Source organism: Babylonia areolata, chromosome 27 (assembly GCF_041734735.1).
Source record: "Babylonia areolata isolate BAREFJ2019XMU chromosome 27, ASM4173473v1, whole genome shotgun sequence".
Taxonomy (NCBI): Eukaryota; Metazoa; Mollusca; class Gastropoda; order Neogastropoda; family Buccinidae; genus Babylonia; species Babylonia areolata.
Genome location: NC_134902.1, coordinates 961464 through 1023110, shown reverse-complemented (window position 1 = coordinate 1023110; position 61647 = coordinate 961464). Strand labels below are relative to the sequence as shown.

The following is a 61647-nucleotide window of genomic DNA, read 5'->3' as shown; positions in this document are numbered from 1 at the left end:
CTCCAATATGTTCGACACATCCCAGTGTACAGGTGTCCCCGTGTTGCTAACCACTACACACAGTTCAGACAACCACCTGCATGACCTATGTTGCCCTTCTACATTATAGTTCTACTCCTGGACTGATAAAACAACAACAAAAGCCAAAAACAAAACGAACAACACCAAAATCAACAACAAAAAACCCCACAAAAAACTAAAAACAAAAAGTTTTAAAATGATGTGTACACATTCCATATAAATATATTTAACACGCACCATCATGAGATAATTCAAAACAAGTCATTTTGTATATATATGCAACACAAAAATATGGGTATGTGTATAAAAGCCCATACGCAATTATACAAGTATAAGATAATTGATTATGTACAATTGAAAACTGATAAAAATTGCTGGGAAAATAATGATTACACAGTAGATCATGTCACACGCTTGTGTGCGTACATATATATGTATATATATATATATATTTATATATATATTACACATGTACATGTGTCAAAGCCGCAATGTGTACAGGCATAAAGGAGGGAGCCAGATAGCAGGGGTGTGACAAAGCCTATCACAGGGTAAAGAGCAGTGCTGTCACGCACACCACACATCAAAACACACACAACACACGCATTACACACAAGCATATCACACACACACAAGCATATCACACACATACACACACACACATTCAAACACATGACACACACATCCAAGCAGTGTGAAGAGCCCACAGCGACAGACAGAGTGCAGGGAAGAGAAGTTATTGCACATGTAGAGAAAGAATGGAACAGTGTTCCACAGCCAGCTGCCTCACCAAACCTCACAACACCATGCTCAGTTCAGGAAAAAAAACCAATACATCAAGAAAAAAAGGTGGTGCCCCAATGTCCATCTCTTGGCACAGTGCCCCTCACACCTTTTGGCACTGTGCCCATCCTTTTGGCACAGTGCCCGTCACACCGTTTGGCACAGTGCCCGTCACCCTTTTGGCACTGTGCCCGTCACACCTTTTGGCACAGTGCCCCTCACACCGTTTGGCACAGTGCCCGTCACACCGTTTGGCACAGTGCCCGTCACACCGTTTGGCACAGTGCCCCTCACACCTTTTGGCACAGTGCCCATGTGACCTTTCAGTCTGTCCATCTCTTTACATTGTGCCCATCACACCTTTTGGCACTTCAGCATCTGTACAAGTGTGACCGTGGCATGTGTGTGTGTGCATGTGTGTGTGTGCATGTGTGTGTGTGTGTGTGCGCGCTTGCACATGAAGAGACAGGTAAATGGCTACAGATGAAGATTCATAATGGTACTAACTGAATGCCAACTGTATTTTTGTAAAAATGTGTACGTTATTCATCTCAGTCAGCTATCTATTTCATGTGATAAACAGGAAATCGTAGGAGGTATTGTAACTTTAACATCTGGTAGAAAGATTCAACAGAAAATCAACAACTCTTGAGAAAACTGATATATAAACTACACTGATAACAAACAGACTCAGATCATCACACACACACACACACACACACCACACACACACACACACCACACACTTATAGGGCTTGTCTCTGACCAGAACAGTGACTGAGCCTCCAGAACTATCCTCTCTGCTGTCAAAAACTACTCTGTGTTTATGAACACAAAGAAACCCTGATGGAGATGACTTGTATAGGTGTACAGAAAGCAATGTCCCCAGGTATCCCCGGTTAATGTGATGTGTACAGAAAGCAATGTCCCCGGTTAATGTGATGTGTACAGAAAGCAATGTCCCCAGTTAATGTGATGTGTTACAGAAAGTAATGACCCCGGTTAATGTGATGTGTACAGAAAGCAATGTCCCTGGTTAATGTGATGTGTACAGAAAGCAATGTCCCCAGTTAATGTGATGTGTACAGAAAGCAATGTCCCCAGTTAATGTGATGTGTTACAGAAAGCAATGTCCCCAGTTAATGTGATGTGTTACAGAAAGTAATGTCTCCAGTTAATGTGATGTGTACAGAAAGCAATGTCCCCAGGTATCCCCGGTTAATGTGATGTGTACAGAAAGCAATGTCCTCTGTTAATATGATGTGTACAGAAAGTAATGTCCCCAGTTAATGTTATGTGTACAGAAAGCAATGTCCCCAGTTAATGTTATGTGTACAGAAAGCAATGTCCCCAGTTAATGTGATGTGTACAGAAAGCAATGTCCCCAGTTAATGTGATGTGTACAGAAAGCAATGTCCCCAGTTAATGTGGTGTGTACAGAAAGCAATGTCCCCAGTTAATGTGATGTGTACAGAAAGTAATGTCCCCACTTAATGTGGTGTGTACAGAAAGCAATGTCCCCAGTTAATGTGATGTGTACAGAAAGCAATGTCCCCAGTTAATGTGATGTGTACAGAAAGCAATGTCCCCAGTTAATGTGATGTGTACAGAAAGTAATGTCCCCACTTAATGTGGTGTGTACAGAAAGCAATGTCCCCAGGTATCCCCAGTTAATGTGATGTGTACATAAAGCAATGTCCCCAGTTAATGTGACGTGTACAGAAAGCAATGTCCCCACTTAATGTGGCGTGTACAGAAAGCATTGTCCCCAGTTAATGTGATGTGTAGAGAAAGCTCTGCAGCAGATCAGAGACAGACAAATGTTAACAGAAGGCTGTGCAGCAGATTTCAGACAGAAGAATGACAATGAAGGTATGAGGAAGGGGGTGGAGACTTGCTGTCAGTGACCCTCAGAGGTCAGAGGTGAGTGCTGTCAGTGACCCTAAGAGGTCAGAGGTGAGCGTTGTCAATGACCCTCAGAGGTCAGCGCGGTCAGTGACTGGATGGACGGTTCCCCCAGGGTGCGCTCGTACTCACACAGCGCCTGGTGCACAAAGTCGTACTGCTCGTGGGTCTGGATCATGCCGCCCCTGAAACACACAGCACAACCTGCAGCATACATCATACATCATGCAGGATACAGCATACATCATGCAGTATACAGCATACATCACACAACATTCATAGTGCACTATACATCACACAACATACAGCATACATCACACAACATAATTCATGCAGTATACATCACACAACATACATCATGCAGTATGCATCATACATCACACAGCATACATCATGCAGTGTACATCACACAGCATACAGTATACATCACACATGCATTATACACCACACAACATACATCATGCACTGTACATCATACATCACACAACATACATCATGCAGTGTACACCACATGACATACATCATGCAGTATACATCACACAACATATATCATGCAGTATACATCATGCACTATACATTACACAACATACATCATACAGTATACATCACACAACATACATCATGCAGTGTACATCACGCATGCAGTATATGTCATACATCACACAACATACATCATGCAGTGTACATCACACAACATACATAATACAGTGTACATCACACAACATACATAATACAGTGTACATCACACAACATACATCACACATCATACAGTGTACATCATACAACATATGTCATACAGTGTGCATCATACATGCAATATACATCATACAATATACATAACACACCATACATCATGCAATATACATCATTCATCATGCATCACAGAACACACACACACCATTCATCACAAAACATACATCATGCAACATACAACACCTAACATATAACATACATCCTGGAACATACACACATCATGCAACATACATCACACACCATACATCACTATCACACACATCCAACACGCTTTGTACATTATTTTGTATTTGTATTTCTTTTTATCACAACAGATTTCTCTGTGTGAAATTCGGGCTGCTCTCCCCAGGAAGAGTGCATCGCTACACTACAGCGCCACCCATTTTTTTGTATTTTTTCCTGCGTGCAGTTTTATTTGTTTTTCCTATCGAAGTGGATTTTTCTACTCAATTTTGCCAGGAACAAACCCTTTTGTTTTGTGGGTTCTTTTAAGTGCGCTAAGTGCATGCTTCACACGGGGCCTGGGTTTATCGTTTCGATTGAATGACTGGGTAACTGTAGAAACTCCATTATCTTTCTTCTGCCTTGCTTTCTTTGTCACCCCCCCCCACCCCCACCCCCCCGCCCCCATCTCTCTTGTCTCTTTTTTTGTTTGTATTTCACTGTTTGTATTTCTTTTTATCACAACATTTCACATTGTACATTACTGCCATACACACACAAAACACATCATACAACACACATTGTACATTACTATCATACACACACACAACACATCATACAACACTCATCACACTTCATACAACACACAACATGCATCACACAACATACATCATATAACATGCAACATACATCACACATGCATCACACAGCATACATGACACGGTATACAACACACATCAAACAACACACAGCATACACCACACGACACATGCCATACAACACATGAAAGAACAGCATACATCACACGACACACGGCATACAACACACATCATACAACACACGAAACACAGCATACATCACACAACATATATCAAACAACACAACATACATCACACAGCACACGCCATACAACACACCAACATACCGCACACAACATACATCACACAGTCGACACCACATCCATAGACTGACCTGTCCAGCCTCATGCCACACACAGTGCCCAACACATCCACACACTGACCTGTCCAGCCTCATGCCACACACAGTGCCCAACACATCCACTGACCTGTCCAGCCTCATGCCACACACAGTGCCCAACACATCCACTGACTGACCTGTCCAGCCTCATGCCACACACAGTGCCCAACACATCCACTGACCTGTCCAGCCTCATGCCACACACAGTGCCCAACACATCCACTGACCTGTCCAGCCTCATGCCACACACAGTGCCCAACACATCCACTGACCTGTCCAGCCTCATGCCACACACAGTGCCCAACACATCCACTGACTGACCTGTCCAGCCTCATGCCACACACAGTGCCCAACACATCCACTGACCTGTCCAGCCTCATGCCACACACAGTGCCCAACACATCCACTGACCTGTCCAGCCTCATGCCACACACAGTGCCCAACACATCCACTGACCTGTCCAGCCTCATGCCACACACAGTGCCCAACACATCCACTGACCTGTCCAGCCTCATGCCACACACAGTGCCCAACACATCCACACACTGACCTGTCCAGCCTCATGCCACACACAGTGCCCAACACATCCACACACTGACCTGTCCAGCCTCATGCCACACACAGTGCCCAACACATCCACGGAGTGTTCCTCTCTCAGCTGTCTGATGCCGATGCTGATGGCCACAAAGCACCCCGTCCTGCCAATGCCAGCACTGAAACACATCACATCACATCACATCACATCACATACATCACATCACATCACATACATCACATCACATCACACTAATGGCCACAAAGCACCCCGTCCTGCCGATGCCAGCACTGAAACACATCACACATCATGCACATCACATCACATCACATCACATCACATCACATCACATCACATCACATCACATCACATCACATACATCACACTGATGGCCACAAAGCACCCCGTCCTGCCGATGTCAGCACTGAAACACACAGCACATACATCACACACCACACACACAGCACACAAACAGCACATACATCACACACACACCACACACACAGCACATACATCACACACCAACCACACACACCACACACACCACATACATCACACACCACACCACACACACCACACCACACACACCACACACACAGCACATGCATCACACACCAACCACACACACCACACCACACACACCACACCACACACACCACATACATCACACACCAACCACACACACCACACCACACACACACACAGCACATACATCACACACCACACCACACACACCACACCACACACACAGCACATACATCACACACCACACCACACACACCACATACATCACACACCACACCACACACACCACACACACCACATACATCACACACCAACCACACACACCACACACACCACATACATCACACACCACACCACACACACCACACCACACACACCACACACACAGCACATACATCACACACCAACCACACACACCACACCACACACACAGCACATACATCACACACCACACACACCACACCACACCACACCACACACACAGCACATACATCACACACCAACCACACACACCACACCACACACACACCACATACATCACACACCAACCACACACACCACACCACACACATAGCACATACATCACACACCACACACACCACACCACACCACACCACACACACAGCACATACATCACACACCAACCACACACACCACACACACAGCACATACATCACACACCATGCGCACAAATACATCTGCATTTGCAAAAAAACATATCTGCATGAAAATGTATCACAATATCACAAATACATGGGCACACACACACACACACACACACACACACACACGTCATAGGCTGATGATGGATATGATGTCATGGGCTGATGTCAGATATCATTGTAACAGGCTGATTGCAGACAGGATGTCACAGGCCAATGTCATATATCATTGTAACAGGCTCACAGATAGGATGTCACAGATCATTCTAACAGGCTGATGTTTGATATGAATCTAACAGGCTGTTGGCATATAAGATGTCACAGGCTGATGTCAGATATCATTCTAACAGGCTGGTGACAGATAGGATGTCACAGGCTGATGTCAGATATGAATCTAACAGGCTGGTGACAGATAGGATGTCACAGGCTGATGTCAGATATGAATCTAACAGGCTGGTGACAGATAGGATGTCACAGGCTTATGATGGATATGATGTCACAGTCAGATGAAGATAATTGTCACAGGGTCATTAGTTATCTGCAATGAACGACCGCAAGTCCATATGGTGTGATATCGCCAGTAAAGGTGCTACATTACAGGTAATTATCACAGGGTGGTTAGTTACCTGAAGTAAAGGTGCTACATTACAGGTAATTATCACAGGGTGGTTAGTTACCTGAAGTAAAGGTGAACATTACAGGTAATTATCACAGGGTGGTTAGTTACCTGAAGTAAAGGTGCTACATTACAGGTAATTATCACAGGGTGGTTAGTTACCTGAAGTAAAGGTGTTACATTACAGGTAATTATCACAGGGTGGTTAGTTACCTGAAGTAAAGGTGCTACATTACAGGTAATTATCACAGGGTGGTTAGTTACCTGAAGTAAAGGTGAAACATTACAGGTAATTATCACAGGGTGGTTAGTTACCTGAAGTAAAGGTGCTACATTACAGGTAATTATCACAGGGTGGTTAGTTACCTGAAGTAAAGGTGCTACATTACAGGTAATTATCACAGGGTGGTTAGTTACCTGAAGTAAAGGTGCTACATTACAGGTAATTATCACAGGGTGGTTAGTTACCTGAAGTAAAGGTGCTACATTACAGATAATTATCACAGGGTGGTTAGTTACCTGAAGTAAAGGTGAAACATTACAGGTAATTATCACAGGGTGGTTAGTTACCTGAAGTAAAGGTGCTACATTACAGGTAATTATCTCAGGGTGGTTAGTTGCCTGAAGTAAAGGTGCTACATTACAGGTAATTATCACAGGGTGGTTAGTTACCTGAAGTAAAGGTGCTACATTACAGGTAATTATCACAGGGTGGTTAGTTACCTGAAGTAAAGGTGCTACATTACAGGTAATTATCACAGGGTGGTTAGTTACCTGAAGTAAAGGTGAAACATTACAGGTAATTATCACAGGGTGGTTAGTTACCTGAAGTAAAGGTGCTACATTACAGGTAATTATCACAGGGTGGTTAGTTACCTGAAGTAAAGGTGCTACATTACAGGTAATTATCACAGGGTGGTTAGTTACCTAAGTAAAGGTGTTACATTACTGGTTATCATCACAAGGTCGTTAGTTACCTGCAGTGAACGACGACAGGCCCGCGGGGCGTGACGCCGTCAGACCGGAAGCGACGCAGTTCCACTTCCTTGACCAGCTCCAGCAGCATGCTGGGAGAGTCGGGCGGCTTGTGGTCCGGCCAGGCCGTGTACCAGAAGTGGAGCAGCATGCGGGACTCACCCTCACTCTGTACACACCACACTGTACACACTACACTGTACACACTGTACACACCACACTGTACACACTACAATGCACACACCACACACTGTACACACTACAATGCACACAGTGTACACACCACACTGTACACACTACACTGTACACACTGTACACACCAGACTGCGCACACCACACACTGTACACACCACACTGTACACACTGTACACACCAGACTGCGCACACCACACACTGTACACACACCACACTGTACACACACCACAGTGTACACACCACACTGTACACACACCACACATTGTACACACTACACTGTACATACCACTGTACACACCACACACTATACACATTACACTGTATACACCACACTGTACACACCACACTGTACACACCACACACTGTACACACCACACACTGTATACAACACACTGTACACACCACACACTGTATACACCACACTGTACACACCATACACTGTACACACCATACACTGTACACACCACACTGTACACACCACACTCTGTATACACCACACTGTACACACCACACTGTATACACCACACTGTACACACACCACACTGTACACACCACACTGTACACACCACACACAGCACTGTACACACAACATACTATACAACATACTGCACACACAGCACTGTACATACAACACACCGTATACAACATACTAGAGACACACAACATACTATTCAACATACTATACACACAACATACTATAAACACAACACTGTACATACAACACACTGTGCACACAATACACTGTTGGCACAAGTGCTGATTGATTGTTGGCACAAGTCCTGTCTGAATGTTGGAGCTAGAGCTGACTAAATATTGGCACAATGCTGTTTGAATGTTGGAGCGAGAGCTGACTGAATGTTGGCACAATGCTGTTTGAATGTTGGAGCTAGAGCTGACTAAATATTGGCACAATGCTGTTTGAATGTTGGAGCGAGAGCTGACTGAATGTTGGAGCTAGAGCTGACTAAATATTGGCACAATGCTGTTTGAATGTTGGAGCTAGAGCTGACTAAATATTGGCACAATGCTGTTTGAATGTTGGAGCGAGAGCTGACTGAATGTTGGCACAAGTGATGTCTGAATGTTGGAGCGAGAGCTGACTAAATGTTGGCACAAGTTCTAACTGACTGAACTGTTGGCACAAGTGCTGTTTGAATGTTGGAGCGAGAGCTGACTAAATATTGGCACAAGTGCTGACAAAGATGAACTGTTGGTAAAAAGCTGACTGAACTTAAGTATTGGCACAAGTGCTGACTGACTGACGTGTTGACAGCAAGTGGTTCAGAGAAGACACTGACCTTGAGGTGGAGATGTCTGACGACAAAGCCTTTCTTCTGGATGACCTTGGCCACCGTGACCTCAATGTCTCCGTAGATCCCGTAGTGCTCTGGCAGGTAGTTCTCACACTTTGGCTGAAACACAATACAGTTCTCACACTTTGGCTGAAACACAATACAGTTCTCACACTGGCTGAAACACAATACAGTTCTCACACTGACTGAAACACAATACAGTTCTCACACTGGCTGAAACACAATACAGTTCTCACACTGGCTGAAACACAATACAGTTCTCACACTGGCTGAAACACAATACAGTTATCACACTTTGGCTGAAACACAATACAGTTCTCACACTGGCTGAAACACAATACAGTTCTCACACTGACATTCCATCTTTCTCCTGTATTGCTGGCATGGCAGTCTCTGAAGGCTTCCTCAATGAAGTTGGCGAAGCGGTCGCGCAAGTCTGGGATTGCTGTTCTGGCAGTGTTGCTGTGAGGCCGATCCTTCTGCTTTGAGCGGTGGATCCGCTTTGGTTGGAAGCGCACTTTGCAGCCAACCAGGGAGTGGTCGGTGTCGCAGTCAGCACTGTGAAAACTACGTGCGGCGAGCACACAGTTCAGCGAGGGCCTTGGAGTGATGATGAGGTCCAGCTGGTGCCAGTGGCGGGATCTGGGGTGTTGCCAGGAAGTTCGGTAGTGTGACTTGGTGGAGAAGAACGTGTTTGTTATGCAGAGGTTGTGGTACGAGCAAAAGTCTAGGAGCCTCTGCCCATTCTTGTTCAGCTTGCCAATACCGAAGTGGCCAGTGCAGCTGGGCCAGGAGTCGTGGTCAGAACCCACTCGGGCATTGGAGTCGCCAAGAAGGTACAGCTGTTCTGTGGCAGGGATGTCTCGGATGGTGGTATCAAGCTCCTCATAGAACTGGTCCTTGGTCTGCAGAAGAACATTGTGTGGGAGCATAGACGCTCAGGAGGTTCACTGGGCCTGAAGAGGTTGACAGGCGGAGGGCGAGGGTACAGGCTGTGCCACTGTATGGCGGTTCCACAGAGGACAGTAGAGAGTTAGAGCGAATCTCAAGTAACCATGACCATAATGTAATAATGGATAATACTGTGTTTATTTCATACAGTTTGGTAACCATGATGATAATAGGTAATACCTTACTTTTCTTCTTCAGTGGTGGTATACCTCAGTGTATTTTCTTGCTTGGGGCATTGGTAACCATGACGACTGAATACCTACCTTGCTTTTTTCCCCTTCAGTTTGGTAACCATAACGACAGTGAATACCTACCTTGCTTTTTTCCTTCAGTCTGGTAACCATGACGACAGTGAATACCTACCTTGCTTTTCTCCTTCAGTTTGGTAACCATGACGACAGTGAATACCCACCTTGCTTTTTTCCCCTTCAGTTTGGTAACCATGACGACAGTGAATACCTACCTTCCTTTTCTCCTTCAGTTTGGTAACCATGACGACAGTGAATACCTACCTTGCTTTTTTTCCCTTCAGTTTGGTAACCATGACGACAGTGAATACCTACCTTGCTTTTTTCCCCTTCAGTTTGGTAACCATGACGACAGTGAATACCTACCTTGCTTTTTTTCCCTTCAGTTTGGTAACCATGACGACAGTGAATACCCACCTTGCTTTTTTCCTTCAGTTTGGTGATCATGACGATGATGGGGCAGCACTGATGCCAGATCATCAGCCAGAAATCCTGGATGGTGTGCGCCATGGGGCCCTGTGTGGCGATGTAGGCCTGGCTCTCCCCCTCATAGCCCTGGGTCAGCAGTCACAGTCAGTCACATTTCAAAGTCACACAAAGGCCTGGCTCTCTCCCTCATAGCCCTGGGTCAGCAGTCACAGTCAGTCACATTTCAAAGTCACACAAAGGCCTGCTCCTCCCCCTCATAGCCCTGGGTCAGCAGTCACAGTCAGTCACATTTCAAAGTCACATTTCAAAGTCACACAAAGGCCTGGCTCTCCCCCTCATAGCCCTGGGTCAGCAGTCACAGTCAGTCACATTTCAAAGTCACACAAAGGCCTGGCTCTCTCCCTCATAGCCCTGGGTCAGCAGTCACAGTCAGTCACATTTCAAAGTCACACAAAGGCCTGGCTCTCTCCCTCATAGCCCTGGGTCAGCAGTCACAGTCAGTCACATTTCAAAGTCACACAAAGGCCTGGCTCTCCCCCTCATAGCCCTGGGTCAGCAGTCACAGTCAGTCACATTTCAAAGTCACACAAAGGCCTGGCTCTCCCCCTCATAGCCCTGGGTCAGCAGTCACAGTCAGTCACATTTCAAAGTCACACAAAGGCCTGCTCCTCCCCCTCATAGCCCTGGGTCAGCAGTCACAGTCAGTCACATTTCAAAGTCACACAAAGGCCTGCTCCTCCCCCTCATAGCCCTGGGTCAGCAGTCACAGTCAGTCACATTTCAAAGTCACACAAAGGCCTGGCTCTCCCCCTCATAGCCCTGGGTCAGCAGTCACAGTCAGTCACATTTCAAAGTCACACAAAGGCCTGCTCCTCCCCCTCATAGCCCTGGGTCAGCAGTCACAGTCAGTCACATTTCAAAGTCACACAAAGGCCTGGCTCTCCCCCTCATAGCCCTGGGTCAGCAGTCACAGTCAGTCACATTTCAAAGTCACACAAAGGCCTGGCTCTCCCCCTCATAGCCCTGGGTCAGCAGTCACAGTCAGTCACATTTCAAAGTCACACAATGAACACATACATGATGCAGCAGAATGCAACTGATCTTATTAACAACACATTTTTTTCAAATCACTGAACTGGCAGTGAGAAGAAAAAGAGCCATCCAAGGCCATACACCTGGCCACACACCTTGACTCACACCAGGTCACACATCTCACCTGGCCACACACCTTGACTAACACCAGGCCACACATCTCACCTGGCCACACACCTTGACTAACACCAGGCCACACATCTCACCTGGCCACACACCTTGACTAACACCAGGCCACACATCTCACCTGTCACACACCTTGACTAACACCAGGCCACACATCTCACCTGGCCACACACCTTGACTAACACCAGGCCACACATCTCACCTGGCCACACACCTTGACTAACACCAGGCCACACATCTCACCTGTCACACACCTTGACTAACACCAGGCCACACATCTCACCTGGCCACACACCTTGACTAACACCAGGTCACACATCACACCTGGCCACACACCTTGACTGACACCAGGCCACACATCTCACCTGTCACACACCTTGACTAACACCAGGCCACACATCTCACCTGTCACACACCTTGACTAACACCAGGCCACACATCTCACCTGGCCACACACCTTGACTAACACCAGGTCACACATCTCACCTGTCACACACCTTGACTGACACCAGGCCACACATCTCACCTGTCACACACCTTGACTAACACCAGGCCACACATCTCACCTGGCCACACACCTTGACTAACACCAGGCCACACATCTCACCTGGCCACACACCTTGACTAACACCAGGCCACACATCTCACCTGTCACACACCTTGACTAACACCTGGCCACACACCTTGACTAACACCAGGCCACAGCACTGATGTAAGATGACACTGACCCATATATAGTTAGCATTGATGAAGAATGACACTGACCCGTATATAGTTAGCATTGATGCAGGATGACACTGACCCGTATACAGTTAGCATTGATGTAGGATGACACTGACCCGTATATAGTTAGCATTGATGTAGGTGACACTGACCTGTATACAGTTAGCATTGATGTAGGATAACACTGACCCGTATATAGTTAGCACTGATGTAGGATAACACTGACCCGTATATAGTTAGCATTGATGTAGGATGACACTGACCCGTATATAGTTAGCATTGATGTAGGATGACACTGACCCGTATATAGTTAGCATTCATGTAGGATGACACTGACCCGTATATAGTTAGCATTGATGTAGGATGACACTGACCCGTATACAGTTAGCATTGATGTAGGCTGACACTGACCCGTATATAGTTAGCATTGATGTAGGATGACACTGACCCGTATATAGTTAGCATTCATGTAGGATGACACTGACCCGTATATAGTTAGCACTGATGTAGGATGACACTGACCCGTATACAGTTAGCATTGATGTAGGCTGACACTGACCCGTATATAGTTAGCATTGATGTAGGCTGACACTGACCCGTATATAGTTAGCATTGATGTAGGATGACACTGACCCGTATACAGTTAGCATTGATGTAGGCTGACACTGACCCGTATATAGTTAGCATTGATGTAGGATGACACTGACCCGTATATAGTTAGCATTGATGTAGGATGACACTGACCCGTATATAGTTAGCACTGATGTAGGATGACACTGACCCGTATATAGTTAGCATTGATGTAGGATGACACTGACCCGTATATAGTTAGCACTGATGTAGGATGACACTGACCCGTATATAGTTAGCATTGATGTAGGATGACACTGACCCGTATATAGTTAGCATTGATGTAGGATGACAAAGGGTCTTGGTCCTCGTCAGGTAACACCACTCTGGTATTTTCATCTGGACAGAAAACACACAAACCATTGTCCTTTCACAAACAAGCCATTGTCCTTTCTCTGTGCTAACCACTGTCCTTTCCCACAAAAACCATTGCCCTTTCACTGTACAAACTTTCACTCACAAACCATTATCCTTTCATGCACAAACCATTGTACTTTAACTGTACAAACCATGGTCCTTTTACTGTACAAACCATTTTCCTTTCAGACACAAACCATTGTCCTTTTACTGAACAAACCTTTGTCCTTTAACTGTACAAACCATTGTCCTTTTACTGTACAAACCATGGTCCTTCCACACACAAACCATTGTCCTTTCACTGTGCAAACTTCCACTCACAAACCATTGTCCTTTAACTGTACAAACCATTGTCCTTTTACTGTACAAACCATTGTCCTTTAACTGTACAAACCATGGTCCTTCCACACACAAACCATTGCCCTTTCACTGTGCAAACTTCCACTCACAAACCATTGTCCTTTAACTGTACAAACCATTGTCCTTTAACTGTACAAACCATTGTCCTTTTACTGTACAAACCATTGTCCTTCCACACACAAACCATTGTCCTTTCACTGTGCAAACTTCCACTCACAAACCATTGTCCTTTCACTGTGCAAACTTCCACTCACAAACCATTGTCCTTTCACTGTGCAAACTTCCACTCACAAACCATTGTCCTTTCACTGTGCAAACTTTCACTCACAAACCATTGTCCTTTCACTGTGCAAACTTTCACTCACAAACCATTGTCCTTTCACTGTGCAAACTTCCACTCACAAACCATTGTCCTTTCACTGTGCAAACTTTCACTCACAAACCATTGTCCTTTCACTGTGCAAACTTTCACTCACAAACCATTGTCCTTTCACTGTGCAAACTTCCACTCACAAACCATTGTCCTTTCACTGTGCAAACTTCCACTCACAAACCATTGTCCTTTCACTTCTGGAGAAACATTGCCGTCCAACTGGTGGTGACAGAGAAATAGCTATACTACAGGTAGCACTGAATGAGGTATTTACTATCCAACTGGTGGTGACACAGAAATAGCTATACTACAGGTAGCACTGAATGAGGTATTTACTATCCAACTGGTGGTGACAGAGAAATAGCTATACTACAGGTAGCACTGAATGAGGTATTTACTATCCAACTAGTGGTGACTCAGAAATAGCTATACTACAAGTAGCACTGAATGAGGTATTTACTATCCAACTAGTGGTGACACAGAAATAGCTATACTACAGGTAGCACTGAATGAGGTATTTACTATCCAACTAGTGGTGACACAGAAATAGCTATACTACAGGTAGCACTGAATGAGGTATTTACTATCCAATTAGTGGTGACACAGAAATAGCTATACTACAAGTAGCACTGAATGAGGTATTTACTATCCAACTAGTGGTGACACAGAAATAGCTATACTACAGGTAGCACTGAATGAGGTATTTACTATCCAACTAGTGGTGACACAGAAATAGCTATACTACAGGTAGCACTGAATGAGGTATTTACTATCCAACTAGTGGTGACACAGAAATAGCTATACTACAGGTAGCACTGAATGAGGTATTTACTATCCAACTGGTGGTGACACAGAAATAGCTATACTACAGGTAGCACTGAATGAGGTATTTACTATCCAACTGGTGGTGACACAGAAATAGCTATACTACAGGTAGCACTGAATGAGGTATTTACTATCCAACTGGTGGTGACAGAGAAATAGCTATACTACAGGTAGCACTGAATGAGGTATTTACTATCCAACTAGTGGTGACTCAGAAATAGCTATACTACAGGTAGCACTGAATGAGGTATTTACTATCCAACAGGTGGTGACACAGAAATAGCTATACTACAGGTAGCACTGAGTGAGGTATTTACTATCCAACTGGTGGTGACACAGAAATAGCTATACTACAGGTAGCACTGAATGAGGTATTTACTATCCAACTAGTGGTGACACAGAAATAGCTATACTACAGGTAGCACTGAATGAGGTATTTACTATCCAACTAGTGGTGACACAGAAATAGCTATACTACAGGTAGCACTGAATGAGGTATTTACTATCCAACAGGTGGTGACACAGAAATAGCTATACTACAGGTAGCACTGAATGAGGTATTTACTATCCAACTGGTGGTGACACAGAAATAGCTATACTACAGGTAGCACTGAATGAGGTATTTACTATCCAACTGGTGGTGACAGAAATAGCTATACTACAGGTAGCACTGAATGAGGTATTTACTATCCAACTGGTGGTGACACAGAAATAGCTATACTACAGGTAGCACTGAATGAGGTATTTACTATCCAACTGGTGGTGACACAGAAATAGCTATACTACAGGTAGCACTGAATGAGGTATTTACTATCCAACTGATGGTGACGCAGAAATAGCTATAGCACAGGTAGCACTGAATGAGGTATTTACTATCCAACTGCTGGTGACACAGAAATAGCTATACTACAGGTAGCACTGAATGAGGTATTTACTATCCAATTAGTGGTGACACAGAAATAGCTATACTACAGGTAGCACTGAATGAGGTATTTACTATCCAACTAGTGGTGACACAGAAATAGCTATACTACAGGTAGCACTGAATGAGGTATTTACTATCCAACTGGTGGTGACACAGAAATAGCTATACTACAGGTAGCACTGAATGAGGTATTTACTATCCAACTGATGGTGACGCAGAAATAGCTATAGCACAGGTAGCACTGAATGAGGTATTTACTATCCAACTAGTGGTGACACAGAAATAGCTATACTACAGGTAGCACTGAATGAGGTATTTACTATCCAACTGTTGGTGACACAGACATAGCTATACTACAGGTAGCACTGAGTGAGGTATTTACTATCCAACTGGTGGTGACACAGAAATAGCTATACTACAGGTAGCACTGAATGAGGTATTTACTATCCAACTAGGATTCACACGACCACTTATCTGTTACAGTGCAGTGCTTAGTAGGAATGATAGTCTGTAACCACTGAACAGTACTTACTGGGAATGATGGTCTGTAACCACTGAACAGCACTTACTGGGAATGATGGTCTGTAACCACTGAACAGTACTTACTGGGAATGATAGTCTGTAACCACTGAACAGTACTTACTGGGAATGATAGTCTGTAACCACTGAACAGTACTTACTGGGAATGATGGTCTGTAACCACTGAACAGTACTTACTGGGAATGATGGTCTGTAACCACTGAACAGTACTTACTGGGAATGATGGTCTGTAACCACGCAGCAGTACTTACTAGGAATGATAGTCTGTAACCACTGAACAGTACTTACTGGGAATGATGGTCTGTAACCACTGAACAGTACTTACTAGGAATGATGGTCTGTAACCACTGAACAGTACTTACTGGGAATGATAGTCTGTAACCACTGAACAGTACTTACTGGGAATGATGGTCTGTAACCACTGAACAGTACTTACTGGGAATGATGGTCTGTAACCACTGAACAGTACTTACTGGGAATGATGGTCTTGTAGCGGTTCTTCATGCCAGAGCCAGCCACCGACACTTTCTCTGGATGGTTCATGGGAATCTCCTGCAATACCATCAACACACACATTTCTATATCTACATACATACACACACACAACAAAACATATTTCTATACACACATTTCTATCCACACACATACACACATGATCGCATGTTTCTGTCTACAAATTTTCACACACGCAATCACACACATTTCTATCTACATATGCAAACACACACAATCATCTACATATACATGCACACACAATCGCAAAAATGTTTCCGTCTACATATGCAAACACACACAATCACACACATTTCTATCTAATATGTCATGCAAACACACACAATCATCTACATATACATACACACACAATCACACACATGCACATATTTCTATCTACATATGCAGTCCTACAGAGACCACATCACTAACACGGAAGTGAAGAACAGAATCAAGCAAAGTATTGGACCCTACGAAGACCTTCTGTCCATAGTGAAAAAACGCAAACTTAGGTGGTATGGACACATCTCCCGATCATCTGGTCTTGCCAAAACGTTCCTACAAGGCACCGTACAAGGAGGCAGAAGAAGAGGACGGCAGAAGAAGAGATGGGAAGACAACATCCGGGGGTGGACAGGCTTGACGCTCGGTGACGCCCTGAGGAAATCAGAAAACCGTGAAGAGTGGAGAGGGGTGGTGGCCAGGTCAGCAGCGGTGCCCCAACGGTCTGAACCCAGACTACGGGAGAGGTGAAGGTGAAGGTGATGCAGTCCTGACTTCCCCATGAAATGCCCTTCAGTCATTTTCAATCCAACAAATGCCAACTTTCAGTAGTAATGGGACTCCTATCAGTAGTACGTAACTCAGACTCCATCTTTTTCAACCATGATCAAATGATACCTATTTCAAAGTCTGCATGTCTCAGCAAAAGCTGCACATGCATGCATGCATGAATGCACACACACACACATACACATTGCACAACGAAACCAAGAAAGGGAAGGAGAGATAATTCATCATCTGATTGCAAGGCCACCGCCCTATAAACAAGAGGTCAAGGGAAGGAGAGATAATTCATCATCTGATTGCAAGGCCACCGCCCTATAAACAAGAGGTCAAGGGAAGGAGAGATAATTCATCATCTGATTGCAAGGCCACCGCCCTGTAAACAAGAGGTCAAGGGAAGGAGAGATAATTCATCATCTGATTGCAAGGCCACCGCCCTGTAAACAAGAGGTCAAGGGAAGGAGAGATAATTCATCATCTGATTGCAAGGCCACCGCCCTGTAAACAAGAGGTCAAGAACAAAACATATACTGGAGTGCTTCAGATCATTTCATCATCAGCCGTGAATGGAAGGTTGTATTTTACCATGGTCATTTCCCATCCAGCTACATTTTCAATAGAAGGTTTGCAATCTGCTTTCTTTCAAACACCCCCCAAAAAGCCGTTATGACTGTTTGTGCTGACTTGGGTACAGTCGCAGCATAGACTGCCTGGGCTGACTTGGGTACAGTCGCAGCATAGACTGCCTGGGCTGACTTGGGTACAGTCGCAGCATAGACTGCCTGGGCTGACTTGGGTACAGTCGCAGCATAGACTGCCTGGGCTGACTTGGGTACAGTCGTAGCATAGATGTGTTTCTTTGTCTCCATGTGTGGCCGGCAGTCATCAACTGATCAGGTCCGCTGTGTGCAACACTAAAATCACACTGGCAGGTCGTACAGTGTCCAAACTCCGGGCCTTCCCAGCTTGCTCTGAGCACAGAATATGTCTCCAAATATCTAGCTCAGAAGTTCTGTCCTGTCTTCTTGAAAGACTTATTAATTTTTCTGATTTCTTCGTCACTGTCTTCACTATCAGTCTCATGGGCAAACTTCCCTTTTTCACACGCCATCTTGAGTGCCAGAAGTGAACGTTTTTGTAACTACGGTTATACACAGCACAGCCATGCTGAAGTTGGACAGCACAGGACTGTTGTTTGAAAACATTATTTTCCATTACATGAAAATATTAACTTTTAACCTGTAACTGTAGTCCCATACTTTTTTTTTTTTTTTTTTTCTTACAGATTTCTGTAGAACCTACAGGAAAATCATAGTGGTAGGTAGGTCTGCATATGCAAACACACACAATCACCTACACATACATGCACACACAAAATCACACGTTTTTTTATGTACACACATAACAAAAATGACACGCATGTACTGTATAAATACATATACATATATAAATAAATAAACGTACCCAGAACTCCTCATAAAGGATCTTGGTGTTCTTGGCTACATTACGTAAGTCCCGACGACTCAGTCGGTTTCCAGCAGACAGGAGATATTCTAAACCTGAACTGAAAAACAAAAAAAGAAACATGGATCAATATCTTCATCAAAATCTGCATCATGACTGTTCAAATACCAATGGTTCTGCCACTGATAACATAATACAAAAGTCAGTTATCAAATATATAAATACATTTTTGTGACACTACAGATCTAAAACACTGTTCATTTTGTGATAATACAGATATAATGCCAGGAAAACACTGTACATTTTGTGATAATACAGGTATAATGCCAGGAAAACACTGTACATTTTGTGATAATACAGATATAATGCCAGGAAAACACTGTACATTTTGTGATAATACAGGTATAATGCCAGGAAAACACTGTACATTTTGTGACACTACAGATATAATGCCAGGAAAACACTGTACATTTTGTGACACTACAGGTATAATGCCAGGAAAACACTGTACATTTTGTGACACTACAGATATAATGCCAGGAAAACACTGTACATTTTGTGACACTACAGGTATAATGCCAGGAAAACACTGTACATTTTGTGATAATACAGATATAATGCCAGGAAAACACTGTACATTTTGTGACACTACGGATCTAATGCCAGGAAAACACTGTACATTTTGTGACACTACAGATGTAATGCCAGGAAAACACTGTACATTTTGTGACACTACAGATATAATGCCAGGAAAACACTGTACATTTTGTGACACTACAGATATAATGCCAGGAAAACACTGTACATTTTGTGACACTACAGATATAATGCCAGGAAAACACTGTACATTTTGTGACACTACAGATATAATGCCAGGAAAACACTGTACATTTTGTGACACTACAGATATAATGCCAGGAAAACACTGTACATTTTGTGACACGGATCTAATGCCAGGAAAACACTGTACATTTTGTGACACTACGGATCTAATGCCAGGAAAACACTGTACATTTTGTGACACTACATATCTAAAACACTGTACATTTTGTGACACTACAGATCTAATGCGGAGAAAACACTGTACATTTTGTGATAATACAGATATAATGCCAGGAAAACACTGTACATTTTGTGACACTACGGACTTAATGCCAGGAAAACACTGTACATTTTGTGACACTACGGACTTAATGCCAGGAAAACACTGTACATTTTGTGACACTACAGAGCTAATGCCAGGAAAACACTGTACATTTTGTGACACTACATATAAGAGGTCTATCCTATTCACCAATCACAGGAGAGATGAAAGCACAATACCTATCATGATAAGGAAAATGAGATGATCATCTCTCTTTGGGGGGAGTTTTTCCCAATCAACCAATCACTGGAGAGATAAATGCACAATATGTATCATGAAAGAATGAGATAAATACCTCAATTTGGGGAGAGTTTTGTCCTATCGACCAATCACAAGTGAGATCAATGCACAATCTGTATCACTGAAGACAAAGAGATTATTACCTCTCTTTGGGGGGTGTTCCATCCCATCGACCAATCTCGGGAGATGGCTGCAGATCCAATGTCAGGGAGGCATTGGATCCTCGTCTACTGCAGACAGAAACAGTGTACAGCTACACACATGGAATTAGTCAGGGCGACAACAGTCTACTGCAGATAGAAACAGTGTACAGCTACACACATGGAATTAGTCAGGGCGACAACAGTCTACTGCAGACAGAAACAGTGTACAGCTACACACATGGAATTAGTCAGGGCGACAACAGTCTACTGCAGACAGAAACAGTGTACAGCTACACACATGGAATTAGTCAGGGCGACAACAGTCTACTGCAGACAGAAACAGTGTACAGCTACACACATGGAATTAGTCCGGGTGACAACAGTCTACTGCAGACAGAAACAGTGTACAGCTACACATGGAATTAGTCAGGGTGACAATTAACACCAGCACCATGACAAATCCACAGAAAAAACCCGAACAAATCCATGAATCCTCCACCAACTAGTGAGGCTTCTGCAGGAAAAAGAAGGATGGAGAGAAAAATGCCATTCCCCAATACATGCCTGAAAAATGCCATTCCCCAATATATGCCTGACACAGTCTTTACACAAGCAGCAGTGGTAGCTACCTTATTCCAATACTTGACATACATATTCTCTGCACACGCAGTAATTTTTTTTTTGTCCCGGACTTTCCTGGGTCAACCACCTTTTTATTTTGTAAATAAATTCATTATGTCAATTCAGAATTTTAGAAGCATTAATATTAGCTATGTTATTCCAACAGCATACCTGACAAAAATACTCTTTGCAGAAGCAGTAATATTAGCTATGTTATTCCAACAGCATACCTGACAAAAATACTCTTTGCAGAAGCAGTAATATTAGCTATGTTATTCCAACAGCATACCTGACATAAATTATACTCTGAATAAGAGCAGTAGTATCTATGTTATTGCTATAGCATACCTGACATAAAAACTCTGCAGACAGCAACATGTTAACACCTACCTCTCCAGACAGCAACAGGTTCCATGCAACATGTTAACACCTACCTCTCCAGACAGCAACAGGTTCCATGCAACATGTTAACACCTACCTCTCCAGACAGCAACGGGTTCCATGCAACATGTTAACACCTACCTCTCCAGACAGCAACAGGTTCCATGCAACATGTTAACACCTACCTCTCCAGACAGCAACAGGTTCCATGCAACATGTCAACACCTACCTCTCCAGACAGCAACAGGTTCCATGCAACATGTCAACACCTACCTCTCCAGACAGCAACAGGTTCCATGCAACATGTTAACACCTACCTCTCCAGACAGCAACAGGTCCCATGCAACATGTTGACACCTACCTCTCCAGACAGCAACAGGTCCCATGCAACATGTTGACACCTACCTCTCCAGACAGCAACAGGTCCCATGCAACATGTTAACACCTACCTCTCCAGACAGCAACAGGTCCCATGCAACATGTTAACACCTACCTCTCCAGACAGCAACAGGTCCCATGCAACATGTTGACACCTACCTCTCCAGACAGCAACAGGTTCCATGCAACATGTTAACACCTACCTCTCCAGACAGCAACAGGTCCCATGCAACATGTTGACACCTACCTCTCCAGACAGCAACAGGTTCCATGCAACATGTCAACACCTACCTCTCCAGACGGCAAAAGGTTCCATGCAACATGTTAACACCTACCTCTCCAGACAGCAACAGGTTCCATGCAACATGTTAACACCTACCTCTCCAGACAGCAACAGGTTCCATGCAACATGTTAACACCTACCTCTCCAGCAGTCCTTTGCGCTTGATGCGGAGGGGCTGGGCGGGCACAGGGGTAGTGGCGTAACCCACAGGCACAAAGATGGGCGGGGCACAAGGCTGGATGGCCAGAGGTGATGCCGTATCCGGGGCAACCACGTCTGGAAACAAGACGTGCTGCTGCTGCTGCTGTTGCTGCTGCTGTTGCTGCTGATGATAGAGGTGCTGGCTGCCCAGGCCACTGGCGGAGTTGGTCAGGCTCACGCTGCCCTTGGTGCGGCAGAAACATGCATACGTCTGCAACCAGGTGATGTCAGGGTTATAGCACAATGTATGGGAAGTACTTACCATTATGTCAGGGGCTATACCACAATGTAAGGGAAGTACTTACCCTTATGTCAGGGTTATACCACAATGTAAGGGAAGTACTTACCACAATGTCAGGGTTATACCACAATGTAAGGGAAGTACTTATCAATGTCAGGGTTATACCACAATGTAAGGGAAGTACTTACCACAATGTCAGGGTTATACCACAATGTCAGGGTTATAGCACAATGTAAGGGTTATAGCACAATGTAAGGGAAGTACTTAACACAATGTCAGGGTTATACCACAATGTCAGGGTTATACCACAATGTAAGGGAGGTACTTAACACAATGTCAGGGTTATACCACAATGTCAGGGTTATAGCACAATGTAAGGGAAGTACTTAACACAATGTCAGGGTTATAGCACAATGTCAGGGTTATAGCACAATGTAAGGGAAGTACTTATCACAATGTAAGGGATGTACTTACCACAATGTCAGGGTTATACCACAATGTCAGGGTTATACCACAATGTAAGGGATGTACTTACCACAATGTAAGGGAAGTACTTACCACAATGTCAGGGTTATACCACAATGTAAGGGAAGTACTTACCACAATGTAAGGGATGTACTTACCACAATGTCAGGGTTATACCACAATGTCAGGGTTATACCACAATGTAAGGGATGTACTTACCACAATGTAAGGGAAGTACTTACCACAATGTCAGGGTTATACCACAATGTAAGGGAAGTACTTACCACAATGTAAGGGATGTACTTACCACAATGTCAGGGTTATACCACAATGTAAGGGAAGTACTTACCACAATGTAAGGGATGTACTTACCACAATGTCAGGGTTATACCACAATGTAAGGGAAGTACTTATCACAATGTCAGGGTTATACCACAATGTAAGGGATGTACTTACCACAATGTCAGGGTTATACCACAATGTAAGGGATGTACTTACCACAATGTCAGGGTTATACCACAATGTAAGGGAAGTACTTACCACAATGTCAGGGTTATAGCACAATGTAAGGGATGTACTTACCACAATGTCAGGGTTATACCACAATGTAAGGGAAGTACTTACCACAATGTCAGGGTTATAGCACAATGTAAGGGAAGTACTTACCACAATGTCAGGGTTATACCACAATGTAAGGGAAGTACTTACCACAATGTCAGGGTTATACCACAATGTAAGGGAAGTACTTACCACAATGTCAGGGTTATACCACAATGTAAGGGAAGTACTTACCACAATGTCAGGGTTATACCACAATGTAAGGGAAGTACTTACCACAATGTCAGGGTTATACCACAATGTAAGGGAAGTACTTACCACAATGTCAGGGTTATAGCACAATGTAATGGAAGTACTTACCACAATGTCAGGGTTATACCACAATGTAAGGGATGTACTTACCACAATGTCAGGGTTATACCACAATGTAAGGGAAGTACTTACCACAATGTCAGGGTTATAGCACAATGTAAGGGATGTACTTACCACAATGTCAGGGTTATACCACAATGTAAGGGAAGTACTTACCACAATGTCAGGGTTATAGCACAATGTAAGGGAAGTACTTACCACAATGTCAGGGTTATACCACAATGTAAGGGAAGTACTTACCACAATGTCAGGGTTATACCACAATGTAAGGGAAGTACTTACCACAATGTCAGGGTTATACCACAATGTAAGGGAAGTACTTACCACAATGTCAGGGTTATACCACAATGTAAGGGAAGTACTTACCACAATGTCAGGGTTATACCACAATGTAAGGGAAGTACTTACCACAATGTCAGGGTTATAGCACAATGTAAGGGAAGTACTTACCACAATGTCAGGGTTATACCACAATGTAAGGGAAGTACTTATCACAATGTCAGGGTTATACCACAATGTAAGGGAAGTACTTACCACAATGTAAGGGAAGTAAATACTTACTACAATGTCAGGGAAATATTTACCACAATGTCAGGGAAATACTGACCACAATGTCATGAAAATATTTACCACAATGTCAGGAAAATGCTTACCACAACATCAGGAAAATACCACAATGTCAATGAAATGCTTACTACAATGTCAGGGAAATATTTACCACAATGTCAATGAAATGTTTACCACAATGTCAATGAAATACTGACCTTAATATCAATGAAATGCTTACCATAATGTCAATGAAATGCTTACCATAATGTCAATGAAATGTTTACCATAAAGTCAATGAAATACTGACCTCAATGTGAATGAAATGCTTACCACAATGTCAGGGAAATACTGACCACAATGTCAGGGAAATACTGACCACAATGTCAATGAAATACTGACCACAATGTCAGGGAAATACTGACCACAATGTCAGGGAAATACTGACCACAATGTCAATGAAATACTGACTACAATGTCAGGGAAACACTGACCACAATGTCAGGGAAATACTGACCACAATGTCAGGGAAACACTGACCACAATGTCAGGGAAACACTGACCACAATGTCAGGGAAACACTGACCACAATGTCAGGGAAATACTGACCACAATGTCAGGGAAATACTGACTACAATGTCAGGGAAACACTGACCACAATGTCAGGGAAACACTGACCACAACATCAGGGAAACACTGACCACAATGTCACAATGTCAGGGAAACACTGACCACAATGTCAGGGAAACACTGACCACAATGTCAGGGAAACACTGACCACAATGTCAGGGAAATACTGACCACAATGTCAATGAAATACTGACTACAATGTCAGGGAAACACTGACCACAATGTCAGGGAAATACGTACCACAATGCTGAGAATGAAGACACACAGAATGGAAGCACCAGCAACAATGTATGGGAAATAGGGCAGTGTCCAGATCGGGGATCCATAAACTGCCACCATCACTCCATCCTTGGCCTGCCAACACAGTACATGTTGTTACACCTGTAAACATGTCAACACAGTTCATGTGTAAACCTGTCAACATGTTGTGTCAACACAGTATGTCATGTCAACACAGTGCATGTGTCAACAAAGTATGTCATATCAACACAGTACATTTCACGTCAACACAGTACATGTCACGTCAACCCAGTAATGCCATGTCAACACAGTACACACTGTTTCAACACAGTACATGTTGTGTCAACACAGAACATGTCATTTCAACACAGTAAATGTCATGTCAACACAGTAAATGCCGTGTCAACACAGTACATGTCATGTCAACACAGTACATGTCAAGTACATGTCATGTCAACACAGTACACACTGTTTCAACACAGTACATGTTGTGTCAACACAGAACATGTCATTTCAACACAGTACATGTCAGTCAACATTGTATATGTTGTCTCAAAACAGTGCATGTCATGTCAAAACACTACGTGTTGTGTCAACACAGAACATGTCATTTCATCACAGTACATGTCAGTCAACATTGTATATGTTGTCTCAAAACAGTGCATGTCATGTCAAAACACTACGTGTTGTGTCAACACATGCAGAAGATCCTGTAATCCATGTCAGCATTTAGTGGGTTATGGAAACAAGAACATACCCATCATGAACCACCACCCGCCCCACCTACCTCCCCTGAACACGGAGTATGGCTGCCTTAATGGTTAGGTAAATAAACAAAACGGTCATACACGTAAAATACAACATGTCTGTGCGAGTGTATGTGTGTGCATGACTGAAACCTGACTGACTGACACAACAAACCTGACTGAAACCTGACTGACTGACACAACAAACCTGACTGAAACCTGACTGAATGACACAACAAACCTGACTGAAACCTGACTGAATGACACAACAAACCTGACTGAAACCTGACTGAATGACACAACAAACCTGACTGAAACCTGACTGAATGACACAACAAACATGACTGAAACCTGACTGAATGACAACAAACCTGACTGAAACCTGACTGACTGACACAACAAACCTGACTGAAACCTGACTGAATGACACAACAAACCTGACTGAAACCTGACTGAATGACACAACAAACCTGACTGAAACCTGACTGACTGACACAACAAACCTGACTGAAACCTGACTGACTGACACAACAAACCTGACTGAATGACACAACAAACCTGACTGAAACCTGACTGAATGACACAACATACCTGACTGACTGACACAACAAACCTGACTGAAACCTGACTGACTGACACAACAAACCTGAGTGAAACCTGACTGACTGACACAACAAACCTGACTGAAACCTGACTGACTGACACAACAAACCTGACTGAAACCTGACTGACTGACACAACAAACCTGACTGAAACCTGACTGACTGACACAACAAACCTGACTGACTGACACAACAAACCTGACTGACTGACACAACAAACCTGACTGACTGACACAACAAACCTGACTGAAACCTGACTGAATGACACAACATACCTGACTGACTGACACAACAAACCTGACTGAAACCTGACTGAATGACACAACAAACCTGACTGAAACCTGACTGACTGACACAACATGACTGAAACCTGACTGACTGACACAACAAACATGACTGAAACCTGACTGAATGACACAACAAACCTGACTGAATGACACAACAAACCTGACTGAAACCTGACTGAATGACACAACAAACCTGACTGAAACCTGACTGAATGACACAACAAACCTGACTGAAACCTGACTGAATGACACAACAAACCTGACTGAAACCTGACTGAATGACACAACAAACCTGACTCAAACCTGACTGACTGACACAACAAACCTGACTGAAACCTGACTGACTGACACAACAAACCTGACTGAAACCTGACTGACTGACACAACAAACCTGACTGACTGACACAACAAACCTGACTGACTGACACAACAAACCTGACTGAAACCTGACTGACTGACACAACAAACCTGACTGACTGACACAACAAACCTGACTGACACAACAAACCTGACTGAAACCTGACTGACTGACACAACAAACCTGACTGACTGACACAAGAAAAACCTGACTGACACAACAAACCTGACTGAAACCTGACTGACTGACACAACAAACCTGACTGACTGACACAACAAACCTGACTGACTGACACAACAAACCTGACTGACACAACAAACCTGACTGAATGACACAACAAACCTGACTGACACAACAAACCTGACTGAATGACACAACAAACATGACTGAATGACACAACAAACCTGACTGAATGACACAAGAAACCTGACTGAATGACACAACAAACCTGACCGAAACCTGACTGACTGACACAACAAACCTGAGTGAAACCTGACTGACTGACACAACAAACCTGACTGAAACCTGACTGACTGACACAACAAACCTGACTGAAACCTGACTGACTGACACAACAAACCTGACTGAAACCTGACTGACTGACACAACAAACCTGACTGACTGACACAACAAACCTGACTGACTGACACAACAAACCTGACTGAAACCTGACTGAATGACACAACATACCTGACTGACTGACACAACAAACCTGACTGAAACCTGACTGAATGACACAACAAACCTGACTGAAACCTGACTGACTGACACAACATGACTGAAACCTGACTGACTGACACAACAAACATGACTGAAACCTGACTGAATGACACAACAAACCTGACTGAATGACACAACAAACCTGACTGAAACCTGACTGAATGACACAACAAACCTGACTGAAACCTGACTGAATGACACAACAAACCTGACTGAAACCTGACTGAATGACACAACAAACCTGACTGAAACCTGACTGAATGACACAACAAACCTGACTCAAACCTGACTGACTGACACAACAAACCTGACTGAAACCTGACTGACTGACACAACAAACCTGACTGAAACCTGACTGACTGACACAACAAACCTGACTGACTGACACAACAAACCTGACTGACTGACACAACAAACCTGACTGAAACCTGACTGACTGACACAACAAACCTGACTGACTGACACAACAAACCTGACTGACACAACAAACCTGACTGAAACCTGACTGACTGACACAACAAACCTGACTGACTGACACAAGAAAAACCTGACTGACACAACAAACCTGACTGAAACCTGACTGACTGACACAACAAACCTGACTGACTGACACAACAAACCTGACTGACTGACACAACAAACCTGACTGACACAACAAACCTGACTGAATGACACAACAAACCTGACTGACACAACAAACCTGACTGAATGACACAACAAACATGACTGAATGACACAACAAACCTGACTGAATGACACAAGAAACCTGACTGAATGACACAACAAACCTGACCGAAACCTGACTGACTGACACAACAAACCTGACTGACTGACACAACAAACCTGACTGAGTGACACAACAAACCTGACTGAATGACACAACAAACCTGACTGACACAACAAACCTGACTGACTGACACAACAAACCTGACTGACTGACACAACAAACCTGACTGAATGACACAACAAACCTGACTGAATGACACAACAAACCTGACTGAATGACACAACAAACCTGACTGACACAACAAACATGACTGAATGACACAACAAACCTGACTGAAACCTGACTGAGTGACACAACAAACCTGACTGAATGACACAACAAACCTGACTGAAACCTGACTGAGTGACACAACAAACCTGACTGAATGACACAACAAACCTGACTGAATGACACAACAAACCTGACTGAGTGACACAACAAACCTGACTGACAGAACAAACCTGACTGAATGACACAACAAACCTGACTGAAACCTGACTGAGTGACACAACAAACCTGACTGAAACCTGACTGAATGACACAACAAACCTGACTGAAACCTGACTGAGTGACACAACAAACCTGACTGAATGACACAACAAACCTGACTGAATGACACAACAAACCTGACTGAGTGACACAACAAACCTGACTGACACAACAAACCTGACTGAATGACACAACAAACCTGACTGAAACCTGACTGACTGACACAACAAACCTGACTGAATGACACAACAAACCTGACTGAAACCTGACTGACTGACACAACAAACCTGACTGAATGACACAACAAACCTGACTGAAACCTGACTGAATGACACAACAAACCTGACTGAAACCTGACTGAATGACACAACAAACCTGACTGAATGACACAACAAACCTGACTGAGTGACACAACAAACCTGACTGAGTGACACAACAAACCTGACTGAGTGACACAACAAACATGACTGAGTTACACAACAAACATGACTGACTGACACAACAAACCTGACTGACTGACACAACAAACCTGACTGAGTGACACAACAAACCTGACTGAGTGACACAACAAACCTGACTGAGTGACACAACAAACCTGACTGACTGACACAACAAACCTGACTGACTGACACAACAAACCTGACTGACTGACACAACAAACCTGACTGAATGACACAACAAACCTGACTGACTGACACAACAAACCTGACTGACTGACACAACAAACCTGACTGACTGACACAACAAACAAATGATGAGTGACCAATGGCCCCTGGCAGTCAGCTCTACCCAGGTAGGCAACCTGTTGTGCAACACTTTTGTACAGCGCTTAGAGCTTGGTCTCCAACCCAAGATAGCTGTTAAGTATCCATATATCATCAACACAGTACATGATGCGTCAACACCGTACACTTTTGAAATACAAGAACCTTTGGTGAATGTTCTTTCTTCTTTGCTGCTCCTCACACCTGGAACAACCTTCCTCATCATATCCGTGCATCTGATTCTATCTCTGCTTTTCGCTCTTCACTAAAAACTCACCTTTTAAAAACCTATCTATGAGCACTCTCTGCCACCTTGTTCTCCAAACAGTGTGCTATCATCTGAACTAACCAGACTACACACATTTCAGGACAAACAAACAGTGTGCTATCATCAGAACTAACCAGACTACACACATTTCAGGACAACCAAACAGTGTGCTATCATCAGAACTAACCAGACTACACACATTTCAGGACAAACAAACAAACAGTGTGCTATCATCAGAACTAACCAGACTACACACATTTCAGGACAAACAAACAGTGTGCTATCATCAGAACTAACCAGACTACACACATTTCAGGACAAACAAACAGTGTGCTATCATCAGAACTAACCAGACCACACACATTTCAGGACAAACAAACAGTGTGCTATCATCAGAACTAACCAGACCACACACATTTCAGGATAAACAGTATGCTATCATCAGAACTAACCAGACCACACACATTTCAGGACAACCAAACAGTGGGCTATCATCAGAACTAACCAGACCACACACATTTCAGGACAAACAGTGTGCTATCATCAGAACTAACCAGACCACACACATTTCAGGACAAACAAACAAACAGTGTGCTATCATCAGAACTAACCAGACCACACACATTTCAGAACAAACAAACAAACAGTGTGCTGTCATCAGAACTAACCAGACCACACACATTTCAGAACAAACAAACAAACAGTGTGCTATCATCAGAACTAACCAGACCACACACATTTCAGGACAAACAAACAGTGTGCTATCATCAGAACTAACCAGACCACACACATTTCAGGACAAACAAACAGTGTGCTATCATCAGAACTAACCAGACCACACACATTTCAGGACAAACAAACAGTGTGCTATCATCAGAACTAACCAGACCACACAAATTTCAAGATAAACAAACAGTGTGCTATCATCAGAACTAACCAGACCACACACATTTCAGGACAAACAAACAAACAGTGTGCTATCATCAGAACTAACCAGACCACACACATTTCAAGACAAACAAACAGTGTGCTATCATCAGAACTAACCAGACCACACACATTTCAGGACAAACAAACAAACAGTGTGCTATCATCAGAACTAACCAGACTACACACATTTCAAGACAAACAAACAGTGTGCTATCATCAGAACTAACCAGACCACACACATTTCAGGACAAACAGTGTGCTATCATCAGAACTAACCAGACCACACACATTTCAAGACAAACAAACAGTGTGCTATCATCAGAACTAACCAGACCACACACACTTTAAGATAGACAAACAGTGTGCTATCATCAGAACTAACCAGACCACGCACATTTCAGGACAAACAAACAGTGTGCTATCATCAGAACTAACCAGACCACACACATTTCAGGACAAACAAACAGTGTGCTGTCATCAGAACTAACCAGACCACACACATTTCAAGACAAACAAACAGTGTGCTGTCATCAGAACTAACCAGACCACACACATTTCAGGACAAACAAACAGTGTGCTATCATCAGAACTAACCAGACCACGCACATTTCAGGACAAACAAACAGTGTGCTATCATCAGAACTAACCAGACCACACACATTTCAGGACAGACAAACAGTGTGCTATCATCAGAACTAACCAGACCACACACATTTCAGTGCTGTCATCAAAATGCCTTATCCCTCTCGTCGTTCATCCCCTTCAACCAATGACCAGTCATTGAAACAACACAACAGATCTGATGCCACTGATGTGTTCAGCATGAGTGCTTTGGCTTTGGGGCCACTGACAACTCATTTCTGGTTAATTGAAGCAGCAAGATATTCAGCATAGAGAAATAGTCATACTGAACACATCAGTGAAAACAGGAACATGATAATGCAGTTCTCAGAACCTTAGCAGCACATCAAAAATATATGTTTGAATTTATCACAGACAAAAAAACCCTTCATCTTTTCCTCAATACACATGATTCATAAGCACATTCAGCTTTCTATTACCTCATTTGTCCTAGTGATGTTCTGGATATTCTGTATTTTGAGTTCAGGCACAGCAGTCTGCAGCTCTTTCAGAAGGCTGGAATGGCTTGTGATGTTATTGGTGTGAACACTGGCTGGCCAAACTGGCTTCTCTTCCCCCGGATAGTAAAACAACAGTTCCACTTGCTTTGTTGAGAACTGTACAAAAGAGACACATGGATACATGTCATAGTACACAGGCATAAAAGAACACTGTAGAGTGTAGAGGAGATAAGAGAACACTGTAGAGTGTAGAGTAGATAGAGTGTAGAGTAGATAAAAGAACACTGTAGAGTGTAGAGGAGATAAAAGAACACTGTAGAGTGTAGAGGAGATAAAAGAACACTGCAGAGTGTAGAGGAGATAGAGTGTAGAGTAGATAAAAGAACACTGTAGAGTAGATAAAAGAACACTGCAGAGTGTAAAGGAGATAAAAGAACACTGTAGAGTGTAGAGTAGATAAAAGAACACTGGAGACAGAGTGTAGAGGAGATAAAAGAACACTGCAGAGTGTAGAGTAGATAGAGTGTAGAGTAGATAAAAGAACACTGCAGAGTGTAGAGTAGATAGAGTGTAGAGTAGATAAAAGAACACTGTAGAGTAGAGGAGATAAGAGAACACTGCAGAGTGTAGAGTAGATAGAGTGTAGAGTAGATAGAGTGTAGAGTAGATAAAAGAACACTGTAGAGTAGAGGAGATAAGAGAACACTGCAGAGTGTAGAGTAGATAAGAGAACACTGTAGAGTGTAGAGTAGATAGAGTGTAGAGTAGATAAGAGAACACTGTAGAGTGTAGAGGAGATAAAAGAACACTGTAGAGTGTAGAGGAGATAGACTGTAGAGTAGATAAAAGAACACTGCAGAGTGTAGAGTAGATAAGAGAACACTGTAGAGTGTAGAGGAGATAAAAGAACACTGTAGAGTGTAGAGGAGATAAGAGAACACTGTAGAGTGTAGAGGAGATAGAGTGTAGAGGAGATAAAAGAACACTGTAGAGTGTAGAGGAGATAAAAGAACACTGTAGAGTGTAGAGGAGATAGAGTGTAGAGTAGATAAGAGAACACTGCAGAGTGCAGAGGAGATAGAGTGTAGAGGAGATAAAAGAACACTGTAGAGTGTAGAGGAGATAGAGTGTAGAGTAGATAAGAGAACACTGTAGAGTGTAGAGGAGATAGAGTGTAGAGGAGATAAAAGAACACTGTAGAGTGTAGAGTAGATAGAGAGTTGAGTAGATAAGAGAACACTGTAGAGTGTAGAGGAGATAGAGTGTAGAGGAGATAAAAGAACACTGTAGAGTGTAGAGGAGATAGAGTGTAGAGTAGATAAGAGAACACTGTAGAGTGTAGAGGAGATAGAGTGTAGAGGAGATAAAAGAACACTGTAGAGTGTAGAGTAGATAGAGAGTTGAGTAGATAAGAGAACACTGTAGAGTGTAGAGGAGATAGAGTGTAGAGTAGATAAGAGAACACTGTAGAGTGTAGAGGAGATAGAGTGTAGAGGAGATAAAAGAACACTGTAGAGTGTAGAGTAGATAGAGTGTAGAGTAGATAAGAGAACACTGCAGAGTGTAGAGGAGATAAAAGAACACTGTAGAGTGTAGAGTAGATAAAAGAACACTGTAGAGTGTAGAGTAGATAGAGTGTAGAGTAGATAAGAGAACACTGCAGAGTGTAGAGGAGATAAAAGAACACTGTAGAGTGTAGAGGAGATAGAGTGTAGAGTAGATAAGAGAACACTGTAGAGTGTAGAGGAGATAGAGTGTAGAGTAGATAAGAGAACACTGTAGAGTGTAGAGGAGATAGAGTGTAGAGGAGATAAAAGAACACTGTAGAGTGTAGAGGAGATAAAAGAACACTGCAGAGTGTAGAGTAGATAGAGTGTAGAGGAGATAAAAGAACACTGTAGAGTGTAGAGGAGATAAAAGAACACTGCAGAGTGTAGAGTAGACAGAGAGTTGAGGAGATAAAAGAACACTGTAGAGTGTAGAGGAGATAAGAGAGGGAAAGCTTTGTTGAGAACTGTACAAAAGAGACACATTTATACATGTCATAGTACACCAGCATAAAGAACACTGCAGAGTGTAGAGGAGATAAGAGAACAGTGCAGAGTGTAGAGGAGATAAGAGAGGGAAAGAACAGGTGGGAAGCCGACTGACAAAACAAAGATCAAAACAAAGCAGTCCTTCTTTCCAAGACTACAGTTCTTCCTCTGCTCACATTTAAACAAAGACTCATCCATGAACAGGTGGAAAAGCTTTGTTTTATTTTCACTGTTCTGCCTGTCCTACATTATGTCTTACCAACAATTTGGTTCTTTTCTTTTCACATTACCAGCAATGTGTTATTGTTTTGAGTGAAGTCTCCAACAGTTTCCACATAAAATGTCATCTTTAGCTGGTCACTGTTTTATATTTCGGTCGTACTGTCCTTCAGGACACAAACAAAGAGCAGGGACAGAGAGATAACAGCAGATCTTTTTTTTCCTTATCATACAGTGAACAAATTACAAACTGATTCAAATGTCACACTGTGAAATAATGCACTCAGTAGCTGAGTTTTTTGAGGACTACTACTACTACTACTACTACACACACACACACACACACCCTCTCTGTTTACACATGTGACTCAACAAAATGCCACAACACACACACACATACACAACAAAAACAACAACAAACAAAGTGAGGATTTACATTAATCTTATCCACACATATGTTGGTTTCATTCCATTGAAGTATGTTGGCAAAAGCTTCCTTGAGGCGCTGCATGGCGTCTTCAATGCTGCGGTTGCCGTTTTTCATCTCTTCTCCGAGTGTCTGTCAACAAGTAAAAAACATGATGTCAGTTACTGCCGTTTTTTCATCTGTTTTCCAAGTGTCTGTCAACAAGTAAAAAATCATGTCATTTTTCATGTTTTCCAAGTGTCTGTCAACAAGTAAAAGACATTATGTCAGTTACTGACATTTTTCATGTTTTCCAAGTGTCTGTCAACAAGTAAAAAACATGATGTCAGTTACTGCCATTTTTCATGTTTTCCAAGTGTCTGTCAACAAGTAAAAGACATTATGTCAGTTACTGCCATTTTTCATCTCTTCTTCAAGTGTCTGTCAACAAGTAAAAGACACGATGTCAGTTACTGCGGTTTTTCATCTCTTCTTCAACTGTTCAAGTGTCTGTCAACAAGTAAAAGACATTTTGTCAGTTACTGCCATTTTTCATCTCTTCTTCAACTGTTCAAGTGTCTGTCAACAAGTAAAAGACATTTTGTCAGTTACTGCCATTTTTCATCTCTTCTTCAACTGTTCAAGTGTCTGTCAACAAGTAAAAGACATTATGTCAGTTACTGCCATTTTTCATCTCTTCTTCAACTGTTCAAGTGTCTGTCAACAAGTAAAAGACATTGTGTCAGTTACTGCCGTTTTTCATCTCTTCTTTAAGTGTCTGTCAACAAGTAAAAGACATTATGTCAGTTACTGCCGTTTTTCATCTCTTCTTCAAGTGTCTGTCAACAAGTAAAAGACACAATGTCAGTTACTGCCATTTTTCATCTCTTCTTCAAGTTCAAGTGTCTGTCAACAAGTAAAAGACACGCTGTCAGTTACTGCCATTTTTCATCTCTTCTGCAAGTTCAAGTGTCTGTCAACAAGTAAAAGACACAATGTCACTTTGTCAGTTACTGCCGTTTTTATTACAATCAGTTTAATACATATCAGTATGATCATTTTTGTAAGCTTTCAATGTGCGACACAACCTGAAAGGCTGTAGTTTTGCCTAATTTGACAGTATGTATACAATATGTACACATGTATGCATGTTTGTCTATGAATGTGTGCTTGCATCTGCGCATGAGTATGTATGTGTATGTGTATGTGTGTGTGTGTGTGTGTGTGTGTGTGTGTGTGTGGAGTGGGGATGGTATGTGCATGTATGGTTGTTTCAATATATATATATATATATATATATATATATATATATATGTGTGTGTGTGTGTGTGTGTGTGTGTGTGTGTGTGTGTGTGTGTGTGTATCATTTTTGTATGCATTGAGCTTATGTCTGGGTTGCGTCACATTTGGATGTGTACAACATGTAACATTGAAGGAATGTGTTATGTAACAAGAACAAGAAATGTGTTTTGTAAAGCACATAGAGCAGATTTCTGGATAGTGTGTTATAAATGTAAGCATCTATGATTATTATCATTATCACCATCATAATTATCATTATTATTATTATTTTGTGGTTAATTTGTCAAAAAACAATACAGACAAATAATTTCCTGAAAATACAAAAACAACAACTTCAGGTTAAAATGTTAATATAATTTCATATATAAAACAAGAGAGGCAAGGCCTTCAAGACTCACTTGTGATACACTTTTAAAAAAAATCCAAGCTTTTTATGTATTGAGTATAATTTCAAAATGTAATGTTTAAGATGAGAAAGATCAGTTTAAAGCAAATTAAGTCCTCTAGCATTAATTACAGAGTAATTTCCCTTTTTTACTATCTGCACCAAAACGTTTGCAAAATAAATAAAACTTCCATGCTTAGCAAAAGAAGTTCCTGTTTGAACAAAAAATGATAATAATGACTGCTCTTGTTGTTGGGTCAGAATATCAGATCAAAGTGCCAAGTTTAGAGAATACAAAAAATATAAATATAACAGTAAATGCAGTTTGCATATAATTAGGCTTCATTTATTTTTTTTTTTTTGTGCCCATCCCAGAGGTGCAATATTGTTTTAAACAAGATGACTGGAAAGAACTGAATTTTTCCTATTTTTATGCCTAATTTGGTGTCAACTGACAAGGTATTTACAGAGAAAATGTCAATGTTAAAGTTTACCATGGACACACAGACAACCGAACACCGGGTTAAAACATAGACTCACTTTGTTTACACAAGTGAGTCAATTACTGAATCTCACGCAATTTCAATAAAATTCCATCTCAACCCTCAAACTAAAAACAAATCAAAAACATACCATGGAAAAACAAAGAGAATAAAAAGCATTTCTTCAATGAACTTCAAATATATGCAAGTGAGGCACAGTGAGAGAGAGAACAACGGAGACAGACAGAGACAGAGAGAGAGAGGGATGAATCAATTTTGAACCAAACCTTCAGGAGGAACTAATGCTAAACTTCAAATGATTATAACATGAAAAAATCTGCACACACATACAGTGCACACAAACACACATGAAATTGGTGAATGCTTTAATTCACACACACATACACACACATGCATATATACATTTCATTAGAGAGAGAGAGAGAGAGAGAGAGAGAGACTTAAAAAGCTTAACAGCTAAATTTCATTACACTAAAGACTAACTGCAGTACATACTTATGGGAGTCATTTTCAATGATACTAAAGGTGATCTTGATTTGGGAATACAGTTTGACAGGATGCTGACCTTCAGAAAACATACAGAAAATACTGATCTCAAATGCAAAAAGGGTACTGCAGTCTTAAAGGCAATGGCAACCAAACGTATCGAAAAACACCACCTCTTCCTACTATATCAGTCACTCGTTCTCAGTGTGATTGACCATGGACTTGGACTAACAACACCATCTCAAAGCAGCCTCCTAAAATTAGAAAGAGTTCAAAATGAAGCTATGAGGCTGGCCCTTGGAACAATAAAAGACACGCCCACAGAAACCATGCAGTACCTGCTTGACCTTCCTTCAGTGCAGGCCAGAAACAAGTTAGAACAGGTTAAGACCTACATCACAGCATTAGAAAACCCTCAAAACCCACTGCATGATGCAGTCAAGGAACCAAAAGGCAGCCATCTAGGATGAGGAAGATCATGGATGGGGCAAGCAGAAGACACAATCCAGCTAGTATGCTGACTACAAGACCTGAAAGAAACAAAAGAATGGGAGGAAAACCCCCAAAACCTCAATCATCTATTCAACACAGCCATTTCACCCACTCTAGGAAGACATTGTCGGGAATGGCCAGAGGGCAAAACTGATGCAGAAGTGAAGCTATCTCATAGAAGAAAACAGTAAAGTAGAGGACATCATCATATACACAGATGGCTCAGTCACCAAAGACTAATCCGGTTGGGGATTCACTGCGAAACAAAATGGAAAAACAATTAGGGAAGAGAATGCTGCCTACAAAGTCAAACCTCTAGCCTAACAATGGAAGTTGAAGCTGTGACACATGCTCTCCAGTGGCTATCATCCATCCATATGCCTGGAAACCAACATGCCATGATTCTAACCAACTCATTGAACCTCATACAGAAAACTGAAAGTGGAATGGGAAGCCCAGAGTGGCATGAGGCAATGCGCAACTTGCAGATTCAAAAACTTACATGGTCAAACTGCACGGGACATGCAGGTGTTAAGGGAAATGAACGAGCTGACAGACTGGTAACGCAACAACAATGAGCAGCCTACATCTAGGAAAATCAGAAATCCTCAGAAAAGTCAAAGAATACCAAAAAGAACAGGTACAAGGCCATCACACCATCGATCGCCTCAAAGAAATAAAGGTAGAGAGAGGGAGCGGCCGTAAGCATGAAAGGCAGAGTACGGTGCTTTGCAAATCAAATGAATATTGGCATCATTTCCAAACCAACATTGCACAAATTTCTTCAAAAACAGAACAGTCTCTGTGGGTTTTTCCAAATACAACAGACTGAGCAACACACTAGACGCCACATTCCTGGCATCAGATCTTTTCCCATCCCTCTTGCAGCTAATCAGTGGCAGCCTCTGTATGTGTTAGGGTGTGTGTGTGTGTGTGTGTGTGTGTGTGTGTGTGTGTGTGTGACTCAGCGAGTGACTCAGTGAGTGAGTGAGTAAGTTAATGTGTGTGCGTGTGTGTGTGTTTGTGTGTGTGTGTGTGTGTGTTTGTGTGCTTGTGTGCATGCGTGAGTGTGTAAGTGTACACATGTCAGAGCTCTGTGCATGTGTGTGTGTGTGTGTGTGTGTGTGTGTGTGTGTGTGTGTAGAGGATGAGGTATGTGTATACAGTGTATGCATGTCTGTACTGTGGGAGCAACGGAATATTGGAATGTGCAGGTGTGCATATATATATTTGTAAATGTGAGTGTGGCGGGGTGGGGGTGGGGGGGTGGGGATATAGGCGTGCGTATGTGTGTGTGATTGTATAAATAAGTGTGTGTGTGTGGTATGTGTGTGTGTGTGTGTGTGTGTGTGTGTGTGTGTGTGTGTGTGTGCTGTGGAAGCTATGATATGTAGCCTAGGAATGAGTGTGTGGAGGAAGTGGGGGGTGTGCAGTGTAATTTGGGAGATGGGGTGTGTGTGTGTGTGTGTGTGTGTGTGTGTGTGAGGACTCGTGTACATTTATGTGTATTTGTTTGTGCTTTCATATCTGTGAAAATGCATGTTTGTTGCATATATCCGTTATGCATGTGTGTATGTGTGTGTGTGTGTGTGTGTGTGTGTGTGTGTGTGTGTGTGTGAATGTGTGTCTGCATGTTTTACATTTATTTGCTTATTGATCATCATTATTGTCTTTTTATTACTATTATTATCATTATCATCATCATCATTACCATCATCATCATCATTATTATTATCATTACTATTATCTTTCTTTTTTTTTTTCTCAAGGCCTGACTAAGCGTGTTGGGTTACGCTGCTGGTCAGGCATCTGCTTGGCAGATGTGATGTAGCATATAGTGATAATTTGTCCAAACGTAGTGACGCCTCCTTGAGCTACTGATACTGATACTGACCAGAACAAGTGAGAGATGACACGAAAAGGTTAGTTTCAGGGTGAGCAATAGAAATGGTACTTTTGCTGCTGTTTCTGTGAATATCCTAGAAAGTTATGACAGTGCTAAATTCTTCACAAAGAGAAAGAAAAATGAAATGAAAAAAAAAATCATCTGACGAGATCTAATGTTGGATTAAGTACTTTTCCCATTCACTGATCCAGCCTCTATGCAAAACAACAACGTCAACAATTAAAAGAACAACAACAGACCAACGAAAACGGAAAACAACAGAGCAAATAAATTCATGCACAGGATATAATATTCCAAAGGGAAAAGGGAAAGGAAAAAAAAAGGATTTTCTGAGAGACAGACCGATAGAGATGAGATAGGACAGAGTTGCAAAATTCAACTAAAAATCACTAATGAAAGAAAGACATGTTTTTACATTGATGAACATATATATGTATGTAAGAAATGTCACCAGGTGTTCTTCGTGAGAGTTTTTGTGTGTGGGTTGGGTTTTTTTTGTTTTTTGTTTTTTTTAGTAGTCGGAGTTTGATGATAAACGTGTTCCCAACTTGTTTTATTTCCCTGACACTAAACGACCGTATTTACAAAACATAAACAAAGATCATACTTACCACTTGGACACGGTACTCCGAGGTCGCAGCGTAATTACGACCGTGCATCGGCTTGTCTACACCCATTGGCGCTTGTCTTTTCAGTCTGGTCCTGTGTTTAATCACAACACTTCGTTCGCTGTCACCATCACTGAACGGCCAAGCATCACCCAGCTTGGTGGCTGCTGGAGTGCCCGTCACAGTTCGAGGCGGAACCACCCGCATGTTGTTTATGATGTGTTTATATGCTGGGAAACCACGTTCTTGAGTTCGTATTGACAGTTTCGATCTCTCCTGATCCGATTGCCGATCGGTGTGCACTTGCCCGAGATGGCGCTGGGGAAGCAGTGGTGCCGCATCAACACATCGCTCGCCATTGTTCAGCGTCCCTGCACAGAGATCGGCACCGTTTTAAGTGGAAAACAAAAGAAAGAAGAGCAAAGCATAATACATGTATAACTGGTTACCTGTGACCAGAAAAACGATGGTGTTGAGAAACGCCGATGGAACAAATCTGCTCCGCCTCATCTTTCTGTCCGTCTGCTATCGTCCTTCCGCTCCTCCATCAGGCGTAACACGTCACGTGCGTGCACTGCGCGCGACCGAGTTCGACGTTCTATGCGATTAAAGGAAAAAGGCATCGCTTTAGATAAGAAATCACATCATAAAACGAGTTGACCGTTTCATTTTCAACAAATCATTCACTTCAATTATCTGGAATATGGCTTATTTTAGATGATTTCTGCGACATAATGTATTCATTCGCTGAGAATGTGTAATGTGACGTCATATAAACAATAATATGGAAACCAATGATAGACACGTGTGTGTGTATGTGTGTGTGTGTGTGTCTGTATGTGTGTGTTTTACCGGTGTGTGTGTGTGTTTTACCGGTGTGTGTGTGTATTTTACTGGTGAAAATGTCATTTACTGACACAAGCCGTTCGGAAAAGTCCCAGGCGTATGTTTCAACAATGTGTCCACGCTGGGGATTCCAGCACTTCCCCAGGACTGCGTTATTTTGGAATCTTTATCCGGTCAGGTGATGTTCAGGACATGTCAGAGGCAGCTGCATGTGGAAGGACTGGAGCTTTCTTTCCTGGCAGACAATGTGAGGCCAGGTCTCACTGCCTAACAGGGGAGGGGTGGTGGTGGTGGTGGTTGGGGGGGGGGGGGGGGTTATGACGCAAGCCCTGTACACATGGATTTTGGCGTGCCGGCTCTGCCCTGTAAACCTGTATTTGGGTGTGCTCTACCCTGTAGATCTCAGTGGATTTTGGTGTGCTCTGCCCTGTAGACCAGGATTTTGGCGTGCTATGGCCTGTAGACCTCAGTGGATTTTAACGTGTTCTGCCCTGTAGACCTCAGTGGATTTTGGCGTGATCTGCGGCCCTGCAGATCTCAGTGGATTTTGGTGTGATCTGCCCTGTAGACCTGGATTTTGGTGTGCTTTCCCCTGTAGACCTGGATTTTGGTGTCCTCTGCCCTGTGGACCTCAGTGGATTTTGACGTACTCTGCCCTGTAGATGTGGATATTGGCGCGCTCTGTCCTGTAGACCTCAGTGGATTTCGGCGTGCTTTGCCGTGTAGACCTCAGTGTATCATGTTTTGGCGTGCTCTGCCCTGTAGACCTGGATTTTGGCGTCTTCTGCCCTGTGGACCTTAGTGGATTTTGTCGTGCTCTGCCCTGTAGACATTAGTGGATTTTGGCATGCTCTGCCCTGTAGACCTGGATTTTGGCGTCCTTTGCCGTGTAGACCTCAGTGGATTTTGGCGTGCTCTGCCCTGTATGTGACCTGGATTTTGGCATGCTCTGCCCTGTAGACAACTGCGCATGATAATAAATCACAAAATGGACACACATCCACTCCACATGGTAATGACGTACTACTGATTGACACATCTACTCCACATGTTAATGAAGCACTAATGATGGACACATCCGCTCCACATGGTAATGAAGCGCTTATGATGGACACACATCCACTCCACATGTTAATGAAGCACTGATGATGGACACACATCCACTCCACATGGTAATGAAGCACTAATGATGGACACATCCGCTCCACATGGTAATGAAGCACTAATGATGGACACACATCCACTCCACATGTTAATGAAGCACTAATGATGGACACACATCCACTCCACATGTTAATGAAACACTAATGATGGACACATCCGCTCCACATGGTAATGAAGCACTAATGATGGACACACATCCACTCCACATGTTAATGAAGCACTGATGATGGACACACATCCACTCCACATGTTAATGAAGCACTAATGATGGACACATCCGCTCCACATGGTAATGAAGCACTAATGATGGACACACATCCACTCCACATGTTAATGAAGCACTGATGATGGACACACATCCACTCCACATGTTAATGAATCACTAATGATGGACACACATCCCCTCCACATGGTAATGAAGCACTTATGATGGACACACATCCACTCCGCATGTTAATGAAGCACTGATGATGGACACACATCCACTCCACATGTTAATGAAGCACTAATGATGGACACACATCCCCTCCACATGGTAATGAAGCACTAATGATGGACACACATCAACTCCACATGTTAATGAAACACTAATGATGGACACACATCCACTCCACATGTTAATGAAGCACTGATGATGGACACACATCCACTCCACATGTTAATGAAGCACTAATGATGGACACACATCCACTCCACATGATAATGAAGCACTGATGATGGACACACATCCACTCCACATGTTAATGAAGCACTAATGATGGACACACATCCCCTCCACATGGTAATGAAGCACTAATGATGGACACACATCAACTCCACATGTTAATGAAACACTAATGATGGACACACATCCACTCCACATGTTAATGAAGCACTGATGATGGACACACATCCACTCCACATGTTAATGAAGCACTAATGATGGACACACATCCACTCCACATGATAATGAAGCACTAATGATGGACACACATCCACTCCACATGGTAATGAATCACTAATGATGGACACACATCCACTCCACATGTTAATGAAGCACTAATGATGGACACACATCCACTCCACATGGTAATGAAGCACTAATGATGGACACACATCCACTCCACATGGTAATGAAGCACTAATGATGGACACATCCACTCCACATGGTAATGAAACACTAATGATGGACACACATCCCCTCCACATGATAATGAAGCACTTATTATAGACATATCTACTCCACATGTAAATGAAGCACTAATAATGGACACACATCCACTCCACATGTTAATGAAACACTAATTATGGACACACATCCACTCCACATGGTAATGAAACACTAATGATGGACACACATCCACTCCACATGGTAATGAAGCACTAATGATGGACACACATCCACTCCACATGGTAATGAAGCACTAATGATGGACACACATCCACTCCACATGTTAATGAAACACTAATGATGGACACACATCCACTCCACATGGTAATGAAGCACTAATGATGGACACACATCCACTCCACATGTTAATGAAGCACTAATGATGGACACACATCCACTCCACATGGTAATGAAGCACTAATGATGGACACACATCCACTCCACATGGTAATGAAACACTAATGATGGACACACATCCACTCCACATGATAATGAAGCACTAATGATGGACACACATCCACTCCACATGGTAATAAAGCACTAATGATGGACACACATCAACTCCACATGGTAAGTGGAGTGATGGCCTAGAGGTAACGCGTCCACCTAGGAAGTGAGAGAATCTGAGCGCGCTGGTTCGAATCACAGCGCAGCCGCCGATATTTTCTCCCCCTCCACTAGACCTTGAGTGGTGGTCTGGACGCTAGTCATTCGGATGAGACGATAAACCGAGGTCGCATGTGCAGCATGCACTTAGCGCACGTAAAAGAACCCACGGCAACAAAAGGGTTGTTCCTGGCAAAATTCTGTAGAAAAATCCACTTTGGTAGGAAAAACAAATAAAACTGCACGCAGGAAAAACTACAAAAAAAATGGGTGGCACTGTAGTGTAGCGACGCGCTCTCCCTGGGAAGAGCAGCCCGAATTTCACACAGGAAAATCTGTTGTGATAAAAAGAGAAATACAAATACAAATACAAATAAAGCACTAATGATGGACACACATCCACTCCACATGATAATGAAGCACTAATGATGGACACACATCCACTCCACATGATAATGAAGCACTAATGATGGACACACATCCACTCCACATGATAATGAAACACTAATGATGGACACACATCCACTCCACATGGTAATGAAGCACTAATGATGGACACACATCCACTCCACATGGTAATGAATCACTAATGATGGACACACATCCACTCCACATGGTAATGAAGCACTAATGATGGACACATGCACTCCACATGATAATGAAGCACTAATGATGGACACATGCACTCCACATGGTAATGAAGCACTAATGATGGACACATCCACTCCACATGGTAATGAAACACTAATGATGGACACACATCCACTCCACATGATAATGAAGCACTAATGATGGACACATGCACTCCACATGGTAATGAAACACTAATTATGGACACACATCCACTCCACATGTTAATGAAGCACTAATGATGGACACACATCCACTCCACATGTTAATGAAGCACTAATGATGGACACACATCCACTCCACATGATAATGAAACACTAATGATGGACACATCCACTCCACATGATAATGGAGCACTAATGATGGACACACATCCACTCCACATGGTAATGAAGCACTAATGATGGACACACATCCACTCCACATGGTAATGAAGCACTGATGATGGACACACATCCACTCCACATGTTAATGAAGCACTAATGATGGACACACATCCACTCCACATGGTAATGAATCACTAATGATGGACACACATCCACTTCACATGGTAATGAAGCACTAATGATGGACACACATCCACTTCACATGGTAATGACTGTAACAATAATGATGGGCACACAGATCCACTCAAATTATGATATACACACAAATTGACTCAACTTATTAACTCATTTCCGTTATTTTCATTTTTGGGGTAAGGACTGTTTGTGAACTATTTGCGAATCTTAAAAAAAATTCTGGAACTTTGTAAATAAAATAATAAAAAGGGGGTGGGGAGGTGGAGTGGGGGGGGGGGGGGGGGATTGTTGTAGTGGCGTTGAGATCTTGGTAGTCCGTCGGGAGCCGATGATGACAAAGTCTGTGAACTCAGCGATGACAGCACATGTGACTCCACAGCCCAAAGCTGGAAGCACACAGGTGCCCACAGGTGTCGCAGCGATGGTCTGAATTTTGGACTGAGGAGGACGCTTCCCTGTCGTCTGTCCCTCGCAGCGGCGAGACGCAGTCGTCTGTCCTCTTCAAAGGCAGCTGTTGCTTTGGAGGTGAGAGACCTCCAGGATGATCTGTCCACAGCAGAGGCTCCAAGCTTGCGTGGCTGGATGTCGCACCATTTGAGGTTGCTCTTCAGGGTGTCTTTGTACCTCAGTTTGGGCCTTCCCTGTCTGCGTTGACTCTCCTTGAGCTCACCATACATTAGTTGCCTGGGGATGCGGCTGTCGTCCATTCTGATGACATGACCAGTCCAGCGTAGCTGAGCCTTCAGCAATAATGACTTGATGCTTGTCAAACCAGCTTTGTCCAACACCTCTTGGTTTGTGACTTTGTCCTGCCAGCAGATGCCCATAATCATGCACAGCGATCTTATGTAGAACTGTTCTAGCTGCTTGATGTGCCGTGGATACAAGGTCCACGTTTCACATCCATACAGTAGTGAAGGAAGGAGTACGGCGTTGTATATTCTTATCTTTGTAGACAGTCTTATGCCTTTCTGCTGGAGAACCTTCACTTTCAATCTTCCAAGGGTCTGGCTGGCTTTCTGGATCCTGGACGTGATCACTGTATCCAGAGATCCATCTGCAGAGATAGTGCTGCCCAGATACCAGAAGCTCTCTACACACTTCAGTTGACTCCATCAATGGTAATGGTTGGCTGGGGCTTGGCTGTGTTTGGGGCGGCTTGGACCAGGACCACCATTTTTCCTAGACTGATTGTCAGTCCGAACAGCTTGGATACTTCTGCAAAGTGGTCGACAATGACCTGCAGGTGATTCTCCTTGTGTGCCATGAGGGCAGTCATCCTCAAAGACGGCTTCAAGGATGAGTTTCTCCAAGGTCTTGGTTCGAGTGGTGAGACGACGAAGGTCGAACACGGATCCATCCAGGCGGTATTTGATGTATACGCCCAAGTCCAGATCTTTCACAGCATGGAGTAGGACCTGCGTGAAGAACAAGTTGAACATCACGGGGGCGAGGACACAGCCCTGTTTCACTCCGTTTGAGATTTTTGAAGGAGTTTGTGTAGTCACCATTGGAAAGAACTTGTCCAGTCATGTTGTCGTGGAAGAGCCGTATCAAGATGGTGAACTTGCGCGGGCAGCCCAGCTTCATCAGAACGGTCCACGAAGCTTCTCTGTTGACAGTGTCAAAAGCTTTGGTCAGGTGATGAGGACGTCGCTGCTGTCACGTTGGGGGGTGAGGATAAAGCCAATGAGATGCCATTGTTTAGGTCTGGGGTGCATCCACGTCGTTTTGTACTAATCAGCCTGCCTGAACGTTGTGTTCGGGATCAGCAGGTCATGCTCTGCACATTTGAGAAGAAGGCCGTTGCTGTTCATCTTCCCAGCTCCATGTTTCCCTATCACTCCTTTCCATTGGTCATAGTCTGCCAACTCTGGCGTTGAAGTCGCCTAACACTATGAGTTTGTCGGAAGCAGGTGTGGTGCGCAGTAGAGTATCCAAGTCAGCGTAAAACTGCTCTTTGACCTCCTCTGTGCTCGTCAGGGTGGGGGTGCACGTGCTTATGATGGTGACGAAGCGCTTGTTGCTGATAGGGAGGCGGAGTTTCAACAGTATTTCGTTGATGCCAGTGGGTAGATCGGGAATGTGCTTGAGGAGGCTAGACGTGATGACAAATCCAACTCCGTGAATTCTGTCCTCGTTCTGGGCCTTGCCTTTCCAGAAGAACGTGTGTCAGCTGCCTGACTCTGACATTGATCCTTCTTCAGCAAGTTGAGTTTCACCTAGAGCTGCGATGCCAATGTTATATCTTGACAGTTCTTTTGCAATGAGAGCTGTCCTTCTTTGAGGCCTTGAGATGTTGTCACTGTCCATGAGGGTCCGTACATTCCACGTCCCGATGGTTAGTTTCTTCTTCTGTTGGAATCGACCGCACGTGGGTAAGTCCGCCAGCCACGGTGAGCTGGCAGGACGGTTGAGGTCAGGCTTTGTCTGGCCACCTTCTCTAGGCCCCTCCCTTACTAGGGTGAGCAGTGCTGTCCAAAAGAAGCTGCTCAGTAACCTGAGATGCTACCAAAGTTCTCTTCTGCCCTGGGTTCAGACAACCACAGCAACCACTGGTCCAAGGTCGCTTTCGTGCAGGCTCGTGACTATGACTTTCGGTGACTACCTCCACCTGTCACTTTCGCCACTCCCCCATCGCCGCAAGGCTTGTGGTTTGGGAAGTTGTGGGGCTGGGTTACACAGTCACCTGTGCGTGAGTTTGACTAACCCTCGAGTACCAAGAGAGTTCATGGCAACAAAGGGTTAAGTGGAAGAGCCGTTGCACAGGGGCAATGATCCCACTCTCTCTGCAGGAGAAACCTTGATCCAGTGGCACGGAGAACCGTTACGTCTGGAGACCTCCCCTGCTGCAGTGGATGACCGATTCCTTTCATGTCTCGCCTTGCTCTAAGCACTCCACAGTGCCTGCTGGAACCGCCTTCCTGGTCGTTGGACCTGATGGTCTCCTCCGCCCAATCCGCCGGAGCCAGTCTTTGCATGCATAGGTAGATAAACCCTAACTCACCGAGGGTTTGAGACCCGTCGGCTACCCCGCCTCACCAGGTTCTGCCAGCCAGTGAAAGCAGTTGCCCGGGGTGTGGCCGCTGTTGCTCGCAACGACAGCTACGGGGAGCCACAGGTGAGAGCTGGGTGCCAGGTGAGGACCAAAGGGAACGGACTACTCCGGAGAGCACCACGTGTTCCCTCGTCACAGGTACCACCACTCCCTGACACCCCAACCGCAGGTTGTGATATACCTTTACAATAGTACAGTTTAATGTGTGTTGGTTGGGGTCAAAGGAGGTAACAACGAATGTCTTACCAATCACAGATGAGTTAATTGATTTAATTATTAGTAAATTATTGAGAGGGCTCAAAGATGGATTGTCCGTCGAATGCACGGAAAAATCGCTTATCTTTGTTGTGGACAGAGTGATTTTTCTGTGTGATTGACTGATAATTTGTCATCGCGTTATTGTTTAATTATTGAATTATTAGTGAATGACAGAGAGGGCCTAGAAACAGTACAGCACCGGCCGAAAACACGCGCAAGTTGACCGTTGTAGTTATGCAACGCTTAGCGGACCCATCATGACTGTGAGCTGTGTGGGCAGTATTTGAAATTGTGTAGTGTGGCTGAAACTGCCAGGTGTTAAGATCACGCTGGTCAGTTTCTTTACAGGCAGTCTACAAGCTTCAAAACAAAGATAAGTGAATTTTCTGTGAATTTGATTAATAATTTGTCATCGCGTTATTGTTTAATGTTTGAACTATTAGTAAATTATCGAGAGGGCTCAAAGATTACAGAAGGACCTGTATTTTTCTGCAAAATAAAATCTGCTACGCAACAATACCCAGATGCACCCTTCCACTGGCTAAGAGGAGACAACCTGACAAAAATCCCCAATCCCACGGCTTTCATATAGTACCAATGGGATGAATGGCTGTTGGGTTAAACAGTCACTAACTGTATGCAGTCTGGCCTTAGGGCAACACCAGGCTGACGGACTCCACACAGATGGACATCCATTGCCCTTCCCTGATAAGAGGCTCTGTTAGGGCAACCGAATTTTTTCCCTCACCACATAGAACACCCTTCTATGGATACTTACAAAACCCTGTCTCGCGTGCACCTCGGGGATCAGCTGCATAGCACGAGACATAAATTCAGATCCCCAAAACCCCAAAACAGGTGTGGCAAAAGAGGTGGGAAAAGATTGTGCTTAGGTAGCAGAATGACAAAAGCAGAGCGGCTGTCAAAGAAATTCTTTAGAATCGGCAATTGGAATTGTTCCAGCACGAGAATGAGAATCTCAACAATTGAGAAATTGGCATATGATTTTGACATTTTATGTCTCCAAGAGACCAGGACAATTGCAGACAGACCAATACATTTTGAGAATTTCACAGTCTTTCAAAGGAATGAAGGAAGAGGAGTAGCAATCATACTGAACAAAAACCTAAAAAACAAAGTTTCCACATAAATCTAGAGAAATGGTGTAGCAACTCATGTGAACTAGTGGGGGTGTGTCTCGAAAAACCTGACGGAATTCACAAAAGCATCATGCTCATCAATGCCTGTGTTCACCCAGGAACCTGCACAAGAAAAGAGGATTGGGCCTTTTTAGAGGAAATAGAGAACGAACTTGGAGACTCAGTCATTATCTGTGGAGACCTCAATGCAAGATCGAAGCTATGGGACCAGTGGAACACCAACCCACAAGGACTCGCACTTGAAGGAATGATAGGGGAAATTCTTCTTAGCCCATTAATAACCACATCCCCAACTCGCCTTGGAACAAGACAAGAGGACAGTGACAGTGTGATCGACGTCGCTCTAACATCTCCAAAATTCAGAGCAGAAATGAATGTAGAGACGCTTCCACACCAAGGCAGTGACCACCTCCCGGTAGTTTTCAGTCTACAGAAACTGTCAGATAAACGCTGTATGAAACCGCGTGATCCATTTCAGTATGAAACCAAAGAGACAACCGTCATCGAAAAATTAAGACGCAGAAGAAACAAAAGAACGGCACCGAACAGGATGCAAACTATTCAGCCCCCATAGTGGAATACCAACACAGAGAGAGCCTGGATAGAAAAACATGCGGCTGTCAAACTTTGGCAAAAAGAAAGAACAAAACCATCTCCAGACAAAGATATTGAAACAAAAATGAAGAAAAAACTAAACAATTTGAAACCATTGCTCAACAGGCCAAAAATGACAAGTGGAAACAGTTTTGCGAGGCACTCAGTTATGACTCAACATTGACAGAGTTCTGGCAATTTTATCGTCGCATGGAAGGGAAAACGTGCACAACAACAACCCCAGACATGGTAGACACTGACGGAACCAAGCTTAAGACAAACGAAGAAAAAGGATCCGCCCTGCTCAAACGTTTCATACAACAGAGCGATCAAAGAAACTTAGATGAGAAAAAGAAATATGTTGAGGAGTTAAACCATACCCTTATGCAGACTGGACCTGATGATGACTTGACAATAGATGATCTAAACGAAGCAATAGCTAAATGCAAGAAAGAATCAGCCCCTGGCCCAAACAAAGTTCGCTACTCGGACATCAAGGAACTATCGGAAGAAGACAGAAGCAAACTTTTCAATCTATATCAAAACAGTTTCCACAATGGACATGTGCCGGAGGACTGGACACACAGCTTCTCAAAACCCATACCAAAACCAGGAAAGGACCATCATCAGGTAAGTGGCTACCGGATCCTAACCATGCAAAACATTGCTGGAAAGCTCATGGAACGCATGATAGCCAGGAAATTTGCAAGGGATCTTGAACACAGGCACATTCTCCCTTCAAATCAAGGTGGTTACAGAACAGGCAAGTCCACATGGGAAAATGCGGCTGCTTTTGCATATGAGGTGTATGAAGGATTTCAAAGGAAAGAAGAAACACTAGCAGTAGCAATCGACCTTGAAGATGCCTACAATAAAGTCCAGTTTGCACACCTCATGGAGCTGCTACTAAGGTATGGAGTAAGTTTGACACTGACAAGATGGATAGCAGCAGTGCTTCAGGAAAGAACTGTCGTCCTACGCCTTGGAGATTGGATGTCTGCACCTTCTAAACTATCCATGGGACTGCCACAAGGGTCTCCGCTCTCTCCTGTCCTATACAATGTCTACATGAAGGGCCTTGCAGACTTAAACAACAATGGAATAGCTCGGGTGCTTACTCTTGCGGATGATGGCCTGGTCTTCAAAACTTCGAAAGATGCTCAGGAAAGAACTAAAGCCGTCCAGAAACAACTAAACAATATTGCTCAATGGTGCAAAGACACAGGATCTTCCATCAATCCAGCGAAAGCCCAAACGTTGCTGTGCACCCTCAACAACAGAACCGCGAGCAAATCACCACCTTCTGTGTCATTTGATGGGATTCAGATCGAGAAAACTGAATGCCTACGCTACCTAGGAATACACTTCGACAGGATGCTGACCTTCAGAAAACATACGGAAAATACTGTTCTCAAATGCAAAAAAGGCCTTTCAGTCTTAAAGGCAATGGCAACCAAAGGTATTGAACAACGCCACCTCTTCCTGCTATACCAATCACTCGTCCTCAGTGTGATCCACTACGGACTTGGACTAACAACACCGTCTCAAAGCAACCTCTTAAAATTAGAAAGAGTTCAAAATGAAGCTATGAAGCTGATCCTTGGAACAACAAAAGACACGCCCACAGAAACCATGCGATACCTGCTTGACCTTCCTTCAGTGCAGGCCAGAAACAAGTTAGAACAGGTCAAGACCTACTTCAAAGCATTAGAAAACCCTCAAAACCCACTGCATGACGCAGTCAAAGAACCAAAAGGCAGCCGTCTAGGACGAGGAAGATCATGGATGGGGCAAGCAGAAGACACAATCCAGCTAGTATGCCGACTACAAGACCTGAAAGAAACAAAAGAATGGGAGAAAAACCCCGAAAACCTCAACCATCTATTCAACACAGCCATTTCACCCACTCTAGGAAGACATTGTCGGGAATGGCCAGAGGGCAAAACTGATGCGGAAGTGAAGCTACTCATGGAAGAAAACAATAAAGAAGAGGACATCATCTTATACACAGGTGGCTCAGTCACCAAAGACCAATCCGGTTGGGGATTCACTGCGAAACAAAATGGAAAAACAGTTAGGGAAGAGAATGCTGCCTACAAAGTCACAACCTCCAGCCTAACGATGGAAGTTGAAGCTGTGACACATGACCTCCAGTGGCTATCGTCTATCCATACGCCCGAAAACCAACATGCCATGATTCTAACCGACTCAATGAACCTCATACAGAAAATTGAAAACGGAATGGGAAGCCCAGAGTGGCATAAGGCAATGCGCAACTTTCAGATTAAAAAACTCACATGGTCATACTGCCCGGGACATGCAGGAGTTAAGGGAAATGAGCGAGCTGACAGACTTGCTGGTAACGCAACACCAACGAGCGGCCTACATCTAGGAAAATCGGAAATCCTCAGAAAAGTCAAAGAATATCAAAAAGAACAGGTACAAGGCCATCACACCATCGATCGCCTCAAAGAAATAAAAGCAGAGAGAGGGAGCGGCCGTAAGTCTAACATGAAAGGTAGAGCACAATGCTTTGCAAATCAAACAAATATCGGCCAAACCAACATTGCGCAAATTTCTTCAAAACGGAACAGTCTCTGTGGGCTTTTCCAAATACAATAGACTGAGCAACACACTAGACGCCACGTTCTTGGCATCAGAGATCTTTTCCCATCCCTCTTGCGGCCAATCAGTGGCAGCCTCTGTGCGTGTGTGTATGTGTGTGTGTGTATGTATGGGTCTTTTTTTTTTTTTTTTGGAGTGCGTTTGTGCATGCGTGAGAGTGTAAGTGTACACAAGTGTCAGGAGAGTTCTGTGCATGTGTGTGTGCATGTGTGTGTGTGTGTGTGTGTGTGTGTGTGTGTGTGTGTGTGTGAGGGGGAGGTGGGGGTGCAGGGAGGAGGTGGGGTAGAGGATGAGGTATGTGAGTGTATGCATGCCTACACTGTGGGAGCAACAGGATATTGGAACGTATATATTATATCTTTGTATATATGTGTGTGGGGTTGGGGGTGGGAGATATGGGCGTGTGTGTGTGTGCTTGTACAAGTAAGCGTTCATCTGTGTGTGTGTGTGTGTGTGTGTGTGTGTGTGTGTGTGTGTGTGTGTGTGTGTGTGTGTGTGTGCCGTGGAAGCTGCGATACATGGACTAGAAATGAGTGTGTGGAGGAGGGGGGTAGAGGAGGTGCAGGGTAATGTGTGTGTGTGTGTGTGTGTGTGTGTGTGTGTGTGTGTGTGTGTGTGTGTGTTGGAGCTCATGTACGTTTATATGTATTTGACTGTGCTTTCATATCTGTGAAACTGCGTGTTTGGTGCATATCTGTTATGCATGTGTGGGTGTATGTGTGAATGTGTGTCTTCATGTCTTACATTTATTTGCTTATTTATCATCATTGTTGTCTTATTTATTTAATTATTTATTTATTATTATTATTATTTTATTATTATTTTCATTACTACTACCTTTTTTCTTTTATATCATAATTATTATTTATTTATTTATTTATGTAAGCTTATATATATATATTTTTTTTTTTCTCAAGGCCTGACTAAGCGCGTTGGGTTACGCTGCTGGTCAGGCATCTGCTTGGCAGATGTGGTGTAGCGTATATGGATTTGTCCGAACGCAGTGACGCCTCCTTGAGCTACTGATACTGAAACTCACAGATGAGGAGCTAAAACAGAGCGGCAGAAGATTGAATTTCCCCCAGTCTTGTTTTTCTGTCTGTTAGCATGAGGGAACAACTGACGAGGACCACACACACACGCCCAGCCAATCTGATAAAAAGAAAGAAAGAGAGAGAGAGAGAGAGAGAGAGAGAGAGAGAGAGAGAGAGAGTGTGTGTGTGTGTGTGTGAGCGCGCGCGCGCGTGTTTGTGTGTGTGATTGCAGTAGTTGCAGTTCAAATTTGGGCTGGCATCTTAATGCCTAGGCCACATGGCCAAGTTACATCCCGTCAGTATAATTGTCAGTTTGTGAGTGTTTTGAGAATGCCGTGGTAAGGGCAGATACAGTAAAATATTGATAATTAGAATGTCAGTGTTAGTTTTTCTTTCATTTAAAAAAAATATTTTATTTCAAGTTAATTTTCGGTTGCTATCAAAAAGAAAAAAAAGAAGAAAGCGTGAAAGTGTAATCTGAGCATTTTTCAACTCAAAAAGATGTTTTTTCTAAACCTGTGTAACCTTGTGCGAAAGAGAAGGATAAACCAACCAAAAATAGCAATTAACTTGAACCAATCGGTGTTTTCAGCAGGTCAGCTATGACCCGGAAGCAGTATCCAGGGAGGTAAACAGCCAATCTGTGTGAGAGCGCGACAAGTGAATTCACACACACCGGCACTGCGACAACTGACTTACCGCACTGAGGCAGACTGCAAAAAAAACACAAAAAAAAACAAACAAAAACAGGCGTCTGTTTTCACTGCTTGCTGGAGGGGACAGCGAAACAGAAGGCATCCCCGCATAGCAGCCAGCGCCACTCACCCCTCCTTAGAGGCACTTGTTTCACACTGACAGGTCAGAAGGGTTCGTTGCTTCAATTTCTCCATCTTTGGGAGTCCTCTGCACACTGACTCAAGTAAGTGGGTGTTGTCCACCGGTTTGTGTTGAGAGAATGGCTATGCAAGGGAAGTCAGCGTTAGTGTGTGTTCATTGGGGTCGACATTTGCGAAAGAAATACTCAACTAACCCTACCTCTTTCCATTCAGTTTCGTTCCGACGACGAAAAAAAATGCAAATTTGTTGAAATGATATTGTAATATGTACTCAGAATGTATTCCCTTATCGAATGACGCAGTAAAGAAGGCTGGTCAAAGAGTTGAGGGGAAGAAACGTAGAGTATATATTACAATGTTATTAACAAATTTACAACTAGCTCCGTCTTATAAACAGAAAGGTACAGTGGAAGAAATGTAGATACTGTTGTTGGCCGTATGTTGAACAGGCAGTTTAAAATGGGCAGGCAATCGTACACATATCAGTAACTTTAACTGCAATAATCTGACAAATTCAGAAAAGAAATGGAAGATCAACCCATGTCATGTCAGTTGTGGGAACTCACATCAATGAACATTCAGGCCAAAATATCAACAACATTCAGAACTCGCTGTTTTCAGCATACACACACGCTGTGACAAGCATGTACGCACAGACGCGCACACGTACGCGCGCGCACACACTGGCACATACCTCAAGTTCATGCTGACAGTGCAGTGCAATACACGACATGCTGTGAAGGACACACTCGAACTGCACACTTACGGTCTAGATACGTACACACGCACGCACACACACATGCACCCACACATATATTTCGATCCACATGTCGATTTCGGCGTCTGACGATACAGAGCACCGCAGGTAGCTGAACCGATGAACTGTCTTCAGCTCAGTCTCACAGATGACAGTGTGACGAGGATGGCCACGGTAATCATCATGAGGTGCGGGCTGATGGGGAACTTTCAGGCTGACTTTATTCTTGTTAAGTACTACAGTCAACTAGAATGAACCTTCTAGAAGTGTATAATGATGATGATGATGACGAGGATAAGTTTATTTCTAATGTTCCTTTCATTGAAATAAAAAACAACAACAAAAAACGATACATGAACATTATAAACACACACACACACAGATATATATATATATCAGCGAATTCGTTGGAGTTTGTCAACCACGTGCACGCCGCACGATCGCACGTGTTAGTGAAGCTCTCCGCACACAACAAAACCGATGAACTCCAGGCCGAACAAACTACGTAAATTTCTTTTTGTGCAGGAACTGAAAAGCACGCGCACAGGGGAACTTGTTCGGGAAAATCTATTTCTTGAATAAGAAGGAAGGCGTTGTCAAGAACAAATTGTGAGAAGTCCAGTCGTTCGTTGTCAGACCATGTGTGCGCGCGCACACACATAAATCAACCCCCCCCCACCCCCCCAAAAAAAAAACAAAAAAACAAAAAAAAAAACAACAACAAACAACCCCCCCGCACCCCCCCCCCCCCCCTCAAAACAAAACAAAAACAAGTTGACTTCCGCCCACCGTCGAGGACAGACGTGTTTCGCGAGAGCTGTGACAACACTGCATTTTGAGCTCACTTCTTTCTCAGTAGGAGAAGGGAAGGAGAAAGCGTGCAGTGAATGCAGTGTCGTATGGCAATGGAGTAGCGAGAACTCGACGTTAGGCGAGCGGGGCGCAGTGTGCTCAAGATTTATAGAGAGATGAACTTTTGATTTCTGTAAGTTATTCATCTTTCAGTTCAACATTTGTGATGGCAATCACACGGAAAAATAATGAGCACAACTATTTCTAAGTATTCTGGGAACAAAGGAGGTGCAAAGAGGAAACCGTCTTCGTCATCGACCAGTGACCTGTGTCTTAGTCCAGAGCAAACAAAAGATAGCAGCAGAGCAAATCAAAACAGTAAGAAACAGAAGAAAAATACTGAATTTACAGCAGAAGAAACAGAAGAAATGGCCTGGCAGGAAGCTGTCTACGAACTAAAAGCTGCTTTGACGAAACTGTCGAGCAAAGAGGATATTCAGCAACTAAAAAACGAAATTACTGAAGTGAAAGAAGAATTCAAACGAATTGCTGCGCCACTAGAGAACAAAATGGACAAACTAGAGAGCCGAGTTTCTGACATCGAAACCGAGAAAGACAGACTTGCGGCCGAAGTGAATCAGCTGCGATAAGAAAATGCCAAATTCAAGAACCAGCTCACACAGAACTCCCAAGAAATCGACATCCTAAGAAACGGCATCAACGACCAGGAACAGCACGGAAGACAGTGGAATGTCCGAGTCTTCGGCGTCCGCGAGGCCCAGGGGCAGGAGACGGCAGAGGACTGCTTGAAGAAGTGCCTCAGCATCTTCACAGAGAAGCTGGAGGTTCCAGTGTCAGCCAGCGACATCGAGATCGCGCACCGCTCCGGGAAAGTCGGCGCGGGAGGAGGCCGACCCCGCCCCATCATCATGCGCTTCATGTCCAGGGGGAAGAGGGGGCAAGTGCTGACAGCCCGCCGCAAGTTAAAGCAGACAGGCATCACTGTAGGGGAAGACCTCACCCAGACTAACTACAGACTTCTGAAAAAGGTCAGTTCTCACTCCGTGACTATGGCCGCTTGGTCGTCCAACGGCAAAATCTTGGTGAAACTGTGCTTTTCAGAAAAGAAATGCCGTAATTAGAATCTGTATGTTGAAATAGAAAGGGGTGCGCGGATGAGTGTGAGGCGTGTGAGTGTAAGGGAAGGTGAAATAGCCATAATCATATTAGGTATCAACTGCTGTTGGCTGCTGCAGAAATGTGCAACATTTCCTGAATGACAAAATGTGAGCACATTAACTGCGCTGAGGAAGAGAGGGGGCGGGCGGGAGCAAGGTTACCTATATCAATGTTAGACGTATTTTCTGCCTGTTAGCTTCAATTGGAATCACCTTATTAGGTTTTTAGTAGTGACGGTAAACATCATTGCCTCTCTCTCTCTCTCTCTCTCTCTCTCTCTCTCTCACTTAGATATGTGTAAGAAAAACAGCTAGACAACCTTACACTCAGCAAACATTACTTAATCTGTACAGTAATCCAAATGAATGTTTTGTTTTGAAATGAGCTGAAAGGAATGAAAATCCCGTTCGAGAAAGATGTTCGAAAATTGCAAACTGAACAAAAAAGTCATTTAATATTATTATTAGTTATACCATTTTTATATTATTTATTTGTTAATTTACTTTATATTTTTTATTTTGTTTTTAGATTCGTTTTATAGCGACTGTTAACATTTTTGGTGCATATAACACTGACATTTGTATGCTAGAAAAAATGATAAAAAACAAAACAAAAACATAAACATAAACATCAATACACACACATGCAAATGAGCATATGCATGTACGCACTTACACACACACACACACACACACACACACACTTGTACACGAACTCACACTCAATGCCATATGCACAACATACATATTCAAACATAGAAGATACATCTCAAGACAGATATCCAATTAGATACTGAAATGAAAACAAAAAGGAACTACTGCTTGCTGATCACCAATTTGTAAACTATGTTGAATATCTTAAAATGTGGGAAACAATTGGATGGTTAAAATTCTCCTGTTGATTACTTGCAAGAGGATGACCATCAGATTGGATGTAACTTTATGATGGCCAACACATTGACCCGATATTGTCGAAGTTATGCTGACATGTAACATTGAATAGCATCTTATGCTTAAGTCATATCATGTCAACATGTAAACCAGTGGCATTCGCGTGTGCGGACACACACACACACACACTCACGCACGCACTCACGCACGCACTCACTCATATGACACTCACTCATACACGTACATGCACAATCACTCACTTTCTCTTACTTGTGGTCTGATCTGATTATCTGATTTGACACGGTGTTGCTGTATATTTTTGGTTTCATATTACCATGATTTTACTATTGTGCTGTTATGATGTATATATCTGAGCAAGGAACTTTTTTGTTTTTGTTTTGTTTTGTGTGTGTGTTTTTTTTTTGGTGTGTGTGTGTTTTGTTTTTGTTTGCTTTTTTGTTGTTGTTTTTTTCCCTTCCAAACGCATCACAGGCACAGACACACTCAAAACACAAACACACACACACACACACACACACACACACACACACACACACACACACACACACTCACTCACTCACTCACTCACTCACTCACTCACTCACAAACACACACACTCACACTCACACTCACACGCGCACACGCACGCACATACACACACCACCGGATACGACACACTCAATGTGCACGAGGTACAAAGAAAAACTTGAGATGCAAAAGATGATTATGCCATTTGATGCAATCCTGTTGAAATATTTGAATGTTCTCATAGTGCCATGATATTGCCATGGTATTGTTATGATGTATGCATTTGAGTAACACTGGAGATGTGTATATGTCTTTGTTTTTGTTCCCCTTGCAACCATAGATACTCACATACAAACAATCACCCAACACGACATGCTCAATAAATGAGGTACAAAGACAAATCTTATGATACACGAAATGGTTAGCTGATTTGATACAGTGTTATTAGATTATATGTTTGGTTTCATATTTCCATGATGTTACCATTGTGTAGCCATGACGTACGATTTATCTGAACGTATGTATATCTGGTTTTTGTTTGTTTTATTTATTATTATTATTATTTTTATTATTATTATTACTATTATTATTTTCCCCTTATCCCATCACACGGATACATTCACAGGCAAACATACATACGCACGCGCACGCACGTACACATGTATACACGTGAATGTGCACATCGGGCGTTGGAGAGCAGGGGAGGGAAGGGGGAGAGGGAGGGAGAGGGAAATGGAAAGGAAAAAAAAAAACGTGAAAATTTTGCGATTGCAGTTTGATGAGCTTAGCACTGATGAGACGAGAGTTCACAATGAGCGGACAGTTCGTGACTAACACATACACACACACACACACACACACACACACACACACACAGAGGAAGGGGGGCGGGGGGATGAGAGAGAAACGTATGCGAGCTACACGAGCAAGGAGAAGAAGAAAAGGAGAAAGAAGTAGCTTTGCACTTTGGTGAACACTTGTTTTCCCCTTCTGAATGGGGAGTTCACAAGGAACGAACAATCCGTGGTGTGCATGCAAAAAACGAGAGAGGAAAAGGGAAAAGAAAAACATGTGAAGTACCGCGAATGTTTTCGGGTTACCATTACTGTAGCTGGCAACTGTTCACTGAGAATCATATACACGGAGTTGTCGCAAATTGTACTTTGTGATGTGAAATTTGGTGTGTATATCTGTTTATTCATTCATCTGTTACTTTTTTTTTTCAAGTCTAAATTTAGCATGTGAGAATGTAAGTATTGTTAATGTATTTAAAATGCAGCTGTGGTGATTACAGTACTGAAAAAGTTATTGGCTTAATGTAATATTTGCCCTATGTCTACCAGTGCAATTTGGTTGTCCATGCTGATGTGACTTTCCAAATTAGTTGGCACAGGCCTTCAAATAAGCATTCAATTAAGCAGGGCATTCAGAGGAGAGTCTCTGTCTCTCATTTTTTTTTGTTTTTTGTTTGTTTTGT

At 43.2% G+C, this 61647-nt stretch overlaps 1 protein-coding gene across 2 annotated transcripts; it reads right to left on the bottom strand.

The window, feature by feature from the left end:
- Positions 1-955: 955 nt before the first annotated feature.
- On the bottom strand, positions 956-42102 carry LOC143301173 (receptor-type tyrosine-protein phosphatase R-like). 2 transcript variants are annotated; one of them, XM_076615266.1, is made up of 15 exons: positions 41992-42102; positions 41546-41913; positions 35891-36013; positions 33179-33355; positions 26188-26301; positions 23075-23346; positions 21272-21358; positions 19745-19844; positions 17476-17554; positions 13885-13961; positions 11040-11177; positions 9409-9522; positions 7918-8084; positions 5202-5315; positions 956-2894 (listed from the first exon to the last, which is right to left on the bottom strand). In XM_076615266.1, the coding sequence occupies exons 1-15, from the start codon at positions 42050-42052 to the stop codon at positions 2771-2773; spliced, it is 2115 nt and encodes a 704-aa protein (XP_076471381.1). In that variant the 5' UTR covers positions 42053-42102; the 3' UTR covers positions 956-2770. The 2 variants fall into 2 exon arrangements, with proteins under 2 accessions (XP_076471381.1, XP_076471382.1); XM_076615267.1 differs by having other exon boundaries at positions 21272-21355.
- Positions 42103-61647: the final 19545 nt, after the last annotated feature.

Coding starts and splice junctions, on each gene's coding strand:
- LOC143301173 (XM_076615266.1), bottom strand. CDS start 42,052: ATGAGGCGGAGCAGATTTGTTCCATCGGCGTTTCTCAACACCATCGTT. Junction 36,014..41,545: donor CGGAGTACCGTGTCCAAGTG/GTAAGTATGATC, acceptor ACTTGTTGACAG/ACACTCGGAGAAGAGATGAA. Junction 11,178..13,884: donor TCAATGCTAACTATATACGG/GTCAGTGTCATC, acceptor CTGCTGACCCAG/GGCTATGAGGGGGAGAGCCA.